This window comes from Pipistrellus kuhlii, unplaced genomic scaffold, assembly GCF_014108245.1.
Source record: "Pipistrellus kuhlii isolate mPipKuh1 unplaced genomic scaffold, mPipKuh1.p scaffold_m20_p_6, whole genome shotgun sequence".
Taxonomy (NCBI): Eukaryota; Metazoa; Chordata; class Mammalia; order Chiroptera; family Vespertilionidae; genus Pipistrellus; species Pipistrellus kuhlii.
The window spans coordinates 22,223,371-22,277,986 of NW_023425562.1; the positions used below are offsets into that span (position 1 = coordinate 22,223,371).

Sequence of the window (54,616 nt, forward strand, 5' to 3'; positions counted from 1 at the left end):
TCTACCACTGAGCCAAACCGGCTTCGGCCCCAAACACTTCTTATGTGTCAGGCTCTCTACATCTGTTAACTCACTTGTCTCTTATAACCCCATGAGGTAAGCATTATTGTTTTTAAATATATATATATTTTATTGATTTTTTTACAGAGAGGAAGAGAGAGGGATAGAGAGTTAGAAACATCGATGAGAGAGAATCATCGATCAGCTGCCTCCTGCACACCCCCTACTGGGGATGTGACTGCAACCAGGGTACATGCCCTTAACTGGAATCGAACCCGGGACCCTTCAGTCCGCAGGCTGATGCTCTATCCACTGAACCAAACCGGTTTTGGCGGTAAGCACTATTGTTAACCTCTTACAGATGGGGAAACTGAGGCCTTGACCAATTATGCCAATTACTCAGATCCCACAGCAGGTCTATGCCAGAGCTGAGCTTTGAACCAAAGCAGCATGGCTCTAAGGTGCAGGCTCTTAGCTACCATTCCTTCTTGTCCCCCACACTCAGTCCCTGGCTTGTTCTGTGACCTAGGAGAGGAAAATTCTCCACTCTGGGCCTGCCTCAGTTTCCTCATCTGCATGATGGGGGCAATTGGAGTAGATAACTATGCCTCCTTTTTGTGATGCTTGTCTTTCTGGTAATAAATTATTCATTTTATTTCTCCACTACTGGACTCTCAAATCCTTGAGCACAGGACAATAGCTACCTTGGTCACTACTGTATCCCCAATTATTTAAAAAAAATATGTTTTTAAAAAAATTGATTTCAGAGAGAAGAAGGGAGAGGGAGAGAGAGAGAGCAAGAAACATCAATGAGAAAGAGTCGTTAATCGGCTACCTCCTGCACACCTCCTACTGGGGACTGAGCCTTCAATCCAGGCATGCGCCCTGGCCAGGAATTAAACTGTGACCTCCTGGTTCATGAATCAACTCTCAATCACTGAGCCACACTGGATGGGAATATTCCCAATTCATTAAAAAATATTTTTATTGATTTCAGAGAGGAAGGAAGAGGGAGAGAGAAATAGAAATGTCAATGATGAGAGATAATCATTAATTGGCTGCCTCTTACATGCTCCCCCCCACTCCCACCACTGGGGATCAAGCCAGTAACCCGGGCATGTACCCTTGACTGGAATTGATCCCAGGACCCTTCAGTTCACAGGCCAATGGTCTATCCACTGAACCAAACTGGCTAAGGCTTCCCAGTTCTTAACATAATGCCTAGCCTATAAAAATTTAACCAATATTTGTTGAGTAAGTGGTCTTTATTTATTTGTTTATTTATTTAAAATGTGTTTTATTGATTTTTTACAGAGAGGAAGAGAGAGGAGGGAGAGTTAGAAACATCGATAAGAGAGAAACACCCATCAGCTGCTTCCTGCACACCCCCCTCCCCATCCAAGGGCATGTACCTTGGTTGCAGACACAGGGCTGTGTCATCCAGCTGGTGACTCAGGGCTCCAGGATCAGCCCCTTCCCATCCTGGTAGGGCCTCCACGGGGTGAGGGGTTTAGAGGGTAAGCTATGACTCTGGTCAGGCTTAGAGGGTGCCCACCTGGGGGTGTATCCTGCTTCCTGCCTCCTCTCCCAGGGTCTTGGCTAAACTATGTTGTGGTAGTGGACAGAAGGGCTGAGGAAGTGGGGAAGGGGATGTGGTAACCAGAACCACTTCCTGCCATTGTGTCTGGGGATGTGTCTGCAACCAAGGTACATGCCCTTGACCGGAATGAAACCTTGGGACCTTTGAGTCCGCAGGTCGATGCTCTATCCACTGAACCAAACCAGTTAGGGTGAGTAAGTGGTCTTTAAGGTTTGAAGATCAACATCAATGGTTTGAGTATATGATGAAAGTTTTGGACCCTTTATGTAAGAAAATCAACATATGCCAGTGGGGGTGCCGTGGGCCCTCTCAACCAGGGGAAATTTGGCAATATTTGGCAACATTTCTGGTTGTCACAACTGGCAGGGGGAGGTTGTCACCAGCATCGAGTGGGTGGAGGCTGGGGATGCTACTAAATACCCTACAACAGATGGATGGCCCTCACAATAAAGAATTATCTGGCCCAAATGTCAATGGTGCTAAATTTGAGAAATGTGGCATATATACATAGACATTGTACAACTGGTGGCAATGTTCAGAGGTGTTTCATGGATTCTCTTAAAGTCCATGTCTGCCTCCACATGAAGACCCTCTGGAATGAAGGGTCTCTTTGTTTCCATCGCTAAAACCATATTGCTCTGACCCCACACTCTCAAGTCTGGGCTATAGCCCCTTGGGTCCCTTGTCCTAGCCTCTGATTCCCCGAAGGCCTACGCCTACCCTCTGGCATTCAGTGGGTGCAAGGGATTAGGGGAAATGGGTCTAGGTTTCAGTCTTCCCCTCACCCCATCCTCCAACTCCTCTCCAACCCCTAGTCATCTCAGTTCCCTGGAAATGCCACAACCATCAAAAACTTCAGAACTAGGGAGCCCTCGGCTTGAGTCCTGGTTTTGTGTGTTAACTCACTGGGTGATTAAGGCATGCTCCTTAATTGCTCTGAGCCTCAGTTTCCTCCCCTGAAAATGGGAGGGATACTCAAACCTGCCCCTTCAGCTGGTGGTGAGGATGAGATGATATGCTTATAGGGACTCATCACAGTATTCCACAGTAAATCTCAAAAAAAAAAAAAAAATGCACGATGGCCGAAACCGGTTTGGCTCAGTGGATAGAGCGTTGGTCTGCGGACTGAAGGGTCCCAGGTATGTTTCCGGTCAACGGCATGTACATTGGTTTCATGTACATCCCCAGTGGGGGGTGTGCAGGAGGCAGCTGGTCGATGTTTCTCTCATCATCAATGTTTCTAGCTCTCTATCCCTCTCCCTTCCTCTCTGTAAAAAATCAATAAAATATATATACTAAAAAAATGCACGATGATTATGGCTCAGGGGTGAAGTGACTTGCCCAAGGTCACATAGCTGGGAAACGGCAAAGCTGGGACTGAACACCAGGATGGTGTGACTCATTAATTAGTGAACTCTAAAGTTCCCACTTTCCTACAAGGGCAGCTAATTGTCTCCACTTCACAGCCTCATTTATTAGATACACATATAAGGTGCCTGGCGCTGAGTAAGTCCTTTAAATATAGCTTATTGGACTTTTATCGTCGTTCTTCCCAAAGAATGCCTTGAGGAAGGCAATGGTGGATCCTGCCCCACTCTGGTGGGCTAGGGAAAAGGACAGGAAGGAAGCTGCTAGCTTATTGGCATACGTGGTCAGCACTGGAGCTTGTATGGGTGAAGCAGGGCTAGGGAACGGAAAGGGCTCCTGGAGGTAACCCTCTCTCCCCATTTTATAGGTGAATCCAAAGCCAGAAAGGGGCGGTCACACAGCAGATTACAGCCCAAGACCCCAGTCTCCTGATTCCAAGTTGGAATCATGATCTTGGCCCAAATACTGCAGTTAAAAGCAATCTCGTCAGGTCTGTTGAGGACGTTGGATCTCATTTTCTCCTCACATCAATTTCGGGATGAAGAGCCCCCTTTCACAGCTGAGGAAACACATTCAGAGTGGTGAGGACATTTGCCCAAGGCACTGTAGGAAGAAAGGAAAACCACATGTGCTGGCTTCCAGATGCAACACACTCCCCCTCCGTCGCCCTGAAGGAGTCAGCCCTGGGAGATCGGGGCTTGCCCGGTGGAATTCCCCAGCTCCAGCTGAGCAGAGGCCTCTCACTGCAGGCCAGGTGGAGCAGGGAGAGGAAGCCGAGTCCCGGAAGGCTTCCAGGGAAGAGGACAGTGGGCAGAGCCTGGGGGCGTGGGGTGGGGCCCACAGACGGGGGTCTGGACTAGGACGTGGGATCACTAGGTTCAGAAAAAGGCCCCGTTCCCTTCCCTTCGGCTGACTGACGTCCAGGGGCCTTCAGTTGGGGGGCTCCTCCCTTTCTTTCATAAAAGTTCTCACAAGCTGTGCTCTTTGCAAAACCCAACCTTCCTGTATGGACCTGTGGTTTCCTGTGGGTCTCTGCGGGTCCAGGGTCCTGCCTGACTCAGCAGGAGGGACTGTGGGCAGCAGGGAGAGGAGGAGGTGGTGTAAGCCCTTTCTTTACCTTCTCACACTGGGGCTGCCATCACACATGCACACACATGCACACACCCCATCTCCTGAGTCAGCCTGGCGGTGAGGGGTGGGGCCACTGATTCAGATAACGCTGCCTCCTTAAAGCCCCCACGAGGGCAGCTGCAGCCAGACACTGCCACCTTCACCATGAGCCCCTGGCTGTCCTTGGTCCTGGCTCTCCTGGTGCTGGGCAATGATTGCTCTGCAGCCCCCAGACCACGCCAGCCCACCGTTGTGGTCTTCCCCGGAGACCTGCGAACAGATCTCACCAACAAGCAGCTGGCAGAGGTAAGCAAACACCTCAGCCTGGAGGTGGAATCCTAGGGAGGGCTTCGGGCCACACTGGGGGAATGGAGATGTCTAGGGAACAGAGGTGTCTAGGATCAAGCGCTGGGAGGGGGCTGTCCTGCAGAGGCTCTGGGCAGCGATGGTCAAGAGTGGGTTCATGCGTTTCCTAGGTGGGCAATGGAAACAATACAGGGGTGGGGAGCATGAGAGGGTTCTGGAGTGTGCATGGGCTAGGGGTGAACAGGGGTGGACCTCAGGGGTCCCTGAGGGAGGCCTGGCCAGGAGCATCCAGCGCTGGGAAGGAACCAAGGATGTCTGCAGGGAGGGGAGATGCTTGGGTGGGCACAAGGGCTGATGTCCAGGGTACCATGTCCTGGGTTCAATCAACACTTTGTTGCTGGTTCTGGGCTCCTGGGGGGATTGAGTTCTGACCCAGGGGGGCAGAGAAAGGGGCTCAGTGCCCTGGATGTCCCTGCCCTCCACCCACAGGAGTACCTGTACCGCTATGGCTACACTCAAGTCGCGGAGCTGAGTGACGACAAGCAGTCCCTGAGCCGGGCGCTGCGGGTGCTGCAGAAGCGCCTGTCTCTGCCGGAGACCGGGGAGCTGGACAGCACCACCCTGGCGGCCATGCGCGCCCCGCGCTGCGGCGTCCCAGACGTGGGCAGGTTCCAGACCTTTGAGGGTGACCTCAAGTGGCACCACCAGAACCTCACGTACTGGTAGGTGGCGGGGCCCCGGAAAGGTGGGAGGGGTCGGGGGAGGAGACCAGTCTCCGCGTGTGCGCTCGGGGTGGTGGAATGCGTCTTGTCTCGGACCCACCCCTGGGTTTCACTGAAGGGGAGCTGGTAGCAAATGCACCCCCCTGAGCCCCGCGCCCCCTTTGGGGAAGTGGGTTTCCCGTCCGAGTCCTCCGGCCAGGGCAGTGTGTGCCCCAGGAGGAAGATGCACCCACAGGACAGCGCTTTCCCGATGGAAGCCTGGAGCTGAGGTCGCCGAGGCCCAGGCTGTGCCGCCGCCCGCCCCGCCCTCACCCGCTGGCTCTGCCCGCCGTCCCCGCAGGATCCAGAACTACTCGGAGGACCTGCCCCGCAACGTGATCGACGACGCCTTCGCCCGCGCCTTCGCCGTCTGGAGCGCCGTGACGCCGCTCACCTTCACGCGCGTGTACGGCGTCGAGGCGGACATCATCATCCAGTTTGGCGTCCGGGGTGAGAGCGCGAGAGGGGAAAGCCGAGAGGGACCGGGACCGGGACCGGGACGGGGACGGGGACAGGGACAGGGACAGGGGCAGGGACGGGGCAGGGACCGGGGAGGGGGGACCCGGAGAGGGCCGAGGGCGCACCGGGCCGGCTGGCTCCTGCTGTGGCCGCTGCCTTGGCCGCCTCCTCCCGCGGAGCCGCACACCGCGGGGCGCAAGGGCTGGTTAGGCGCCCCGCCCCTCAGTCTGGCTCCGGGTAGCGCACCACCTGCGCACTGCACCCAGGTGACCCCCTCCCCGCCGGCCTCCGCAGAGCACGGAGACGGGTACCCCTTCGACGGGAAGGACGGGCTCCTGGCGCACGCCTTTCCCCCGGGCCAGGGCATCCAGGGCGACGCCCACTTCGACGATGAGGAGCTGTGGTCTCTGGGCAAGGGCGTAGGTGAGACTCGGGCCGCCGGAGCCCCCTCCCTGTCCTCCCCGCCCCCGCCCGCCGCCCTGACCGCCCCCCCCACGCCGCCCTGACTGCCCCCCCCCCCCGCAGTGGTCCCCACCTTCTTCGGGAACGCGGACGGCGCCCCCTGCCACTTCCCCTTCACCTTCGAGGGCCGCAACTACTCCGCCTGCACCACGGACGGCCGCTCGGACGGCCAGCTCTGGTGCAGCACCACCGCGGACTACGACACGGACCGGCGGTTCGGCTTCTGCCCCAGCGAGAGTGAGTGCGGGCCCCGAGCGCTGGTTCGAGTCCCAGCGCGGCCCGGAGCGCTGTGTGTGGCCCGCGGGCCGCTCTCTGGTTCTCTTGTGGGGGGAGCGGGGGCTGCTCACTTGACACGGGGAGAGGGGGGCGCGGCAGCGGCGGCCCGGGGGCCAGTAAGCCGGGGGATGCCTCCCCAGGACTCTACACCGAGCACGGCAATTCGGACGGCAAGCCCTGCGTGTTCCCCTTCACCTTCGAGGGCCGCTCCTACTCCGCCTGCACCACGGACGGCCGCTCGGACGGCTACCGCTGGTGCGCCACCACCGCCAACTATGACCAGGACAAGCTGTACGGCTTCTGCCCGACCCGAGGTGCGTGGGTTCAGACCCGGCATCGGTGTGTGTGTGTGTCCCGTGTGTCTCCCCCCCCCTTCTCCCGCCTCTGTGCTCAGACCGGCATCGGTCCTCTGAGCGCGCCTCCGACACCCTTTAGTGTGTCTCTCCTCTGGTCACTGGTCTGCAGGGGGCGCTCTGCCCCCTCACCAGCCCCTCCCTCTGACCTCCCGTTCCCCCGCCCCATTGGGGTGCCGGGCCTTGTAGCCCAGCCTGCGGCCTCTCCCCGGGCCTCCCCTCCCCTCCCCGCAGGCTTATCCCGGCTCAGGGGGCCCCACATCGCCCCCTAGTCTTTACCGAGGCACCAACATTCTCTGGCTTCCCGTTGGGCCCGCCCCTGGTTCCCTGTTGGGCCCGCCCACCCGCTCACCCAAGGCCCTGGGTCTCCTCAGTGGACACGACGGTGACCGGGGGCAACTCTGCCGGGGAGCTGTGCGTCTTCCCCTTCGTCTTCCTGGGCCAGGAGTATTCCACCTGCACCCGGGATGGCCGCACCGACGGGCGCCTCTGGTGCGCCACCACCTCCAACTTCGACAGCGACAAGAAGTGGGGTTTCTGCCCCGACCAAGGTGTGCAGGGCTCCGAGGTCCCAGGGCTGGGGTGGTGGGGGTGGGGTGGGGGTAGGGGTGGAGGTCGGGGTGGAGGTGGGAGTAGGGGGTTAGAGGGGTGGGAAGGCTGTTTTGAAGGCGGGAGCTAGGAGCGCAGCCCAGGGCTCAAGTCCCACCCCCCCCCTCCCCTTTCCTCCAGGATACAGCCTGTTTCTTGTGGCTGCGCACGAGTTCGGCCACGCCCTGGGCTTAGACCACACCAGCGTGCCCGAGGCGCTCATGTACCCCATGTACAGCTACACCGAGAAGCCGCCCCTGCACGAGGACGACGTGAAGGGCATCCAGCACCTGTATGGCGGTGAGGCTCGGTGGCGGGGATGGCGGCGGAAAGGGAAGGGTGGAGAACCGGGTGGGAGGAGCTGGGACCTCAGCCTCTAGCTGGGGAGGAGCCTGGGTCCAGCGGGTGTCCGTGCTTTGGGGTCAGTGCTCCGAGCTGGTGACAAAGAGCCCAGACTCTAGAGTGAGGCCGAGGTGGGTTCAAAAGCCAGTCCGGCCACTTCCTGGCCAGGCGACCTGGGATATGTGACTTCCTCCGCCAATTCCTCATCTGGAAGGGCTGTTAGTGGGGCTGATCATACTACCTGCCTCAGGGAGTTCTTAAGGGGCTGAACGAGTTAGAATACTGCCCCGCATACAGTACGCGCATAGAAGTGTTTGATATTTTAATTGCCATTATCACTTGTCTTTCGTATTGTTTCCTCGTTTGAGAAATGGGAGTATGAAAGAGTCTATTCCGTTCTTTTTGATCACACAAGCTAAGTGTGCGTTTATAAAGCTCTTAGCACTGCTTGGCACTGAGTCTGAGTGCTCAAAACACACTTCTCTCCCATCTCGCGGGGTTGGGGCTGGAGATGTTCCTGCCTCTCTTATGATCATAGGCCCAGCCGGGGCCTGGCCCTCCATGGGATAAATATGGCTTGGGTGAAAGGATGAGGCCTTCCTGTGCCTGGGGGAAGGCAGGCTCCAGCATCCAAAGTGAGGAGAGTGAGAGGAGGGGGGCAGAGGGCGGGGCACGGGGACTGACAGGCTTTGCGGAGTAGACACAGTATTCCGCAGGCACAGAGGCATGCAGGATAGGAGTGTCTCATCCGCTGTCTCTTTTTAGGTCCTCGCCCTAAACCTGAACCACGGCCACCAACTACTACACCTGAAACCCAGCCCACTGCTCCCCCAACGGTCTGCGCCACCGTCCGCCCTTCAGAGGGCCCCACTGCTGGCCCCACGGGCCCCCCTTCACCTGGCCCCACCAATGCCCCCACTGCTGGCCCCACCGGTGCCCCCACTGCTGGCCCCACGGATTCCCCCACGCGTGCCCCCACGGCTGGCCCTTCCGTGGCCCCTACAGAGTCTTTGGATCCAGCGGACAATGTTTGCAACGTGGACATCTTCGACGCCATCGCAGAGATAGGGAATTACCTGCATTTATTCAAGGATGGGTGAGGCGCAGGGGTGTGAGTGAGGGAGGGGATCTGGAAGAGGGATCCCCCCACCTCCGCCCCGCCCACTGGTGTTCGGTTCAAGGCTCATTGCCCCGCCCTCTTGACCCGTTTCCAGGAGGTACTGGCGATTCTCCGAGGCCCAGGGCCGCCTGGTGCAGGGCCCCTTCCTGATAAGGGACAAGTGGCCTGCGCTCCCTTCCAAGCTGGATTCCGTCTTTGAGGAGCCGCAAAGCAAGAAGATTTTCTTCTTCTCTGGTTAGTGTCCTCCTTTCTCCCTTCCCTTCTGGCCAGTCGAGGAGGACAGAGAGACCCTTGATTATCCAGACAAAGCCAAGGGCGGATTTAAGAACATGCGCCCTCACCTGGCGGATGCCATCTACAATAGCAGGGGCTGACTCTCAGCTCCCCTCGTCCCGGAACCTGCACGATCCTACCGAGCGGCTCTGCTCGCGGGCACAGAGACTGCGGGCGCGCCAGGCTCCGAAAGATCTCTCTGTTTTTCCCTTTTGACATTTAAGGAGAATGGATGCCTTCTCCCTTCCCTCAGTCTGATGCGACCCTTCTCTTCTGCAGGGCGCCAAGTGTGGGTCTACACAGGCGCGACGGTGCTAGGCCCGAGGCGTCTGGACAAGCTGGGCTTCGGCCCGGAGGTGGCCCAGGTCACCGGGGCCCTGCCCCGCGGCGGAGGGAAGGTGCTGCTGTTCAGCAGACAGAACTTCTGGAGGTGAGAGCCCGAGGACCGCCAGCAGGGGGAGCCCGGGCGCCACCCGCCTGTCCGTCTGTCCGCTCAGCACCTGTCTCTCCTCTCCGCCTTCCCGCAGGTTTGACGCGAAGTCGCAGATGGTCGATCCCAAGAGCGCCAGCCGTGTGGACCGGACGTTCCCCGGGGTGCCCACGAACATGCACGACGTCTTCCTGTACCGAGGTGATGGCTGCAGGCGGGGCTTGGGGGAGGGTCCTTCTCCAAGACACCTCTTCCCATGCTAGAGCTTGGTCAGATTCTGAGCAAGAAAGGAAAAGGCCCTGGCGACTGAGGCAAATGTCCCCATGGCCGTTAGAGAGGCAGGGACCTTGCCAGGTCATACAGGGGCACAGTCAGGACTGGGACCCGGGTTTCCTGCTTTCCCAACTGCAAGCTCCTTCCCCAGCAATACAGGACCCATGGTGTGCATGAAGGCTCATGCACTATCATTCAATATTTGTCAATACCTATCACTTGCCAGATCCCGTGCTGCCCCCCGGGCAATAGTGCAAATAAGGCGATTAATAGCTGTGTGGCTTTGGGCAAGTCACTGCTACTCTCAGAGCCTCGGTTTCCCCTTCTGGAGAATTGGGATGCTAGCTGGAATTATACTTGCTTTCTCTTCTTCATTGCTCACTTGCAGTCAGTTGACAAGTTCTGTCGATTTTATTGCTGAACTATTTACTTTCACTATTTCCTTTGCAAACACCCCCACTCCAAGCCATCCTGGTTGTCCAACACGGAGTGGTTAGGAATGAGACAATAGTGTAGGAGTGATTCCAGACCTAGTCCAAGGCCAAAGGAACTAACATGATCAAACCCCTCACTTCTCACCCCCTCACTCCTCACCCCCTCCCACGACCTCTGTCATTCCCTCTGCTCACTCCACCCCCAGCGGCCTTCTGGCTGCTCTTTGAACACATCAAGGTCGGCCCTTGCTCCGGGCCGTTGTGCCAGTTGCTCCCTCTGCCTGGAAGGCTTTTTCCCAGGTTGCCACGGTGCTACCTCCATCTTGCCCTTCAGGTCTCAGCTCTGGAGCCACCTTTTCAAAGAGGCCTTCTCTGACCCTCATTATCTATTCACCTCCTTGCTTTTGTTTCCTTCCCACTTTCAAAGCCAATCTCATTTATCTACACAGTTGTTTGTAAGTCATCTGTCTTACCCCACCAGAGCAGCGATTTTCAACCTTTTTCACCTCGTGGCACACATAAACTAATTCCTGGAATTCTGCAGCACACCAAAAAATATATATTTTTGCTGATCTGACAAAAAAAAATAGGTATAATTTTGATTCATTTACACTGGACAGTTATTGTTGTGATGGCTGTTGTCATTTTTTTAATTTGACAATCTAAGGGAAAAGAGGCCAGTGCCCCTGACTAAGTAGTCAGGAATTGCATGCTTTAAAAAATCTTGTGGCACAGTGGTTGAAAATCACTGCACCAGAGTATAAGCACCCAAAGAACTAAGATCATGCCTGCAGCTTTTCTCTGCTCTGCCCAGTGCTTCTTTAACATTTTTAAAAAATTGATTTCAGAGAGGAAAGGAGAGAGAAGGAGAGATAGAACATCAATAATTTCAGAGAATCGTTGATCCTCTGCCTCCTGCACGCCCCACACTGGGGAATCAAGCGCACAACCCAGGCATATGCCCTGACTGAGAACCGAACCATGATCTCCTGGTTCATAGGTCAATGCACAACTGCTGAGCCACGCTGGCAGGGCTCCTCAGTGCTTCTAACAGTACTTGGCATGATAAATATTTATTGAATGAATAAATTAATGAATAGATTTGTTGAATGAACGAATGAATGAATGTTGAGTGAATGGTCCTGAGCACCTCCTGTGTGCTACACTCTGTGCCAGTGCTTTGGACATCGGGGCCTGCGCTCTCCAGTATCTCTGTGGGGGAGATGAAGGTGTGATATGAAAACCTTGGAAAGACCTAGAAAGGACAGGTGGGATGATTGTTAAGGTCCCATATATATATATATATATATATATATATATATATATATATATATATATATATATATATATATATATATATTTTTTTTTTTTTACAGAGAGGAAGGGAGAGGGATAGATAGTTAGAAACATCGATGAGAGAGGAACATTAATCAGCTGCCTCCTGCATGCCCCCTACTGGGGAAGTGCCCGCAACCAAAGTACATGCCCTTGACTGGAATCATCTGCAGGCCAATGCTCTACCTACTGAGCCAAAAACGGTTAGGGCTGATTGTTAAGGTCTTGCTTTTGTTTTTGTATGTATACGTGTGAGGTTTGGAATCACTCCTCTTGTACCTGCCTCTTCTTTGCAGATAAAGCTTACTTCTGCCAGGACCGCTACTACTGGCGCATGAATTTACAGAATGGGATAAACCAGGTGGAAGAAGTGAACTATGTGACCTATGATCTCCTGCAGTGCCCTGAGAACTAGGGCACCCCCTCCTGCTTCAGCACTGCGGTGTGGGTCCCCATCTTGACGGAGAAAGAGACAGTTTGCTGGATACAAACTTGCGGGTCTGTTCTGAAGGACAAAGGATGAGTGGAGGTGGGCTGGGCCCTCTTGTCCCACCTTCCTGTTTTTGTTGGAATGTGTTTAATAAACTTGGATTCTCTAACCTTGAGATTTATTTTTGTATGTATGCTTGCATAGGCAGGAACATATGCATGTATGTATGTAACCAAGGGAGTGGTTACTATGTGCCAGGCAATGTTCTAAGCACTTCATAAATATTAACATAGTCAATTCTTCCTATCAGGAAAGTACAATGTGATTATTCCTGTTTCACAGCCGAGGACATGGCCAATTGTTCATAAAACATTTATTGAGCCCTTACATGGAGCCAGGCTGTGTGCTGGGCACTGGGGATGGAGGGATGAAGTGGGCTATGTTCCTGTCCTGAGGACCTCTCAGGGTCCTCAAACTTTTAGGGTGCATACAAGTACCATTAGAACTTGCTGAACATGCAGACTCCAGGCCCCGCTCCCAAAGAGTAAGTTAGTTATAAGAGTGACTCTGAGGCCGGTGGGGATGGGATCACACTTGGAGAGTGTGCAGTGTGTGACCTGTTATCCTAGACCTGTGGTCAGCAAACTGTGGCTTGCAAGCCACATGTGGCTCTTTGGTCCCTTGAGTGTGGCTCTTCCACAAAATACCACGGCCTGGGTGAGTCTATTTTGAAGAAGTGGCGTTAGAAGAAGTTTCAGTTTAAAAAAAATTGGCTCTCCAAAGAAATTTCATTCGTTGTACTGTTGATATTTGACATTTGACCCTATTGACTAATGAGTTTGCCGACCACTAGGGCCTTGTCTAGGACCCAGACTAAAGATGTGTGTGTTTGTGCGTGTTATGCTTAAAGTCAGGGAATGCTGCCCAGCCAAGATGACATCTGAGCTTGTGCTGAATCTGGAAGGATAAACAAGAGCTTCTTCTTGGAGATGTAGGACTGTCTTCTAGGAGAGTTAGTTATTTACCTCTTGGTAAAAAACGAGCCTGCTCTCTAACCCTCCCACACAACAACTGCCTGGAAGGATGTTGATTGCAGCATTATATGTGCAGGCAACAACCTAAGTGCCCAGGGGTAAGGCGGTGGTAAATAAAAAAGAGATTATATGTTGAATGATAGTGGAACTGACAGTTAACAGTAAACATGTTTAGGTATTAGATAATAGAGGCTTTAGCTAATCGTTTCAGTTGCTTTGGTTGTCATGCAGCTTATAGGCAACGATTAAGAAAATGTTAGTTATTCCTAAAGGCCTGCCTGTAAAGCAAGTTTTAGGAAAAAATGCTCAAAAGTACAATTTGCTTGCAATAATAGATGAATGTGGCTAGTTAAGCACAAAACAATGTAAACAATGACAAAGGTCACAAGATGTTTAGCCTTTTGCTTTAAAGATAACGTTACTGATGCACAATTATGAGATATTTTGCAGAATCTCGGTTCTGCAACCTGGTTAGGTCACCTGACTACAGTGACAAAGACACTGGACGGACGAGAGGACATAAGAAACTAAATTAATCAGACGAAGGGAAACTGCTGAGCTTGCACAGGAACTAGCCAATCAGTTTCACCCATGACCCCTAAACCCCAGTGCTCAATCTTTGCCTTTAAAAAAACCTTTGGGTTGTTAAAGCCATTAAGGAGTTTGGATTTTGAGCACTAGTTTGCTGCTTTCCTGGCTTGACGCCAATAATTGCTTTAATTTTTCTACTGCAAAAACCGGTATTTAGTGTTTGGCTCTGCCGTGTGTTTGGTGGGCGGACCCTCTTCAATTCGGCAATAGTAGCTACCCCGACCATGTGCCAGCCCTGCTCCACGTGTTTTCTGTGTGCTAACCTTAAAGTAAACCTATGAGACAGGCACTGTCTTACCTTACAGGTACTGCTATTATTGTCAGCACCCACCCCCCTACTTTACAAATGAGGAAACTGAGGCACAGCTCACCTGAAGTCTCATAGCTGGTGAGTGGGGAGAAGCAGACAGTGTTGGGGAATTACCAATGGCTCAGAACTTGAATGTGTGGTTTTAGCAGGTAGATGAGAGGGGAGTAAAGAAGATTCTGCAATGACAGATAGGAATGGTGGTCTGGACTAGGTAAGAGAAGGTCTGAATGCACTTGACCTTACAGGATGACATAGGGCCTTGACTGAAGGATGGGGCAGATGAGTGGAGGTGATGGGCTTGGTCAGACTTGATAATCTTCTGGACGTGGGGTTCAAATGGGAGTTTAAGGAGGGGGTGAGGGGACTTCTCCCCAAGCGTCCTCTCTTCTAACTCGTCCATTTCTTATTCAAGAATGACCTATTTCCATTGAGATGCACATTCCTTATTATGGCTTGTTTAAAACTCCTCTGGATCCCTGACTCTCTCTAGAGACTGTTCCATTTCTCTATTCCTCATCCCCATCCCGAATAGAACTTCCTCAAAGCATGGATTTCTACTCACTGTCTCCACTTCCTCAACTCCCAGTCTCTCTACTCCTCCCAGCCTGACTCCCACTACAGAGGGCCCACTACACCCCTGAAATCGCTCTCTCCAAAGCCGCCCACCATCTTCCTGTAGCCAGATGCAACGGGAGCACAGGGGGCACTCCTCTGTGCTCATCCTATACCGTCTCTCAGGTATTTGACACAGTTAATCAGGCCCTTCTTCCTGAACAGTTTCTTCACTTGGTCTCTCGGATCCCTCTTCCTTCTGTTTCTCCTCTCACCTTATTGGTTGGATCTTCCTCTTCCCAATCTCTAAATATAAGTGTGCCCTTGTGCTCAATCCTTGAACTTCTCACGGTACACTCATCCCCATGTGATCTTGTCTGGCCCCCCAAGTGTGAAGTAGCACCTCCAAAATTTTATCCCCCAAGCTCCAGACTTGTATGTTCAACTGCTGACTCTGCATGATCCTAACATGACAAATAGGCACCTCAATCTAACAGGCCCAACTGAACTCTTGGGCTCCATCTTCCAAACATGCTTCATCCTTTGCCCTCAATCACACTTAAAACCTGCTCAGTCCTAAGACCTAGAAATCTGTTAAGCTCCTTTTTCTAGAACAGAGTTTCTCAACATTGGCACTGCTTCGGGCCAGATAGTTCCTTGTGCGGGCAGCAGGATCCATGGACAGATGCTGGACCCATTCAGAATCAGTCCTCCTCCCCATACCACGGGCCTCAGCAAGGGGTGGGGTGCTACGCAGAGAACTGGTGGTAAACCTGTGGCTCTTGGCCAGACAGCCTTGGTACCAGCCTAGATGGTGACAGTTGCTTCCACCACCAAATGCCAGTACCACCCTGTACAACCAAAAATGTCTGTCTGAAGCATGCAGCGCAGCGGGCACTAGGACCCCGCGCGGCGCCGCGTCCGGCAGGGGGTTGGGGGGACCCGCTCTCTCTGTCTCCGGGAGCCGGGCTGCGGCCACTTGTGCGATCCGGGCCGCAGCGCGGCCGCCCGGCCCCCTCGGCACCATGAGCCGCAGGTTCACTGTCACCTCGCTGCCTTCCGCGGGGCACGCCGGCGCCCCTGACCAAGGGTCCCCCAGGCACCCGGCCGCGGACAGGCGCCACCTCTCAGGGGAAGACGCCAAAGGTAGAGGCCGCAGGGGCGGGGCCTGGAAGAGGGGGCGGGGCCGTGGTGGGCGGGGCTTCTGCTGTCGGGGGCAAGGGTTCCCAGCGAAAGCCCGGGAGGGGAGAGGAGCTGAGACCTAGAGGGGTGCAGGGAAGAGGGATGGGAAATTGTGAAAGAGGGGCCAGATTCGAGGGGGGCGTGGCCACGGAAAGAGAGCGAGCCTGAGGCAAAAGGGTGAATCTGGTGAAGAAGGGGATCGAGTCTAGAGCCATTGGGCTGCGGGGCAATCGAGGGGCCAGGTCTTCCCGGATCGGGGGCTGGACCAGGGGGAAAAGGTGGAAGCAGGGAATGCGGAAGGCGGTGTGATTAAGGGTTGGGTACCGAGCCAATGGAAGGAGATAGGACTAGCCGGGTTTGGGGCTAGATAAGGGCGGAGCCAGAGGGAAAGGGGTTGGGCCAGGAGACAGGAGAGAGATCTGGGTGGGGGTGGGGATGGGGGGAAAAATGAGTGGTGGGTCTCTGAGGCAGGTGCTGGGTCCCTCGGTCATTGTTGCCCGGCAGATCCTCCAATCTTCGGCCTCCCAGGAGGCCTCGTGGTCAGCACTGGGTAGCCCAGGAAGGGGATGGGAGAGAGAGAGAAGTTAGTTTAGACGCGGGACAGCTAGATCCTAGGAGAATGCTGGGGGGTTGGGGGGGGGGGGAAGGGGGCGGATTCCAGGGCCAGAAGGGTTGGGTGGAGCCAGTTCAGGAGGGATTGGGGGTATCTTGTAATGGAGTTACAGGCATGGTAATGGAAGTTACAGGCAGGGCATAGAAGAGAGGAGGGGCAGGCTCCTACTAGCCTTCGGTGAAGAATCCTGGATGCACACACTCCGCAGGGGGCCCTTGTCAGGGGTTCCTTCCCTGGCACTCAGGTCTGTCTGGAAGGAACCTGGCAAATCAGCCCGGAGTGGCCCCGCGGCGGGAGAAGGAAGAGCCTCCCGGGGCCGCCAGGGGTCACTGCTGAGCTGCAGGTGAGCTCACCCTGACTCCAGCAAAACTAAGCACCCCTGACCTTAGAAGGATACTTCAGGGGTTTCTTTAGCGAATCCCCTCATCGTACAGATGACCGAGCGGAGACCTAGAGTTCCACAGGGCTCCAGTCCATGAACCAAAAACTTACTGGAAGTGGCCACTCAGATTTCTTGGACTCCTTCCACTCTTCATCTTTTTCATTGTCTGTCTGCTTTCTGATTTTCATAAATAGCCTTATCATCCTTCCAGAATCAAAAGCCAGAACTTCAGGAGCCATTCTCAATGCCTCCTTTTCTCTGCCCAATGAGGGGGTCCTCACATCTTGACCACCCCACCTCCAAAACTGAATCTGACCTCATCTCTCCTCCTGTCAACATTACCCTAGTCCATACTTCCATCATCTGCCACTTGGCCACCATAATAGCCTCCTCTATGGTCTGCCTGCCTCCAATCCTATCCTAACTCCATTCCAACATGCTCCCATTGCTTTAGGATGAAGGCCAAACCGTTATCAAACATTTTCCTCCTGGACTCCTGGTATACCTGTCTGTGTTCATCTCTCCACCTCCAGTAGCCAGGGAACCTCCTACTCACCCTGTAAGTTGTAGCTCATTTAACTCCTTCTGAAAACGCTTTTCATGTTCCTTGGCTCCGAGGCAGAGGCAGTCATTCCACCCAGCCACTGCATCATAGGAGCACGTGTCCCAGTGGATGGAGGTTACTTACGTGTGTGTCTCCTGCATCTCAAGGGCAGGGACCATATCCTTTTCTAAAAATTTGTTTTTATTACTTTTATTTAGCTTATTTACTTATTTATTTTTGAAGTGTAGTTGACATACAATATTATGTTTGTTTCAGGTATATAACATAATGTAATTTATAAAGTGATCCCAACGATAAGTCTAGTAATCATCTGTCAACATACAAAATTATTATATTATTGACTATATTCCCTGTGCTGTGCATTCAGTCCTGGTGACTTATTTATTTTGTAACTGGGAGTTTGAACCTCCTGATCCCTTTCACTTTGTTCACCAATTCCTCCACCTCCTCCCTCTGGTAGCCATCAGTTTGTTCTCTGTATTTATGAATCTGTTTCTGTCTGGTTTTGTTGGGTCGTTTGTTTTATTTTTTTGGATTTCACATATAAGTGAAATCATAGTATTTATCTTTCTGTCTTTCTTGTTTCACTTAGCATAATACCCTCTAGCTCCATCCATGTTATCACAAGTGGCAAGATTTCATCCTTTTTTATGATTGAGCAGGGACCCTATTATTTTATCTTTGTGTTCTGAGTGCCAAGCCCACAAGCTGGCACTTAGCAGCGACTTAATGCTCATCAGAAGAGAGGGGGGAAAGGCTGTAGGCTCCTGCTTCACCTATCCCTGCCTCCTTCCCTGCCATTCCTCACCCGCTGGCCTGAGAATACGATGGTCCTCTCTCTCACCTCAAATTTCAGTTTTGGGTGTGCAGCTGTCTGTGCAAGCTGTGTGTGAATCTGGAAGGCTGTGTGCCTGTGGCAGAGGCAGTGAGTATATGTCTTTGTGTTTCTTGAGGGAGCAGCATCCTATGCCAACTCTAATGACCCGTGGGGTGGTCAATGAGTCAGTACTTATGTGTGTCACTGTATGACAGTGTTGATAGGATGTTGATGTATGTATTTCTGTGTCTAGTTGTGGGGTGGGTACTTGTGTGCTGAGTTTATTGGAAATTCCATCTGGAGAATGATTTGGGTGAAGGACCTGAAATAGCCTCCAGTACGTCCTCCTTTCTTTCTTTTTTTAAAAAAATATATATTTTTATTGATTTGAGAGAGAAAGTGAGAGAGATGCATCAATGATTAGAGGGAATCATTGACTGGCTGCCTCCTGCATGCCCCACACTGGGGAATCAAGCAGGGCATGTACCCTGACTCGGAAATGAACCTGGGACCCTTCAGTCTGCAGGCCAATGATCTATTCACTGAACCAAATGGGCTAGGTACCTCATCCTTGATACGTCTCGTCGCCGCCCGCAGGGGAAGTGGATTAGGGCTCCCTAGGGAGACCAAACATCTGATGGTATCTTTTCCACAGCTGTTCCTGTACAGCCCTCTGACCCCAGAGAGGTAGTCTTTCCACCTTTTATCCCTACCCAGGCCCACAGGGAGAGGTGACAGCACGTGTAAGGTGGGGGAAGGCTTGGGGAGGGTTTGCAGGTCACTTGTATATGAGCATTGCCTTTCATTCTGTTCTAAGGGAGTGGAGTTTGTATCTGGAGGGGGTCAGTATAGGTGGGAACATGACATGCAGGGGTGAAAGAAGCAAGCCAGAGGCTCTCAAATCTACCAGTAACCCTGCACTGTAGCCCCCTTGCCTCAGTTATCTCATCTGCTCCATGGGGAGATTGATGGCGAGTTGGCTGGAGAGAAGTGGACCTGATCAATTGTTACAACTCTGAACCGCTCCCTCACCCCTTTATACCACTCCCTGCTGTGCCTCAGCTATCAAGGAGGAAGGCAGGGTAGTAGAAAGAGCCCTGGGCTTGGGCTAAGATGAAGAGGAATTGGGAGTATCCCCATGGGGTGAGAGATGCTAGGGGGATTGGAGCAAGATCACAATATACTCCATCCACACTCGTGCTCAGATTCTGTGTGTGGCCTTGATTACCCTCTCTGGATCCCGATTCCCTCATCTATATGTAAAGGAGTTGATGAGGGTCTTTATGAGGGACAATAAACTTTATGAGGGTCTTTCTAGCCACAAACAGGCTAAGATTCTTTGGTGATCTACAAGGGTGATGTTCTCTGCTTTTCACATACCCAAACCCCATGTTTCAGTCTGCCTGTAAATTGGGAAGAATGACACTGGATTATTGCTGTAAATATCAGATCTATAGCTCTCCAACCTGTCCAAGGAGTTCTCCAGTCACCCCATCCTTAAGCCAGGGCTCAGAACCTCACTGCCCAATACCTCAGCCCAAGGTGAGCCCTGGGAATCTCCATGGTAACAAACTGGTTATGAACGGGGCTGCAGTTGCCATAGTGACGGGCCTCTCTCTCTCTCTCTCTTTTTCTTTTTTTTTTTTCCCCCTCTCTTTCATCCCCCTCATCTCCCCTCCCCTCTTCTCAATGAACCAGAGAGATCTTCTGGCCTCAGCTCTCCAGGTGGGATGGGGGTGGGGGTGGGTATAGTGAGAAGGGGGTCCAGATTGAGAAAGAGGGGAGATGGTCTGAATCTGTAAGGGAACGGGAGACTGTTGGGGTGCCATTGTCATGGTGACGGGGCTGCAGCCTGTTAATTAAGCTTCTGGTTGCCACGGAGACGATGGTGGTTGACATGCTCTGCAGCGAGCCCTGTGTGTGGGGTGTGCTGTGTGCTGGACTCATCAATTCACTGCGAGGGTTTGGGGTCTGGAAAATGGGGATTGCAGGTCGGGAGAGAAGAGCGAAGGAGGGAATTCAGGGCCGTGGCTCTATGAGGTCAGAACTGGGGGTGGGTGGATTTGGTCCTGGGAGTATGATATGGTATAAGGATGGATAGGGATTGAGTCACGAGGGGGAGCACTAGGTCTGCCTCCCATGGAAGGAGGAACCAATCAGGTGGCTCCAGCTTCCTCCAATTCTGGTTCAGTGGATGGAGCCCCAGACTGGAGATCGGGAATCTGGATACTAGTCCCCAATCTGCCACAAGTTCACCCCACGAAGAAAATTGCATCTTTCTAAACCAACTTTCCCGTAAATGGGGAGTGATAAAAGGTAAAATTATAAAAGTCTCAGTTCCAAAATCCTGATACTTCGGAGGCAGCTTCTCGGAATATTTTTCTCTCTGAGAAGTATAAGGTGGGAGAAGGAATCAATTTTACAGATTGAAAATTCAAAAATAGGACCGTGCTCAGTTCTGCATCCTGTGTGCTTTCCTGAGGGGGTTCCCTCTCCCTAGGGCTCTGGGTAGGGATGGGGTGCTGAGCTGGAAGCCATATTCCTGGGGCTCAGAGATGAGGGACGTCTTGCTGGTCACCTGGCCAAGGCCAACCTGGCCATGCACAAGATGCCTGCAATGTGTTTTCTCAGAGCCTCGCCGCAGAGCACTCGCCTGAGGCCAGAATAGGGACCAGTCTCCTTGAAAGGTGGGGTGTGTGAATCCAAGGTCTGGGGTCTACCCTTGGGACTCCGACTTCACTTGACCTGGTCTCCATGATGTTAGTGTCAGTAAATGGAGAGAACATTAAGAGTTTTCAGAGAGGAAAGAAGTTCCATGGGTAATGCAGTCTAACCCTTTCAGTTTAAAGGTGGGGATACTGAATCCCCAAGAGAGGACCTTAGTCTGGCCCACGGATATGCAGAATTTGGGGGCAGAAGACAGGATGGCAGCATTATTTCCTGAATCCCAGATGCCTCATGGGCGAGGAGCTGTGGTGATGGTGGACATCCGGGACACCGAAGGGAAGAGGAGTCACTCCTGCCTTCGCCTGCACTCCCTCAGGACCTAGGTTTCCCCATGGGTGGGCTCAGGCCTGAGTGGCTAAGGCTCTGGGCTACAAATGAAGGAAAATACACCCAGGAGACCATTCCAGACCTGGGCTTACTGAAAAAAAAATCTCAGCATTTAATTTGTTTCACAGCATATCCCAGGCAAGCCTACTACCTGCTTTACTATGTGACCTGTCTCTACAGATAATGGAAATCCATAATGCTGTTGCTGCTTGGGGGCGTGTGAAGTGGAGTGCTTAGGAGCTCCTGAAAACTAGCCTAACTTACTACTCTCTTTTAAATCCTATCACCAATCCAAACTTATTTAAAAAAAATTTTTTTTTGGTGGTGGTGGGGGGCGGTGTATTTTTTTTTCCTCTGGGAAAGCCGAATTCAATTTTCATACCTGTCTGAATAGCTAGCTCTTCCACCCCCAGAGTCCTTCCAGCATCCACAGAGCCTTGTGGTTCTGATACCTTATTGGTGGGTCCCTCAGAGTCCCCCTGTCAGTCAGCTGAGGAAGACTCTCTGGCTGACTCAATGTGAAACCACCACCTACAAATGAGTACAGAGGTGAACCGCGGGCCCTGTCCATGGTTCTGAAAGGTCACATCCCAGTCACATGGATCCAGGCTTTTAGGACCCCTAAAGGTCTTCTGGATCCACCTTCACTTGCAAGGCAGGAGGTCACTCCAGCATGGCGACTTGGAAATCCGAACACAAGAAAAGGGAGAAAGAGTAGCTCAGACCCAGCAGGGCCCTTTGTTAGAAGCCAAGAACCAGAGGTCCTTTCTCCAGGAGGCAGGGGCAGTTTCAAAAGAGGTTGTGTTGGGGAGCAGAGTCCTAAGCTGGAATAAAGCAACCAGGCTCCCAGACTGTGTTCTGCCAATCACTAGCACTGTGTTCACACACAGTCATTTACTTCTCCTCTTGGGGCCTTAACCTTCTTATCTGCAAATGAGGGCCATGCATGAGATAAGATGATTGGTGCTATCCCTTCCAACCACAGAACCCTTCTGGGCCTCAGACGGCTAGTGTTGGTGGCTGCTAGGGTGAGTCTGTTCTCACCCTTTGATATTTAGATCTTCCAGAGACTCAAAGGGCCCAAGCCTCTGATGCTGCTCTCTGAGATGTCTCCACCACAGGCTCCAGCCTGGATCTAGGGGTGCTGAGGGGCCCCAGGACAATCACGCTTCTGGGGGACTTGTGTCAGGTGAGGGAGAGGAGCACAGACAGCATGTCAGCTCTGGAATCCTCAGAAAGCAATCCTGGATTAGGGGATTAGACACTCCTGCCCCGGGAGAAGATCTGTCCCTGCTGACAGGCCGCCTCATTCCCCCTCCCCCACTCTGTCGCTGGCCCGCCTCTGACTGGCCTGCCTCCCCTAGAGCCTGCACCTCCCTGGTGGGGAGTCCGTGCTCCCTAGAACCTCACTGCTGCTTTCTCTCCTCTTCACCATGTCTCCTTCCCAGGGTCACTCCACAGTCAGAGGGTCCCTGTCTTTGTCTTGGGGGTGAGATGCTGTGACTCTTGCCAGCCAAGCACAGTGAGAGGGCTCATTGCAGCTCCGCAGGCTCCACTCCTCCCGTTTTAAGACTGGATGGCCAGGTAGACCCTGCGTCCCCCCGTGGGGGCAGCACAGTGCTTCAGTAAGGCCTCTGGCCTCTCCACATCCTCAGCGCCACCTCTTGAACGGCGAGATGGGAAAAGGTCTGGTTCTCCCTCCCTCTTTCGGGCTGGCCTCCCCAGCTTTGCAGACAGGCTCTCCAGGGACCCGTAGTCCCTGGTGCCCCACCCTTGGCATCTCATCTCCCCCCCTAGGGGTCGCCCCAGACCCCCAGCCAGGCAGCCGCTGCGGGGCCGCTTCCCCACGGCCGCGACCTAGTTCCCTGCCGTTATTTTTAGGGCGCGGGATGGCACCTGCCCACGTGCCGGCCCCGCCTGCGCCGGCGAGTGGGGGGCGGGCTGAGCTGCGTCTGCTGCAGGGAGGCGAGGCCCCTGTCCCCTGCAGCACCCTCTCTATCCCACCCGTGCAAGCCCTCAGTTTTAGGGCGAGGGGGCCCCCCAGGCCAGCTCCTCCCGCCCCTCTTCCTCCTCCCCTCCCGTACTCCCCCCCCAAAACCCCGCCGGTGGCTCACGCCTCCTGCATACGGGATGAGGTGAGCAGCGCCGCCGCTGAGAGGGGGCGCGCGCGGGTGTGAGCGTGTGTCCGTGTGCGAGTGTGTGTGCGCCGGGCGGGCGGGCACTGCAGCTCCTTCCTCCGTGGAGCGGAGGGCGAGCGAGAGCGAGAGCGAGCGAGTGAGCGCAGAAGGCGGGCAGAGGGGCGCGGGCGAGGCGGCGCAGCCATCCCCGGGCCCGGCGCGGCGCCGCCACCATGCTCAACAACCTGACGGACTGCGAGGACGGCGATGGGGGAGCCAACCCCGGTAAGCAGCGGCCAGGGGGCGGCGAGGGGAGGCGGCAGCTCCGGGGTGAGAGGCAGAGTGGGGGCCGCCTCCTTCGGAGGAGAGGCTGGGATGACCGGGGCGGTGGGCGCCCACGGCGGCGGCCTGGAGCCGGGTTCCATTGGAATGCGCCAGGCGCTGTCCGAGGTTCTGGAATGCGCTTCGTCTGGGGCCGGGCTGGGGGCGAGGGGTTGCCATTTGCCCACCGCCTGGGAGGCAGACGTAGGTTAACCGAGCGAGCGGGGGAGGCGGTGGGAAGGGGGTGGGAGAGCTAGAATGGGCTGACGTGGAGCTCGACGGGCGGAAGGAGGGCTCCTTCCCCCCCATAAGGGACCCTGGCGTCCTAGCGCAGTGTTGACTGGTGTGGAGGGGGTGGTGGTGGTGGGGGGTGGGCGAGGGCACAGCCTGCTGCATCCCTCTCTCTGAGACTTCCGGCTGGAAGATGAGGGGAAGGTACTTAGGAGGGGTTGGAGCCACATGACGGCCCCCGTCCGGGCTGCGGTGTCTCCTTAAGAGGACACTTGGTGCAATCTGGGCCCCCTCCCCCAAAGCTGCCCAAGATCCAACCTCAGAATGGAGCGTGCCTCCCCCGGAGATTTTCAGCTCCACTTTGCGGAATCTGCCTTTCCCTCTTGCGTCCCCGTGGGCTCCTATTCAGGACGGGAAGCAAGATCTCTCTCCTTCCTCCCTCTTTCCCCTTCCTCTCGGCACCCTGGGGTGGCAGTGAGGTCTCCAGGGTTGGGTAGGGGTGGGGGGAGTCTTTCCAGTCGGTGCTGCTAGCCTCCTCAGTAAGGCCCAGGGAATGGGGTTCCAGCAGCTGAATCCCGGCGCCGCCGCGGCGCGGGCACTGCGGACGCGCTGCGGTGGGTGCGGAGACTCGCTAGGAGCCCAAGGGTTTGGAACGAGTCCTTTCACAGCATCGGCTCTCCCCCCGCCCTCCCCCGCGGTTTCCCTGCTCCGAGGTCTCAGGGGCCAGTCACCCACTTGGGCTCCCAGGCCCCCCGCCGCCCCCCAGCGGCCTTAGCCATCCATCACCGCTGTCAGCCGCTCCTACCCCCACCCTCCAGCGGCGCTGCGTCCCTCTCGCGCACTAGCGCGTCTCCCGCTCCAGCTGTCTGCGCTCAGCGCCTTCAAACGCTCCCCTGGGCATAGCTTGACCCTCTGGGCCAAGCCTCTTGAGGACCTCCCCAGGGGGTGGCCGAAGGCCCCAGGGGCTGAAAGAACGGGGTCTTCCAGGGACTGGCCGCCTTGACTTGAAGTCCTTCAGATCTTGAAAAGGAGTCAGAGCCAAGTGGCCGCTCGGGAAGGCTGTGGACACCAGGGCACCCATCCTTTGTCTGAGACCCACTCTTCCTCCCTGGGTCTGAGTGGATTATAGGGGTCTGAAGCACTGGCTGGCCATCTCACCCACCTCCCAGTTACATTGGGGATGCCTCATCTTGAAGCCGCCCCCCTCTCCCACAGGCTTAGACTGTGTGTGTGGAGGGGGGAGGGGTTTGGTTAAGTGGAGTCTGCGGCAGAATCAGACATCCACACGCGGTGCGCAGGCAACGAAGGAGCCCATTCTCATCTGGGACCCCCTTCAGATGTCTCCACTCTGAGGACAGGAACGCAGCCTGAGAGAGACACTCTCTGCTCCCCCAGACAGCCGCTATGGTCTGTCCCCTAGGGCCTTACTGGGCCTTGGGGTTTCCATGGGGTCTCAGGAGGCCTATGGGTGCAGAGCAGGAGTGGAACTAGGAACTCCCTTCAGTTCTGCACCCGCCCCATTAGTTCTAGACTCTGAATGTAGCGGGCCCAGACCCCTTCTCTCTTTCCATAGTGTCCAGGGCCTGGAGCTAGAGTGTTCTGAACCTGGGTCAGGCGTTTTGGGTCCCAGAGAGAGAGAAGGCCTCTCAGAGACAAATGGAGTTGATGGTTGGGGGTTTTAAGGACCTGGTGAGGTTGAGGGAAGAGGGACCCTCAGGCGAGAGCCCCTGGCATCTGTGATCCAAAGTTCTTGGGGATGTGGGTGGGGGAAACCTGGGTGCTGACTCAGGTACATGGGAATGGCCTGAGTAAAAGGGCTTCTCTGGACTAAAGAAGAACCCAAAGCTGTTATCTCTGGCCTCCAGGTCTCCCTTCTCGTTGGGGTGTGACGCGCTCCCCCACACCCCCAGTCTTGCTTGGGAATTCCCCCGGGCCTGGCCCCAGGCCCATAGGGAGGAGGCTCCTCAGCCCGCACCGCTGGTCTCCCTCTGGCCGCTGCAGCTTAATTGAAAGCCGATTGGGGTTGAGAGCTCCCAGGGGGCGGGGGCGGAGAAGGCTCAGCCTCAGTCTGGCCCTGCCTCCCTCGCACGCTCCACTAGGCGCTCCCCCACCGTCCTGACTCCTGGCTCTGGGGAATCAGGACGAGTTCCCCCTCCGCGGTCCTGCCCCCTGGAGAACTCCTGAGGCTCACCCGCCCCGCACTGCCCCAACCAGTGCGCCCGGCGTTCCAGGGAGGGGCACTCAGCTCTGGGCCGGGAGGCCGGGGGCCTGGTGTCCGGTCCGGTGGGCAGGTGTAAAGGCAGGACCCAGAACCAGCCCACGGAGCCGCCCCCTCCCCTGCTCTCATTTCCTGGCTGCGATCCTGCCTGGAGTCTGGCTCCGCGCTGCGCGTCGCTTACATAAGCGGCTGCGGGCGCGTGGCCGGCTCTGCGCGGCGCTCCCGGCCCGCGCGGTCGCCTTGGAAACTGGTACCGGGCTACCCAGTTGCAGCCTCCAGTCAAGACGCCCCCCTCTTCCTGCCCCGCGCGCGCCCCGGGCCCCCACGAAGGAAGAGGGGGACTTGGAGGGGCGTGAAAGGCAGGGAGGAGGAGCAGACGCTGCGCGAAGAGGAGCCAGCCCCACGGGAGACAGCAGCCCCTGCATCATGCGGCTGCGGAAGAGAATGGACTGGGGAGTCCGGGCAGGGAGCGCTCCGCGTGCACTAATGATACCGAGATTGTGACAGCAACAGCCAGCGCTCCACTCTGGGCCAGGCATACATTACAGACATTAGTTCACTCAACCCCAACAGTCCTCTCCGTTAAGCTCGATTAGTGCCCCCTTTGCAAAGGAGGAAACTGAGGCTGAGAGTTCAAGTGACTTGCTCAACTGTATCAACACAGCTAGTGAAGCTGTGACTGACCCCTAAATTTTGACTCCAGCCTGTTTTCTTTTCTTTTTCTTCTTTCTTTTCTTCTTTCTTTCTTCCTTTCTTTCTTTCTTTCTTTCTTTCTTTCTTTCTTTCTTTCTTTCTTTCTTTCTTTGTTTTTTTTTTTTTTAACATATTTTATTGACTTTTTACAGAGAGGAAGGTAGAGGGATAGAGAGTTAGAAACATCGATGAGAGAAACATCGACCAGCTGCCTCCTGCACACCCCTACTGGGGATGTGCCCACAACCAACGGACATGCCCCTGACCGGATCAAACCCGGGACCTTTCAGTCCAAAGGCCGATGCTCTATCCATTGAGCCAAACCAGTCTCGGCCAGCCTGTTTTCTTAACCACTAAGAAATTTGTTCTCGTCTCACCCTCCCATCCCCCTCCCTCCACAACCCACTAGTTCCTATGATACCGAGGTGAGAACATGAGGCATCTTGTGAACATTTTAAGAGGAGGAGGAACCCACTTCACTCTTATGTCTCCTGTTCTCTGGCCCCAGCCAGCTCTTCTGAGACCCTGGAGTCAGGAAGGGAGCTTGGTGAAATTCACTTCCAAAGGCTTTTTCCTGAGCAAGGATTATGCTCCAGGCTTCTCCTGGGAGGAGGGTCTGCTCTTCCCAGGAACTCACACATGTGACCAAAAGAAAGAGTAGGGGGTGGGCCCTGTTTGGGGACCAGGAGTCGTACCTGGCTTGATGAAGGAGGTGGTGGCGGGAGTTAGTGGGTGGTGGGTTTCCTTTGGGTGGGTGAGGCATCATCTCTCTCTCCTTTTACAATGTTGTCAGGATGAGATTGGGTTTATAGCAGGTCATTCTCTAGGAAGGACCCTGACTGGGAGACTAAAGTTCCCAGGAGGTAAGGAGGATGGGGAGGATTTGGGCAGAGGGAGAGGAAGGAGAAGGAAAGTGAGAGGAAGAGAGGGGGTGGGTCAGGAGACGAGGGACAGGGCCTCAGTTTCCCTTGGACTTTGGTCACTGGGGACTTGCCGCAGGGCCCAGAGAGGAATCTGCTAGTGGGACTCAGCCCTCGCACCAAGGAAGGGGAAGGCTGGAGCTAAAGGACTGTGCCTTTAGGGGCCCTTATATCTCTTTGAAAGGGCCCTCTCCTGGATGCTGAAGAGACTTTCTCTTTGGGTGATCTCATCCAGGCACTTGTTTTCACATACTTCCTTCACACGTATTTACCATATTTACATTTATTTATATGTTTTTCTTATGAGTTACCACCACCTCTTTCTCCTGCCTAGCCTCTTTCCCGTGTCTCAGACTGATCGGAATATCTAGACTTATTCAGTTGAGTGTCCCATAGTGCCTCACTTTCAATCAAATCCAACATCTTCCCCACCCCTAACCTCCCCCTTTCCCATTTAGTAAATAGCACCACGATCCAACCATTTGTCCATGCTAGAAACTCCAGGCATTATTCTAGATCTCTCCTTCCTCCATTCCCAAACGTCTGGCATGGAGATATGTGCCAAAGTCTGCCCATTGCCCTGCGTTGCTCAGGTCCGGGTCATCAGCCCTCGCCTAGGTTACTGAAAGTCCCCAACTAGGATCTGTATTCTTCATCTAAAGGCCAGAGTGCTTGCTCTAAAATACAAGTCTGTACATGGCACTTCTTTGCCTTCAATGACTTCCCATTGTTCTCTGAGTGAGGTCCAAAATCTGTAACAGGGCCTGCTGATTGTGTAAGGACCCAGCCCACATGTATTGTACCAGGCTCATCTTTTCCTATGCACGCCCCATCCTTCAGGCCCGCCTCCTCCTTTTCCCTTCCCCGTGCTCCTTCAGATTCCAGCCAGATCAAACTTCTTTCAGCTCCTCTAACCCACTCTCTTCACTCTCGCCTCTGGGCCACTGTACATGCTGTTCTGCTGTTCTGTCTGCCTGGAACTCCTCCTGCCTCCCTCCCATTCTAACTCTTACTCATCCTTCAGCTCTCAGCTAACACGTCACTTCCTCTGGGAAGTCTTCCCTGACCTCCCAGGCTGGGCCGAATGCCTCTTCTGTGTTCCTTCAGTCCCGTATTCATCTTCTATCACAGAGCTTACCACTCTGGGTTGGAAATTCCTGGTTACTGGTTCATCTCAGGGAACCCAAGGGCAGGAGTGGTGTCTTATTCTGCCTTTTACTTTTCCTCCATCCCCGTGCTGATATTGGCACATGGCAGATATCCAGCAAATACATGTTGACTGAAGATGAATGAGGGGGCATAGGAGGTGCCCAAGGGGGTCACTTTTCTAAAAGGTTGAGTATCCTTGAGGCCTCAGGCTGTCGTTTTTTCTTCCTTTTCCCCAGGAAAAAGCATGCTTCTATCCCAAAACACCAGAGGGGCTCAGTTATGGTCAATGAGGGGCCCTGGAGAATCTAGGGTACCCTGATGAATGAGATGGAACCCCTAAGAGCAAGGAAGCATTCACTCATCTATTAAATTCCTAGTATGTGCCAAGGAGTACATGAGGCTCTTCAAACATTTTGTCAACTAAAATTCTTCAAGGGAGGCCCAGCCGGCATGGCTCAGTGGTTGAGCATTAACCTATGAACCAGAAAGTCAGGGTTCGGTTCCTGGTCAGTGCACATGCCCGGATTGTGGGCTCCATCCCCAGTGTGGGATGCGCAAGAGGCAGCCAATCAATGATTCTCTCTCATCATTTCTCTCTCTCTCTCTCTCTCTCTCTCTCTCTCTCTCTCTCTCTCTCTCTCTCTCTCTCTCTCTCTCTCCTTCTCTGAAATAAATAAAAAATATATATTTTTCAAATAAATGAATTAAAATCTTCAAGGGAGGCAGTATTAGCTCCATGTTTCCCATGTGTATGTGGAGGGTTAGAGAGTTAAAGTGGCCATACAGCTGCATTGGCCCGGGTAGATGGATGACAACCAGTTGGTGCCAGACCACTGATTCCCCTGCCTTCTCAGGTGATGGCAACCCCAAGGAGAGCAGTCCCTTCATCAACAGCACCGACACCGAGAAGGGGAAGGAGTACGATGGCAAGAACATGGCTCTGTTTGAGGTGGGTTGCCAGAAGTGTTGGGCCTCCATCCACAGTTCATCTCCACATTTATCAGATCCTCCCTCCCTCCCTCCTCTCCATCTCGCTGTCAGGTCCGTCTTCTTTGTTGAGCCTCCCTCAGCTCTTTTTCCTTCCCTTTACCCCTCTTCTACCATCCTCTTTCCCTGTTCTCCTTGCCTCCTCCTCCTCCTCCTCCTCCTCCTCCTCCTCCTCTTCCTCCTCCTCCTCTTCCTCCTTTTTTATCTTAACTCATCCTCAAAGGTTTGTCTTCCTAGTCCCCATATCTCTCTGCCTCCTCCCATCTAGCTCATACTCCTCCACTTCCTGAGGCTCTAGCATCCTAATACCGCCACCTCCCTCCACAGGAGGAGATGGACACCAGCCCCATGGTGTCCTCCCTGCTTAGTGGCCTGGCCAACTACACCAACCTACCCCAAGGAAGTAGGGAGCATGAAGAAGCAGAAAACAATGAGGGTGGAAAAAAGAAGCCGGTACAGGTGAGGGCCTTGGGAAGAACAAAGAGGGAGGAAGGCCGGATGGAAGGGAGAAAAGATTGGGGAAGGAAAACAGGTTCAGACGAAGGGATAAGATTTGGGGATAGAGGTAAGGGAGTTGAGGGATAGCCATAGAAGGGAGGAGGGTCGGGTTGGTTTGAAGGAGGGGTGATGTAGGCATGAAGGCTGGGAAATGGGAAGAGGAATCAGGGGGAAGAGGGATGAAGGGGTGGAGATGGAGAGAATAAGAAAGGGGGGATGAAGGGAAAAGGGAGGAGGAGTGGGCTTGTGGGTTTGGTAGTGATTAGGGGCTACAGAAACTGATACTGGCTTCCCTGGCAGGCCCCACGTATGGGCACCTTCATGGGCGTGTACCTGCCGTGCCTGCAGAATATCTTTGGTGTCATCCTCTTCCTGCGGCTCACTTGGGTGGTGGGCATTGCAGGCATCATGGAGTCCTTCTGTATGGTCCTTATCTGCTGCTCCTGTGTGAGTGACACCCTCCCCTCTCCCACGCCCTGGCAGCTGGGCTGAGCAGAGCTCTGGGGTGGGGTAGGGAGGGGGGAAGCATGAGACCTGAGCTTTTTATAGGAACCACTGCATATGATCTTTGAGAGTAAATTAGGTCTGACTGGTCCTTCCTGCCTCTCACAGGCTGGTCCCTGATGGCTCTTAACCAGGTTTCACTTGGATGTGTCTTGTGTGTGTATGTGTGTAATTATACAAGTAATGCCAACTCATTGATGAAAAAGATAGATGTACAGAAAGAAATAAAATTCACCTATAATCACACACTAGTTAATATTTTGGTAGGTCCAGACTCACAAAGAAATGGGAATGTGTGTCACAGTTTTGTAACATAATTCTTCCTGCTTTCTCTAAAATATCAACTATTCACTAGACACCTACTTCTAAGCACATTTCTGTTTCTTTACGTGTGACCTTTGAACCACCTTTGCGTGTGAGGTAATCAGTGCTAAAGCCTGGACCCTATTTTGTAGATGAAGAAACTGAGGCTTAGAGAGTGAAGTGACTTGTCTTGGGCCAGACAGCTGGTCAGAGGCCAGGCTGGGGTTTCCAGAGCTCTCTGCTGCTGTAGCTTGTGGTTGGTAGGCCCATTGAGTGGTGAATAAGAGCTTTTCCTGACAAGAAGGACTTGGCAGGAGTGGAAGTTGGAGTGGGACCAGGAAGAAGCTCAGTGGAAGAGGACTTGTGGGTTTGGCAATGTTTATGGGGCATAAGGTTTGGCCCCCACCCAGGCCACTGCGTCCCCCATTCCAGCCGCCACTCTGATGATCTCTCTCCTCACAGACGATGCTCACAGCCATCTCCATGAGTGCAATTGCAACCAATGGCGTTGTGCCTGGTATGTAATTGGGGTTTCTTACAAGGGATGGAAGAGAGGGGGGCCTGGATAGTTGGAAGGAAGGATAGTGCCCTGGAATTTGGGGGCTATCAGGACCTAAGACAGGCCATATTGTAGAAATGGGACTAGGCTATGCTGTTTGGGGGGTAACCTGGGACAATTTTATTAAGGGGAGGCAATTTATGGTGTTGGACAGGGCAATGCAAGCTCTCCCTTTGCCTGAGACTCTCTTCTCCATCATCCTATTTCTGAGCCACGACCTCCTTAGAGGGGAAATTAGTGCTGCAAAATCTATGCAGAGTGGCTAGCTTGATTTCCCACCAGTCCTAGGACTCCAGCCTGTAAGGCGCATGAGGCTCAGAGCAATCACCTTCCCACCTCTGTTCCTAAGTCCTCCTCACCCCCAATGATAGCCCAGGGCTTTTGAACCTCTCACTGATACTGTTTTTTTTTTCCTGCAGCTGGCGGCTCCTACTACATGATTTCCAGGTCTCTGGGCCCAGAGTTTGGGGGCGCCGTGGGCCTCTGCTTCTACCTGGGCACTACCTTTGCTGGGGCCATGTACATCTTGGGCACCATCGAAATCCTGCTGGTGAGAGGGACCGAGGAGGAGGTGTGGGGCCCCAGGCTTTCGGTTAACCAATGCTCCCTGGGCGCCTCCTATAGGCCACTCAGTGAGGCCAAGGGGAATCAGATGTGCTTCTGTTGTTAAAGAGTTCACGGTCTAGTTGGGGAGACAAGATGCAATAATTATGTAACATGAACAGCTGCCGTTTATCAGGCACCCACTGTGCTCTCAGCAGAGTTCCAAGTACTTCACAGTCATTATCTTGAATCCTCATGAAGTTTAAGTATTATTACACCCATTTACAAATGAGAAGCTCGGAGAAATGAAATGACTTGCTCAAGGTCACTCAGCTACCAAGTGGCAGAGATGGGTGGGTAAGAGTAAAATCATGGCAGAAATGGTAATAGTCATGTCACACAATAGTTGACTATTTAGTGGCTGCCGACCGCGTGCCAGGGGCTGTGCTAAGTCCCCTGCAAATGTTCATTATCGAGGGCTGATGGCCAGTCAATTGCAAAAGGGAAGAAGGCTAAGAGGGAGCCTAGTAAAGACATCTATCAGGGGGAGACATGAGATGTCAGATTGCTGGGCAGTGTTAAAGGAGACGGCTGCTGACTTTGGTCTCCATTCTTCCTGCCCCTCCTGGAGGAGTTGGGAACTGAAGAGGGTTCCTTGGTAGATTAAAAGTCAGGCTGACGTTTCCCAAGCTCCTACTTTATCCAGGCCTCGTGGCCTGCCATGTATCATTTTATTTTATCCCTGACTCTCCTGTGCGTTAGAAGATGTCCCCATTTTACAGATGCAGAAAGCAAGGCTCAGAGAATTAAAAAAAAAATTTTTTTTAATGTATTTCATTGATTTCTTACAGAGAGGAAGGGAGAGAGATAGAGAGTTAGAAACATTGATGAGAGAGAGTCATCGATCAGCTGCCTCTTGCACACCACCTACTGGGGATATGCCTGCACACCCCCTACTGGGGATATGCCCTTGACCGGAATCGAACCCGGGACCTTTCGGTCCCCAAGCCAATGCTCTATCCATTGAGCCAAACCGGTTTCGGCAAGGCTCAGAGAATTTAAGGAAGGGGTATGAACGTGTGGAAGGTGTGAACCTGTGTCTTTCTGACCCTCGTGCCAGGGATAGTTCACTCTACTGCACTGTCTTGGAGAACTAGGGCTAGAAGCAGTCACAGCTTCTGGTTTGGGGGCAGAATGGAGAATGAAAGACCCGAGGAGCCACATTATGAGAGAATGATGACTTTTACAAAATTTGCCCCTTGCATAAATTTGGAAAAATATAAAAGAATGTTAAAAAGGAAATAACAATTGCCCAAAGAAAGTCATTAACATTTGGGTGTATTTTTTTCTAGTTTTTTTTTCTATGTCATATTGTATTCTGTCTTTGTATAACTGTACAGATTTTCCTAAATAACTCAAAACTCTCTTTGTAAATATAATTTGAAAATGAAAAAACACTTTTGCAGGAATATAAACATTAATATTTAATAGAGAAATTATAGAAAATACAGATGTGCAAAAAAATAAAGATTCCCCACATTTTCACAATTCAGGGGAAACTACTATTAACATTTTGCTGTATTTACACACACACACACACACACACACACATTATTATGCATATATTTATGTGTTTAGATATGCGTACATACATGTATTTACAAAAGTGAGATCATAAACACATTTTCTAAAACTTGATTGTTTTTACCTAATATAACATGAATAGCTTTTTGAGTCAGTTATGTAAATCCATTTATCCTTTTGAATAGCTCCATAGTATATATAGGAATATCATAATTTATTCACCCAATCTCCTAATGATGACTATCTAATTTGTTTCTGCCTTTCTACTAGAAATAATAAAAACAATATATAACCATTAAGACTTATACTTGATCACAAAATAATAGAAATTAAAATTACTGCCAATATTTTCACTATATCATTTAAAAATATATATTTTAATTGATTTCAGAGAGGTAGGGAGAGGGAGAGAGAGACAGAAATATAAATGATGAGAGAGAATCATTGATTGCTGCCTCCTGCATGCCCCCTATTGGGAATGAAGCTCGAAACCTGAGCATGTGCCCTGACAGGGAATTGAACCATCATTTCCTGGTACATAGGTCAACTACTGAGCCACACCACCTGGGCTGCAATATCATTTTTAATGACTAGGTAATTAATCCTTGCAGGCTAGCCTATGATTTTCTTAACCATTCCCTTATCAGTGGATGTCATTCTAGTCTTGCACTACTGTAAATTTGCGTGACTGGAATCTTTTCTCCAAATCCCTGACTGCACATCAGGCTATTTTCTTGGGGTGATTCTCAGTTGGTTCTTACTGGGTTAGTTGCCTGACCTCCTTGCCCCTTTCTCACAGGCTTACCTCTTCCCAGCTATGGCCATTTTTAAGGCAGAAGATGCCAGCGGGGAGGCCTCAGCCATGTTGAACAATATGCGTGTATATGGCACCTGTGTACTCACCTGTATGGCCACTGTGGTATTTGTGGGTGTCAAGTATGTCAACAAGTTTGCCTTAGTCTTCCTGGGTTGTGTCATCCTCTCCATCCTGGCCATCTATGCTGGGGTCATCAAATCTGCCTTTGACCCGCCCTACTTCCCGTAAGTGCTGCTACTCTGAGCCTAAGGCATTGTCCTCCTCCTCCATGGCCCAGTTTCATGGTCTGCACACCACCCTATGCCAACCCCTTGTTCCCATCTCTCAGAATCAGAGTGGTTGTGAATTTAGAGCAATTTTCCTTAAGAGGGAAAATACCTCCTAGTTTTGGGGAAGTCTGTTCAGGGTGGGATAATATTCCTGAAGTTGGGCATCTTTTCCCTTATGAGAGTCAAATGCTTGCTGTGGGGAATGAACTGACAAAGAACCAAGTGGAGTGATTTCTGGAGGGATAAACACCGTGCCGGGGAAACATTTCATGGGTGGGACAAGCTTCTGGAATGGGGCCACCACTTAGTGTTAAACACCTTTCCCATCATGGGAAGGCACACAGAGGGAAGGTCTAGGAGCTCAGATCTCTGTTGGTCCTGCCTCTTTACTAGGACGGGTTTCCCAACATCCCACTGCCCAGAAGGGTGGCACACAGAGACTACTGTCCATGGTGCTGAAACACAGCGTGGCACTAAGGTGGTTTGTTGCCCTGGCTGCTATTAGAATCACTTATGGGCTGGGGCTGGAGGGGTGATGGGGGTGAAGTCTTTGGGAAAAAAAAAAGGCGATTCTGGGCTTCATCCCAATAAAATTAGAGTCTCTGGATATTAAGCCCAGGATCTATGTTTTTTAGAGTTCCACTGGCAATTCAACTGTGAAGCCAGAGCAAGGTTATGTCCCTCCCCACCTTCCTCCCTTGTTTCTCTCCCTAGGATCTGCCTCCTGGGGAACCGCACACTCTCTCACCATGGCTTTGATGTCTGTGCCAAGCTGGCTTGGGAAGGAAATGAGACAGTGACCACACAGCTCTGGGGCCTTTTCTGTTCCTCTCGCTTTCTCAATGCCACCTGTGATGAGTACTTCGCCCAAAACAACGTCACGGAGATCCAGGGCATTCCTGGCGCTGCTAGTGGCCTCATCAAAGGTCTGGGGGATGGAAGAGGGCTGGTGTCCAGGGAATGCTACAGGGATTGTGGGTTAAAATGTTAGGATTAAGAGACTCTACTTGGGATTCAGTTAAATTCAATCAGTTTTAATTGATCTCCTACTCTGGTCATGTTCTGTTCTTGGCACCATGAAGGGGTAGAGATGAAAAGAAGCCTTTGAGTAGCCCATCACTTAATAGAAAAGAGAGCCATCAATTTAACAAGCACCTACCAAGAGCCTCGCACTGTGCTAAGCACCAGGAATGCAACATAAATAAGTCACAGGCCTTGGCCTCAAGGAGCCTAAAAGCAAACACAGGTGAATTAGCAAATATGCATAGATGCACATTCAATGAACAGAGATCTCCCAGGAGAGGGAGTGGTTGTACGTAGAAAGTGGTAAGATAAGGCTTTCTGGACTCATCTGAGAAAGCTTTTGAAGGACAAATAAGAGATTTTCAGTGATATTAGGGGAATAAAGACATCACAGGCAGAAGAACAGCTTGCCTAAAAGCATGCAGACACAGAAGAGCATATTGTGTCCTTCCAACCACAAGTAATTTGGAATGATTGGGACATAAAGTGAAAAAGGAGGGGCAAGGCATGATGTCGGAGAAGCCAGCATGAGACAGACTGTGGGGGGTCTCGGTAGCTATGTTGAAGAGTTTGGACTGTGTCCTGAGGGCGATGAAGGGCCACCAAGTGGTTTGGAGTAAGTGAGGGACATGGCCACCTTGTCATTTCTGAAAGTTCACTCTGGCTGCTAATGTGGATGGGCTAAAATGGGGAGATAACAGAGGCAGGGAATCCAAGAGGAGGCTGCACTGAGTCCAGGTGAGAGACGAAGGTTTTCTGACCTAGAATGATGGAGGGATGTCTGGAATGGAGTAATGGTTCTCCACCAAGGCTGTTCTGTGCACCAAGGAGATGTGTGGCAATGTCTAGTCACGCCTGGAGGCTTATCATAGGCACCTAGTGTGTAGAGCCTAGGATGTTGCTAAACATCATACAGTGCTACAGGACTGCCTCCCATAACCAAGAATTAACTGTCCCACATGTCAATAGTGCCAAAGTGGAGGAATCCTGGAAAGGAGAGAAGGAATATATTTGAGAAATATTTAGGAGGGGTTGGTGATGTGTTTGAAATGGAGAAGGGGAGAGGGAGAAGTTGAGGCAATGCCAAGGTGTCTGAATGGATGCTAGTGCCACTTACCCAGCTAAGGGATCCAGGAAAAGAGCTGGTTTGGGATGTGAGAGTGTGTGTGTGTGTGTGTGTGTGTGTGTGTGTGTGTGTGATCAGTTTGGGAAATTGAATCAGTCTGAGATAGGCGTGTCTTTTTGCCCCAGTAGACAGTGCTATTGGAGAGCAAGGACCAAATCTGACTCGGGTGCAAAGCCCCTGCATGTGGCCTCGTCCCAATCAGAAGCTTAGGAAATGTTAGTAGAAATAAAACAGAGCCAAGGGGAATGAGAGTTTTGCCCACCCCACCTCCTGGCCCCGAGCTGTGACACTGACTTTGGGTCTTTCCTGAGCATCCTGTCTCCCCCCAGAGAACCTCTGGAGCTCCTACCTGACCAAGGGGGTGATTGTGGAGAAGCGTGGGATGCCTTCCGTGGGCCTGGCTGAAGGTGCCCTTATCAACATGGACCATCCCTATGTCTTCAGTGATATGACCTCCTACTTCACTCTGCTGGTTGGAATCTACTTCCCCTCTGTCACAGGTGAAGGGGAGCTCGGACAGGGAGGACTGTGCCTGGGAATGAGTGTGTAGGGGATGGCCAATGATAATGTGGGGGAATTTCTTAGTCTAAAACCCCCATCACACTGGCAGAAGTCACAATTCAGTTCCCAATGGACAGATGTGGGAATTAAGGCCATGGAAAGCCGAGTATACTGCCCAAGTCCTCGCGCAAATCCATGTGCCAAGCCCAGATTCCAGGCTTCCTGACTCCAAGGCTGAGTTTCTTCCCAGTTTGCCTGGTCTCCTATGGCTCCTGTCCTAGCTGCTCTCTTCACAGGGATCATGGCTGGGTCTAATCGCTCCGGGGACCTGCGGGACGCCCAGAAGTCAATTCCTACAGGCACCATCCTGGCCATTGCCACCACCTCCGCTGTGTGTATCCTGTGCTGCTGGGCTGGGGCCACGGTGGGCAGGGAGGGCGGGAGAGGGGGCAGTTGCTATTTCATCCGCTGGCTCAGGAGTGGTGGTGATGAAGGGGGGCGCCACGCTGGGAATTCTCCTTCATTCTCTGCTGCAGACATCAGTTCCGTTGTTCTGTTTGGAGCCTGCATTGAGGGGGTCGTCCTGCGGGACAAGTAAGTAAGGGAATCAGGGCTCATCCTGTTCTGGGGGGTGGGTACAGGGGCCAAGTTCTGGGAAACAGACCTGTGCAAGGGGCCGTGTGTGTGTGTGTGTGTGTGTGTGTGTGTGTGTGTGTGTGTGTTGGGGGTGGGGATGGGGGTCAAGGACAATTGCTTGCCAACTTACACAGTATTTTATCTTTCTTATGTCACTCCAGCTCAAGAAGCTTGAATGGTGCCTCATTTCCTTTAGGATAATGACAATTTCCTTTTCTTTTTCTTTAAAATATATTAATGCATTTAGTGTTTCCTGGATGTCTATGTGTTGGTCACTGTCCAGGGTTCCGGGGGTAACAAAGATAAATAACCCAGGATTTTCATGCTGAAGGAGCTCTTTGGAGATGGTAGCTGTACTTTTAACAGACTTGGGTTGCAGAGCAGTAGGCGTGGTGAGAAAGTAAAGCACACGGCTCCGGAGGCTGCGATCCAGTCCTCAGAGGGCGGGAGGAGGAGGCGATTCTAGAAATGCCTTACTCACATTTTCTCATTTATTCTTCCCACTTTAAATGCGGAGCAGAGATTACTTAGATGGCTGGGGGCTGGGGGCAGGTGGCATTCCAGGCAGGGAGATCAGCATGAATAAAGATGGAGGAGAGAAAGAGCCACACGTGTGCATGCGTGTGTGCGTGCGCATACCTGTGTTTGCACACTTGGGTACCTGTAGGTGTGAGCTGTTAGAGCTTCAGGTGCATACCCTTCTGAAGGGCATATGCATACATACCAGGAGGGCAAGTGGCAGTCCTATCCCAGAAGCCAGTTTCTTCATTCCCTTCCTGGCTTCAGTAAGGTGGGGAATGGGGGACATAAGGCTGGAGACCTAGGATGGACCCAGTCCTGAAGGCCTGGTTTTGGATACCAGTAAACTGGAGCTTTGTTTCACAAAAAATGGAGGAAACTCCAGAGGGTTTTAAGTAGAGGAGTGACCTGGCCAAATAGACAATTTGCACTATTAATCCCTTTGGCTTTTAGGGCAACTTAACCTCCACTTATCTCATCTCATTTAATTGGACACCTTCCACAGACTGCAAGGGCCATCAGTCTAACCCAGTGGTTCTCAACCTTTCTGATGCTGAGCCCCTTTAATATAGTTCCTCACGTTGTGGTGACCCCCAACCATAAAATTATTTTTGTTGCTACTTCATAACTGTAATTTTGCTACTGTTAATGAATCATAATGTAAATATCTGTGTTTTCTGATGGTCTTAGGCTCTACAGCAGTGGTTGAGAACTGCCAGCAGGGTCGATATTTACATTATGATTCATAACAGTGGCAAAATTACAGTTATGAAGTAGCAACGAAATAATTTTATGGTTGGGGGTCACCACAACGTAAGGAGCTGTATTAAAGGGCTGCGGCATTAGAAAGGTTGAGAAACACTGACCATCATCTGATCCTTGAAGTCCTTCAGCAGCGGCCCACCTGAGCATCCCTCTGCTTGCACATTTCAGAGACAGGGCTCTGTACCTACGAAGGCAGCACCTTCCATTTTTATTCACTATCACTGTTAGAAAATGCTTCTCTTTGATTCTCACATCGCAGACCATCACCAGATGATGAGGCTAGACCCCCATTTTTCAGATGGAGAGGTTCTAACAGGCTCAGCGAATTGCCCAGGATAACAGAAAATGTCACAACGGACCTTTACTGGAGTCATCACTACTACCACGTTCCAGGCAGTGTGCTAAGCATTTTACGTGCGTTGTCTCCTCCTATCCTCTCACCTGTTGTGTGAGATGGGTTTATAATGAGCCTTGTCTTACAAGCTGAGGAAAGTGAGGCAAGGAGAGGTAGTGACTTGCCCAAGGTTATGCAGACAGAAAGTGCTTTGTCTCTCCCTTTGCCCTTACTGAGCCCAGCTCTGTGGTGGGCGCAGAGCTGGTTCTGCAGTTGGTGTGGGAGACCTGCCCTGGAAATCCAGGTGGCATCGCTCACCCAGTATCTCCTGTCCCTTTCATTCCAGGTTTGGTGAAGCTGTGAGTGGCAACCTGGTGGTGGGCACGCTGGCCTGGCCCTCCCCCTGGGTTATCGTCATCGGATCCTTCTTCTCCACCTGCGGGGCTGGACTGCAGAGCCTCACGGGGGCCCCACGCCTGCTGCAGGCCATCTCCCGGGATGGCATAGTGCCCTTCCTGCAGGTCAGCGGAGGGCAGGGTGTGGAGAGAACAGTCCCTCCATATACCAGCCAGGCAGACCTGCCCAGGGAGGCTCCACAGCGAGGCAGGGCCACAGCACGCCTTGAACTGCCTTCTGGGGCCCTCCTGCTCTGTGCTGCCACGAAGAAGAATGGTTGTGCTGTATTTGGGATTTGGCCCATGGTCAATGCCATCTTTTTGGACAGAGTTGTCTGCTCCTAGGGGAAAAAATAAATGGCCCTCCTTTGGCCTAGTGATCAGGCAGGGACTCAAGGAGGCAGCCAAAGGGCAAGAAAGGGGCAGCTCTCTCCATGATGCTAAAAAAAAGATTTACGGCGCACATAGTCATGGCCTCCTGTAGTTCTTCTCCCATCTGTTTTTTCCCCTTAAGGGAGCATTTGAACTTCATTGCACTTGGGTACCAATGTCAGTGTGGGTAAGATGCAGCAAAAGCCCGGTATCTCCTTGCGTATTGCTAAAAGATAAGACACACAGCATCCAGTCCCCACCTCCTCATTGATTAGGGGGTTCTGTCTCTCCTGCACTGGTCCCCAAGCCTGGGGGAGACACCAGAAGTCCTTAAAGTCTCAGCTCCATGACGGTTACTCTGTCCTCAGGTCTTCGGCCATGGCAAAGCCAATGGAGAGCCAACATGGGCCTTGCTCCTGACCGCCTGCATCTGCGAGATCGGCATCCTCATTGCGTCCCTCGATGAGGTCGCCCCCATCCTGTCTATGTGCGTGCTGGCCTCTTGCCCTCCCCACAGCTCTGGGGTCTCTCTGCCTGGATCCAGCAGCTGTGACCCTGAGCAGCCCCGCGCGCGCGCCCCCCCCCCCCAGACACTTTCACAACCCCAGAAGGTTCTCACTGTCACAGAAACCCGTCTTTTGTTATGTAGCGATTTACCCCTCCCTCCCCCCTCCCAGCAGCAGGGTGTGTTGAAGGGGGATTTGGCCTTTGAACTCCTTCCTAAGCACCAGAACATGATTCGGACACCTCCCCAACCTCTTTTGCCCTTTCTCCCTCTCTTCCCTTCTGTTTCCCGTTCTGATTCTGCCCCTCCTTGAATCTCTGTCTGTCCCGGGCCTTTCTCCGTTCTAGGTTCTTCCTGATGTGCTACATGTTCGTGAACCTGGCCTGTGCCGTACAGACGCTGCTGAGGACGCCCAACTGGAGGCCACGCTTTCGATATTACCACTGGTGGGTGCCTCGTTCCCCCTACCCACCCCACAGAGAGCCCTCTCATCTCCATCCTGACGTCCACCTCGCCCTAGCCCATCCCCTCCAGGTCTAAGCAGCCCAAACTCCAGCTTCAATAGCCAAACTGCCATGAGAAAGGTCCTAAAGTGGGTTTCCTCATAATCACAAATAATAATACAACACGGTCATAAGTGGTCTCAGCTGTACCCTGTCCTGTGCATAATGCTCACCAGCTTGCCATGTGGATGAGGAAACCTCCGTTTCCTTCCCTGTGGAACGGGGTAACACCTGTTCCCATCGCCTCGGCCCCTTGTGAACAGGACAGTGCTCGGTGCACAGAAGATGCTCCTTATGTGCAGCCTGGGCTTCTTCTGATCATTTTACTTAAGGCCCTTCATCCTCACAATAGGCCCACGGACAGACAGGGCAGGAATGTCATGCTTGTTGTGCTACCAAAAGGAAATGGGCTTAAATGGGAGAAGGGCCCGGCCCAAGGCCTCTCAGCAAGGCTATCGCACATCTGGACGAGAACCCTGGCTGCCTGACTCCTATCTCAGTGCTCCTGCTTTGCCAGTGCCTCTTCCTAAGGGCACACCCTTCCCAACTTCTCCAACTCTTCCCCAGAGAAACCTGTCTCAGAGCCCCTCTGGTGAGGCAGTCTGGCAGAGCCCAAGGCCCTGGGACAGGGAGGGGTGACTCAGGAGTTGGGTGGGGACTGGGCTGGTGTCCTGTCTGTGGCTGCTCATTCATTCAGAAGGTCCCATATCCCATAGCCCTGTGGTGCTCATGGGGAGGATGGTGTGAGTTCCTCTAGACCTGGGCATAGTCTCCAGGTCATGCCCAGGCCCTGCTCCGTGTGAGTCTTGTCGTTTGAGCCTTGGCACCAGAGCTCAGCGGCCAGGTCTCTCTCCCATCGTCTAGGACACTCTCCTTCCTGGGCATGAGCCTGTGCCTGGCCCTCATGTTCATCTGCTCCTGGTATTACGCCCTGGTGGCCATGCTCATTGCGGGGCTCATCTACAAGTATATCGAGTACCGGGGGTAAGTGAGGAGGAGGGGAGAGGGAGGCTGGGAGGGACTGAGGGATGAGAGGGGTGAGGTGGGGTAGGAGTGCTGGTGATGGGATGTTGGGGACTGGGCTGGGGACGAGGCAGGCAGTGGGGGTAGAGTGGAAGAGGGATGGCATGGGGTGGGATGGGGAGGAAGGGGACAAGAGCAGAAGGAGGGGCTGAAGCTTTGAGAAATGCAAGTGTCAGGAGCGACATGCCCGTCCTTTCTGAGCCTGTGGTAGAAGACTCTGCCCTGGGGACTGGCCACTTCAGTGTGGACCGTCCGCCCTGACACTTCCTGGCTTTCAGGGCGGAGAAGGAGTGGGGCGATGGGATCCGAGGCCTGTCTCTCAGCGCTGCTCGCTATGCCCTCTTACGCCTGGAGGAAGGGCCCCCACACACCAAGAACTGGAGGTGAGCGGTGGGAGCACAGGTGTGAAGGCTCAAGGGAGGGAGAGGAAGGGAGCAGGACCTGACCTGCCTCACCCTGCTTTGTTCTGCTGAATGGTGTTCTCCATACAATGGAGTGTCCTCTCCAGCTCCCCCTTGTCTGCAACCTCCCACCTACAGCACCAAGGCTGGGCCGAGTTCCAGACATTTGTTCTCCAAAACCGACTCCCATGCCAGCCTCCTGACCATCTATTCATCCACTCATTCATCTATTCATTTATTCCATTGTTGTTGTTTTTTAATGTGTGAGTGCATGATATGTGCCAGGCATCTTCTGGTCTCTGGGGACACAGTGAGCTCACAGTTCCATGGAGAAGGCACATCCGGAGACAGATGAACATAACATCATGTAGCATTTGCTCTGGAAGAGGAGGAACCTTCCACGCTGAGAGGGATGGGGCACTCAGAAACCTCTAGATTCATAGCAATATCTCCATTTGGTTCATGTGGAAGTCAGGGACCAGAGAGGGTCGCAGAGACCAGGGAAGGCAGAGCTGGAGCCGGCACCTTCACCGCCTGCCACAGCCCACGGTGCTTCCTAACTGCCTGCTGGGCAATTCCATCAGTCTGTCACCCCCTCAGCCTCCCTTTGCCAAGAGCAAAGCCTGGAACCCTGCACTGTGCCCCGACACCATGGACGGGTCCTTGATGGTGTCTACTAACCCAGGCTCCCTCAGACCAGACCTTTGAGTTATTTGTCTGAGTTCTCAAATGCTTAGCAAAGGGTCTAGCCAGAGTAGATGCTTAGAGAATGTTATTAAGCTCATGGGTGGTTGGATGGATGAGACAGCTAAAGGAAATAAATAAATGAACGGATAAATAGATGGGTAAATAAAAAGATGGATATATATATATGACAGTGGTTGGCTGCATAGATAAATTTGTGAATGAAAGGTGGTAGTATGTGTGGATACTTAAGTAGATAATGCATGTATAGGTAAATTAATTTGCATGTAAGTGGATGATGGATGACTGAAGGATAAAATAGATGGGTGGGTGGTTGAATAGATGTATGGATGAGAGAAGTAGATGGAGAGATGGATGGAAGGGTAGGTGGATGGTTAGATGGGTTGATACTCAAGGAAATGGATGGATGGATGGATGGGCATATAGGTGAGGAAATGGATGAGAGTACAGAGGACAAATGGTTAATGAATTCACTGGTGTATGGTGTGTAGTTGTATGGGTGTATCGTGGTGGTGATGGTGGGTGATGGATGGATCATGTGACCTTGTATCCCTGTTAGGCCACAGCTGCTGGTGCTGGTGCGTGTGGACCAAGACCAGAATGTGGTGCACCCGCAGCTGCTCTCCCTGACCTCCCAGCTCAAGGCAGGGAAAGGCCTGACCATTGTGGGCTCTGTCCTTGAGGGCACCTTTTTGGAAAACCATCCACAGGCCCAGCGGGCAGAGGAGGTGAGCGGAGGCCCTGGTGGGGAGGGAGGAAGGACGGGGTACACAGGAAGACAGTCCTTGACTCTTCATACTTTTTTTCCTCCTTTGGGGGCAGTGGGGCCTCAGACTTTGCTGTCCTGTTTCTGAGAAGAGGGATCTAAGGGCTCAGGGAGTGAGTTCCTTAGAATCGAACTCACGGAAACAAAGACCATCTGAGCCGGAAGGGCCCATTTTATGGATAAGGAAACTGAGGCAGATCACTTGTCTAATTAGAACTGCTGGACTGCTACTCCACACTTCTTCCTGCTGAAGTTAAACCTTCCGAGGTGTTTCCACATCCATGAGTTCTTTCTATCCCCTTACGGAGTGGAGACAACAGGATGAGTATCCATGTTTGAAACAGGAAGAAACTGATGTGCACAAGGAAAGCAACTTGCTGAAAGTCACAAAGCTGGCTGGAAGCTTAGTCAGGATTTGAACCCGGGTCCTTGGCTCCATGCTGCCTGCTCTTATCCCCATGCTATTTGCTCTTGTCCCCATCCACTGGTCTATGCCATCATATCATGCCATTCTCCTTATTCCTAAATGAGATAGCTGTCACAGTCCCCATCTGACAGATGAGAAAACCGAGGCTCATGGAGGTTAGGCAGTTTGCCCAAGGTCACACAGCAGGAGGTGGCAAAGGTAGGAATTGAAGCCTGTCTGTTTGACATTAGGGCAGTGGATGGAGTCAGACCCCTGGAGTTGAACCCCTGTGATAGCATCTGTTAGCTGTATGGCCTAAAGCAAGTCTTAATTTCTCTATGCCTCAATCTCCTCTCTGTCAAATGAGAGTGATAAAACTTTCCTCACAGGGCAGATCGAATGTGCATTTAAAATGCGTATCATTATGCTAACGTTAAAACATTGTTAAACACATTGGTGGTGTGGAGGAGCCCAGTTTCACGCTGGTCTGGGGGTGGGGATGGGGGGTGGAGGGTGGGAGGAGGTGGTACCTGAAGAAAGTGGCATTTGACTTGGGCGGGGCAGTGGGCGGAGTCTGGGTGTGGCGGAGAGCTAGCCGTCTTACTCCTGCAGGGCTCACAGCCTGGAAGGAAGTCCGTGGGGGTGGGATGGGGGAGTGGTGAGAGCTACAGCCTTGCCAGGTATGAGCAATGGCTGGTGGGAAGTGTGGGTTCCATCCCGAAGAGTTTTGATTGATCCACAAGGAATGGGGGCCACAGAGCATGGGGAGCCATGCCCAGTGCTGGCACCAGAGCTGACATGCTCAGAGCTGAGCTTCGGAAAGACGGGGACCCTGGAGGAAGGGAGGCTGCAAGGAGCTGGGCAGCCAGGGAGGCCTGAGGCGGGTCCTTATCTGAGGTTCCCTTCCCGCCCCCCAGTCCATCCGGCGTCTGATGGAGGCAGAGAAGGTGAAAGGCTTCTGCCAGGTCGTGATTTCCTCCAACCTGCGTGACGGCGTGTCCCACCTGATTCAGTCTGGGGGCCTCGGCGGCCTGCAGCACAACACCGTGCTGGTGGGCTGGCCCCGCAACTGGCGGCAGAAGGAAGACCATCAGACCTGGAGGAACTTCATCGGTAAGGCAAGCGGGCAGGCGGGCGGTGGTGGGCGGGGTGGAAGGCTGTGGGTTCTCTCTCCTCCTCTGGGGTCGTTTTCCAGGGATGCCTAATGTGGTTCTGCATTCAGGGGACAGTGTCCAAAGCTGGCAGTGTGCTGGGGACTCGGGGGTGAAGGAGACAGTCTTGAACCCCGCAGGGCTCACAGGCCTGGGAGGAAGTCAGGGCGGGGCAGTGGTGAGAGCTATAGTTTTGAAACCACAGAGGCCCGGGCCTAAATCTCACTTCTGGTCCTTTCTAGCTGAGTGATTGTTCACAAGTAACTCTGAGCATCGGAGTCCTTGGTAACTGTGATAGAGTAACGAACATTTAGAGACTGTGTTCTGTGTGCCAGACAAGTTGAGGCTTTCTCTAAGTCTCTGATTCTCCCAGCAGTCCGTGAGGGCCAGGCACTGCCATCTCCATTTGTGGGGTGTGAAGCTGAGGCCCAGAGGGGGTACGGAGTTTGCTCCAGGTCACACGGCTGGTAAACCAAGAGACTGCACTCCCTTTAAAAAAATATATATTTTATTGATTTTTTACCGAGAGGAAGGGAGGGGGAGAGAGAGTCAGAAACATCGATGGGAGAGAAACATTGATCAGCTGCCTCCTGCACACCCCCTACTGGGGATATGCCCCCAACCAAGGTACATGCCCTTGACTGTAATTGAACCTGTGACCTTTCAGTCCACAGGCCAACGCTCTGCCCACTGAGCCAAGCCAGGGCGAGACTACACTCTTAATTCGAGGCTATTGTGTCTTCTTTATCGGTAGATCCTAGTCACAAGGTGGTTGGGAGGGTTAAGTGAGGCCGTGCATGGTAGAGGTTTTAATGACCAGAAAGGCAGCTGGGGAAACAGCCCCTGAGAGGTGGAGGGGCTTTCCCAAGTTCAAACAGTAAATAAGCGATGAGGCCCAGGTCATTGCCGGTTCTCTGACAGCCCAGCCCAAGGCCAAGGCAGAGCAGGTGAGATGGGGTGCTGGGTGCTGCAAGCTTCTATGGCTGCTGCTGATGCAGGAAGGGACCAGGGTCACTGTTCCCCATCCGGCCCTCTCCTTGGCCTCCCCCAGAGCTGGTCCGGGAAACCACGGCTGGCCACCTGGCTCTGTTGGTTACCAAGAACGTCTCCATGTTTCCCGGGAACCCTGAGCGCTTCTCGGAGGGCAGCATCGATGTCTGGTGGATTGTGCACGACGGTGGCATGCTTATGCTGCTGCCCTTCCTGCTGCGGCACCACAAGGTGAGCGTGTGTGCGTGTACGTGTGCACGTGTACATCCGTGGGCGAGGCTCAGGGGCTCTGGCCAGGGCCAGCCTCCGTGTGAGCTCCTGGGAAGGAATATGATCACCTCCTTCATTCCGAGATGTTAGGAACTGACTGTCTCCCTTGCATCATAAAGGAGAGCATGTTTAACCCGAGAAGTGTTACTTTATGGGGGACCCACACCTGAGCAGGGACTTTGTGTAGGGCGTGGTCGCTGAGCTAGCGGTATGGGTCTGTGTGGATGTGTGGCAAGGTGGGTGGGAAGGGTGAGGACGGGGTCCTCTCTAGGGTCTTCACCACATCTGGGCTGGACCATTCTGGTCCTCTTCTCCCCTCCAGGTCTGGCGGAAGTGCAAGATGCGCATCTTCACTGTGGCCCAGATGGACGACAACAGCATCCAGATGAAGAAGGACCTGACCACCTTTCTGTACCATTTGCGCATCACTGCGGAGGTCGAGGTGGTGGAAATGGTGAGTCCCCAAGAGTCACCCCTAAAGATTTGGAGTCCCACCCTCTGGGCCTTCTTTCCTCTTGGCCCCAGCACCAGTTAGGGCAACTCCAACAACGATCATCTTATGATGCTGAATTCCTTCTCCCATCTACTTCTTTACCTCTCACATCTTCATCCAACAGTTCCTCCCTCCCTCCATCCCTCCCTTCCTCCCTCCCTCCCTCTCTCCCTCCCTCCTTTCCTCTTTCCCTCCCTCTCTTCTTTATAAGAATATCCATGTCAGCCCTAGCTGATTTGGCTCAGTGGGTAGAACATTGGCCTGCAGACTGAGGGGTCTCAGGTTAATTCTGGTCAAGGGCACATACCTTCATTTGCAGGCTCGATCCCCGGGCCCAGTCAGGCAAGTACAGGAGGCAACCAATTGATGTGTCTCTTTAACATTGATGTTTCTCTCCCCGTTCCTTCCACTCTCTCAAAAAAAAAAAAAAAAAAAAAAAAAAAAAAAAAATCAACAAAAAAATATCCTCAGTGAGGATTAACAAAAAAGAAAGAAAGGAATAAAAGCCATGTCTAATAGTGCTCATGATATGTAAGGCACTGTTGTATGTACTTTACATACAACATAGCAACCAATGAAACAGACAAAATCATCAGCATTTCCATTTTATGGATCAGGGAGTCAAGGCAAAGAAAGGTTATATAATTTGCCCAACAATGCTCACTAAGTGTCAGAGCCAGGATTTGAACCCAGGCATGCTGGCTCATCCATTCTGTTTATCTATCTATCCATCTTTCCGTGTACTCATTAATCTACCCAGATATTCATTAATGTATTCATTTACTCACCCATCCATTCATTTCTGTGTGTATCCATTCATCTCTTTGTTCCTTTTTATTTGTTCCCCTTTCTCATTCACCTGGGTAATTAATAAGTCCATTCATTCATTCATTCACCAGTTCACATGCCTGGTCCCGTGCTGACCTGAGGAGGGAATGAGCTGCATTGCTTTCAAAGAGCGTCGTTCTTATCTTCCACAACTGTTGATTAAATTAGGTCATTTGCTAGAGCAGATCCAAGCTGGCAGCAGGAGGGCCTGCCTCCCGTCCCTTGGCCTTGTACCTGAGCTTACAGCTCATGCTTTTTTCTCTCACCACCCCGGCCCCACCCTGCCTGCCCGCAGCACGAGAGTGACATCTCCGCTTACACCTATGAGAAGACTTTAGTGATGGAGCAGCGTTCCCAGATCCTCAAACAGATGCATTTGACCAAGAACGAGCGGGAGCGGGAGGTGAGGCCGCCCGGGCTGGGCTCTCTGAGCCTCAGGCTGCTGCCAGCTCTCGGCCTGCACTGGTCTGGCGTGGCTCAGGGCTGGCATGCTTCGCCCAGAGCATTACTCATCACCCTATACCTCCATCGCCGGGCTCCCCGGCATCAGAGTCACACACCGCAGCTGCCCCTACCACGCCTTCCAGCCAAGTGGCAGAGGGGCCGTAGCATGGGTGACAGACTCTGCTCTCTGTATGCGACGTATGGGAGAATAGTGGGTCCTAAATATAGATGGTGGACAGGCTGCCAGTGCGGGGGATAAGGGATCATGTGACAGCCCCTCCGAGAGCAGGTGACAGATGGGTATTTAGAGTGTGCAGGATGGGTTCACAGGGGTAATGATGGTAAGCCTCTATGGCAGTGATTCTCAACCTTTCTAATACAGATCCTCATGTGGTGGTGACCCCCAACCATAAAATTATTTTTATTGCTACTATAATTTTGCTACTGTGATTAATTATAATGTAAATATCTGTGTTTTCCGGTGGTCTTAGGCGACCCTGCTAGCGGTTCTTAACCTGTGGCTCATGACCTACAGGTTGAGAGCTGCTGCTGTACAGCCTAAAACCATCGGAACGAAAATAATTTTATGATTGGGGGTCACCACAACATGAGGAGCTGTATTAAAGGGTCGCAGCCTTAGAAAGGTTGAGAACCACTGCTCTATGGGGTATGGGTGTAAGATCTCCTGGTGGGGGGTAATGTGGGGCCACTAGTCCACCCCAGGGAGTAGGATCCTTGGGGAAATGTAAGGTGGTGCTCAGGAGCTGGGGACAGGAGAGGTCTCAGAGGTGGGTGACAGGTTGCCTGGGGAATGGGTAGCGGACCCCATAGGCCAGGATGACAGACCATGCTGAAGGGTCTCTCAGGTGTGGATAATGTATTTCTCAGATAGTGGCTGAAGGACCCATTTGAGCTGGGAGGGATGAACCCCCAAGAATGCTAATCAGAGGTGATAGTAAAAATTGTGCATGGGCACTGACCAATCAGAGCCGACACTGACCATAGTGTTATGGTAGGTGGAGCCCTGCAGGCCCAGTGTTAACCCTTCAATTGCCAGATGGCGGGGAGGTCAGGGGCTCTGGAGGGGGAGCTGCAATGGCAGGTCAGTGGGCAATAGCTACTTGGTATGGAAGCAGTACTCTCACACGGCACAGTTCCCCAAAGGGCACACCCTGCCTGAACATCAGCTCCGGTGGTAGCTCTTTGCAGGGCATGGGTGGTGGTAACTCATAGCAGAGCTGGCCACGACCTTTGTTGCTCCCTAGATCCAGAGTATCACCGACGAATCCCGTGGCTCCATCCGCAGAAAGAATCCAGCCAACACTCGGCTCCGCCTCAACGTCCCAGAAGAGACCGCTGGTGACAGTGAGGAGAAGCCCGAAGAGGAGGTATGCAACTGGGGTGGTTTGGCCCCAACCAGCGGGGCAGAACCTTTGGCCTCCAAAGGAGTCCTGTGCTTTCCCTATGGTCCTCCCTCAGGTGCAGCTGATCCATGACCAGAGTGCTCCCAGCTGCCCCAGCAGCTCACCATCCCCGGGGGAGGAGCCTGAGGTGGAGGGAGAGGCAGATCCTGAGAAGGTGCATCTCACCTGGACCAAGGACAAGTCCGCAGCAGAGAAGAACAAGGGCCCCAGCCCTGTCTCCACCGAGGGCATCAAGGACTTCTTCAACATGAAGCCGTACGAGTCTGGGGTGAACCTACAGGGTCTTTGCTCCCCGTGGCAGAGCAAGCACGCAGAGTGGGTCCTGGGCTGGCAGTTGGAAGACCCAGCCCACACCTTGTCTTTGTTTCCCCATCTGAGGACTCGGGGGTCGGGCCTGGTTGCTAAGGGTCAGAACTCCCAGGTGCGGGCAGAGAAAAGGTGAAGGCGGGGGGAGCAGGACCAGGGTGCAGTCAGGGTGGGTGCTGGTGGCTCAAGTCCCTAGCCTCCCCTGCCTTTTCTGACCCCTCTCTTTTCTTCCTCTTTGCTTCTCTTGTGTTTCCTGAAGGGAGTGGGAGAACTTGTAAGTGTGCTTCAGAATTTTTTTTTTTTTATTCTTTTCGCTGGGTTGGCCAGAGTCCCTACTCTCCTCACTTTGTCATGACCCCTCAACTCCTGCCCCTGACCTCTGGGGTCTCTGAGGGTCCGGGTTGCAGGGGTCTGGGGTTGGTGGTTCCTGGTTGCAAGAACTGAGAGGCCCAGCAGTCCCGTGGCCTGGATCCAACTCTCCCCTCCGGAGGCTCAGGGCGCCCTCCTCCCGCAGGAACCAGTCCAACGTGCGGCGCATGCACACGGCCGTGCGGCTGAATGAGGTCATCGTGAAGAAATCCCGAGATGCCAAGCTTGTTTTGCTCAACATGCCTGGGCCTCCCCGCAACCGCAACGGAGATGAAAATTGTATCCTGGACTTAAAATTGGGGGGAAGCGGGAGGTGGGCGCCAGGGAACCTGGGTCCTAGCCCTGGGACGGAAGAAGCCCAGCCGGTCCCGCTCCTGGATCAGCACCCTGGTCAGGGCGGAAGCCCACGGTGTCCAGCTCCAGCCGGAGGCAAGGGGTCGGGTCTTTCTCCTTGACGGGCGCTCAGACATGGAGTTCCTGGAGGTCCTCACCGAGCACCTGGACCGGGTGATGCTGGTCCGCGGCGGCGGCCGCGAAGTCATCACCATCTACTCCTGAGGACCGGGACCTGCCGCCCCCCCCCCCACCCCCCCCCCCCCCCCCCCCCCCCCCCCCCCCCCCCCCCGGGCCGAGCGCGCCCGGCCCGCGGCCCGGACCCCCGCGCGCCCCCCGCCACCGTCACCGTTTACATACAGACCCCGCGCCCTGGCCCTTCCCCCGCCGCCTGAGGTCCGAGGCCCCGTCCGTCCGTCCGTCCGTTCGTCCGCCCGGGCTGCCTCGGAGGGGACCGCCTCCACGTGGAGGGCAGAGCCCGGCAGGCGCGCGGTCTCCTCGGCTGCAGCTGCTGCCCGGTTCCTAAGCCGGGCCTTGGCCGCACTGGAGGAGGAGACGCTGCAATAAAGGTCGGGAGGGGGCGCGGCGAGGAGCTGGGGCTTTGAGGACCCCCAGGGGTCCGCGTGGCCCCTTCTTTCACCCCCTCCCCCCGCCCGGTCCCGGCCGGTCCTGCTCTGCCCTCCGCGGCACAGCGGCGGGCTCCGGCGGGCGGGGGTGGGGTGGCCGCCGCTCCAGCCTCCCGCGGGCCGGCTGAGCCTATACATAGTGTACAGGAGACATCGCGTGTATTTTTAACGTCCCCACATCCCTGTGACTGGAAGCGCAACGGACTTCGCTTGCCCGGCTGCCCGGCGGCGGCGGCGGCGGCGGCGGCGGCAGAGCCTCGGGCGGCTGCATTTTCCTGGAATCCGAGCGTTTGGGAGCAAAAGTGCTTTAGGCCCGGGCGGGAGTCCTGGTCCTGGTCCCTCCACACCCCGGCCCCTCTCGCCTCTCCCTTTCCGCGCGCCCCCGGCTTCCGATCCTTCCCTCCGGCTCTTTTCGGAGAAGATGAGGGAGACGAGCGTCCAGCTTTTCTTGGATTCGCCTCCCAGCGGACCGGAGCTTGCCCTGCGGCTGTAGAGACGCGTGCGGCCCCGTCGCGGCTTTTCTGCAAGCTGGGGCCGGGATTGGGGGCGGGGGTGCTTCTCAGGCAGAGAGGGGGGCCACGCCCCACCCAGGGAGCCCCGGCCCGGTGCCTTCGCTGGGAGCAGGCACCTCTCCTCAGTCGGCTGCTCCCCCAATCCCGTGGCTCCTCGCCAAAGACACACCTGGGAGCTGGAGGGCGGTCCCCGCCCGGAGTTTTCTTTCTGGGACTGGTGAGGGAGGAGGGGAGCGATTTCGGTGCAGGTGCGTACCCACGGGGTGGTCCCAGCGCTGCCCCTGAAGTGCCCCTGAAGTCTGCCCTCCTCCCCCATCCCATTAGGCAGCTCCAGCCCCGGGGACCCAGCCACCTTTCTGAGCGCCCCAGGGCGGGCCCTCGCTGTTTAGCAGCGGCCTCTAGCTGGATGGGGCCTGCGGTCCGGTGTGCTTTGTTCTGAGCGCCTCTCTACCCCCCTCCCACTAGGACCCAAGGCCTTTGGCTACTCCAGCTGCAGTCTTCGACACTTCTGCTCTGTAGAGAAGGTGCACTGGCCAGGCTCTTCTCCCAGGGCACATTACTAAGGGGGACAGGCACTGCATGCTCCTTCCGGTGCCCTCTGGGACTGACTGGGTCCAGTACCTCCAGCGCCAGGGCCCTGACCTTCACACCTTGTTAGACATCCGGCCCAGCTCCCAGAGCTGGGGCTACTGGCACTCCTGACCTCACCACCTCCTTTCCTTTGAGCTGTAGGCAAAGAACTGGAGCTGGTGCCAGCTTGACTGGGCCAGCTGTGGCTAGAGGTAGGTCTGGGTGTCTGACAGGCCAAGGCCCATCTGACACTTGCTGAGGGGGGTGGATAGACTCTTCCAGGCAGTAATCAGAAAGTCGGATATTAGACACCAGCTCCCCTGACCCCTTCCTCCAAAAGACCTCTGAGAATCACAACTTGGTCTAGCCTCCTGAGCCTGAGCACTCAGGCTGAAGTGGTGGGATGGGAAGAAGGGGGAGGGGTTGTATCAACACCAATTAGGGAACCAAAGTTGCATTATCTGGGCCCAGACTGTCAGGTTGGCAAGAGCAGTTTCCATGGTTGAAAACAAACATCCTACAACAAAAACCCAAGTTTTCTGTGCTACATGTGCAATATTTGTTATGAATGTTATGTCATTCATCAAATTATCTTTATAATCATTGTAGCTAGATGTTTCATGTCCAAGTGACTTTTACTCTTGAGTGCAATATTTCAATAGCCTTGTAGTGATAACTAGTATTGCTTTTGTTTTGGACGATCTACGTGCAGGGCAATGCAATGAAGTTGAAAACCCTTGTAAATAGGAGAGATTGCAAACCAAATCAAGAGTATTTATTACTATTATTAGGCCTGCCTTTAATTTTCAGTGTTTCAGTATTCCGCATTCTGCCTCAGTACCGACCTTGTGTTTTTTTTTGTGCCAATATGAAAAGGAGAGGGTTGGTCTTTCCTTTACTGTTGAATGCTCCCATTTAATGCTTTATAGCTTTTACTGTATTTTTTAGACTCCTGTCTGCACAAAATGCAATAAAAATAATTTTATTATACCCTTCACAGCCTGAGGTGTGCTGTTTGGACATGCGAAGGGGAAGAATTAGTAGCAGGGAAGAGGATTCCTCAGCGTGGCTCTCCAGGAGAACCCAACTCCTTTCAGAAACACTGACCTTCCCTGAGGAGGGATGGACTGAGCCCCCAGGCGTGTCTGCCTCCTTAGTGTACTGACAGTTTTGAGGCCGCCCTAAAGGGACGAAGGAACTGGCAGCAGGGGCTAATCACCCTTCGAGGTGGTGAGTGGGGATGCGTCAGGTTCAGTGCTGTCTGCATTTTGGCCCCTAACCCACTGGAGGCCTTGTGCCAGTCACTTCACACCGTTTCCGATGGGGCCGGCTATTATTAAATGCTCTTGAAGGCTCTTACAGATTCTGTAACTATGGTTCCCCCAACTCCCTGCATAATGGGCAGAACAGAGGGTGGCAACTGAGATGAAATCAAAACAGGAGAGTAACCAACTTCACTGGCCAGGGCCCTGCTTTCCTTTCTAGAATAAGAGGACAAGCCTGCTGACACACTGAGAGTCTACACAGACAAGGATGTTTCACACAGCATTGGAATTAGCCAGCAGGCGACTGCTCTGAACTGTTATT

General features: G+C 53.3%; 3 protein-coding genes across 5 annotated transcripts; 2 read left to right on the forward strand and 1 right to left on the reverse strand.

Annotated features, from left to right (window-relative positions):
* Positions 1-4,130: 4,130 nt before the first annotated feature.
* Positions 4,131-12,089, forward strand: MMP9 (matrix metallopeptidase 9). Its single transcript, XM_036418542.2, has 13 exons — positions 4,131-4,384; positions 4,874-5,106; positions 5,447-5,595; positions 5,899-6,027; positions 6,130-6,303; positions 6,483-6,656; positions 7,070-7,246; positions 7,425-7,583; positions 8,391-8,721; positions 8,840-8,979; positions 9,298-9,448; positions 9,546-9,649; positions 11,787-12,089. Exons 1-13 carry the CDS (start codon positions 4,244-4,246, stop codon positions 11,903-11,905), a joined length of 2,181 nt encoding a protein of 726 aa, XP_036274435.1. The 5' UTR covers positions 4,131-4,243; the 3' UTR covers positions 11,906-12,089.
* A 3,286-nt stretch (positions 12,090-15,375) lies between these two features.
* On the forward strand, positions 15,376-51,700 carry SLC12A5 (solute carrier family 12 member 5). 2 transcript variants are annotated; one of them, XM_045574756.1, is made up of 27 exons: positions 15,376-15,553; positions 29,524-29,618; positions 29,984-30,115; positions 30,455-30,601; positions 31,424-31,478; positions 31,940-32,070; positions 34,447-34,688; positions 35,448-35,659; positions 37,212-37,382; positions 37,680-37,778; positions 37,920-37,977; positions 39,984-40,158; positions 40,773-40,891; positions 41,257-41,355; positions 42,277-42,396; positions 42,714-42,818; positions 44,101-44,269; positions 45,631-45,826; positions 46,916-47,085; positions 47,447-47,578; positions 48,741-48,848; positions 50,155-50,277; positions 50,369-50,568; positions 50,879-50,893; positions 51,134-51,267; positions 51,455-51,559; positions 51,609-51,700. In XM_045574756.1, the coding sequence occupies exons 1-26, from the start codon at positions 15,433-15,435 to the stop codon at positions 51,544-51,546; spliced, it is 3,420 nt and encodes a 1,139-aa protein (XP_045430712.1). In that variant the 5' UTR covers positions 15,376-15,432; the 3' UTR covers positions 51,547-51,559; positions 51,609-51,700. The 2 variants fall into 2 exon arrangements, with proteins under 2 accessions (XP_045430712.1, XP_036274426.1); XM_036418533.2 differs by lacking the exon at positions 15,376-15,553 and adding an exon at positions 22,981-23,422 and having other exon boundaries at positions 51,609-51,695.
* On the reverse strand, positions 51,674-54,171 carry LOC123651565 (collagen alpha-1(I) chain-like). 2 transcript variants are annotated; one of them, XM_045574758.1, is made up of 2 exons: positions 52,214-54,171; positions 51,674-52,180 (listed from the first exon to the last, which is right to left on the reverse strand). In XM_045574758.1, exons 1-2 carry the CDS (start codon positions 52,778-52,780, stop codon positions 51,674-51,676), a joined length of 1,074 nt encoding a protein of 357 aa, XP_045430714.1. In that variant the 5' UTR covers positions 52,781-54,171. The 2 variants fall into 2 exon arrangements, with proteins under 2 accessions (XP_045430714.1, XP_045430715.1); XM_045574759.1 differs by having other exon boundaries at positions 51,674-52,174; positions 52,208-54,171.
* Between the last annotated feature and the right edge of the window lie 445 nt (positions 54,172-54,616).

What these genes read in the sequence shown, in the direction of transcription:
- MMP9 (XM_036418542.2), top strand. Translation starts at nt 4,244, where the DNA reads ATGAGCCCCTGGCTGTCCTTGGTCCTGGCTCTCCTGGTGCTGGGCAAT. An exon ending in GTCTCTGGGCAAGGGCGTAG is followed by an intron (nt 6,028 to 6,129) that starts GTGAGACTCGGG and finishes CCCCCCCCGCAG; the next exon opens with TGGTCCCCACCTTCTTCGGG. An exon ending in CGGCTTCTGCCCGACCCGAG is followed by an intron (nt 6,657 to 7,069) that starts GTGCGTGGGTTC and finishes GGGTCTCCTCAG; the next exon opens with TGGACACGACGGTGACCGGG.
- LOC123651565 (XM_045574758.1), bottom strand. Translation starts at nt 52,780, where the DNA reads ATGGGATGGGGGAGGAGGGCAGACTTCAGGGGCACTTCAGGGGCAGCG. An exon ending in TCGGATTCCAGGAAAATGCA is followed by an intron (nt 52,181 to 52,213) that starts GCCGCCCGAGGC and finishes GCCGCCGCCGCC; the next exon opens with GCCGCCGCCGGGCAGCCGGG.
- SLC12A5 (XM_045574756.1), top strand. Translation starts at nt 15,433, where the DNA reads ATGAGCCGCAGGTTCACTGTCACCTCGCTGCCTTCCGCGGGGCACGCC. An exon ending in TGCTAGTGGCCTCATCAAAG is followed by an intron (nt 35,660 to 37,211) that starts GTCTGGGGGATG and finishes GTCTCCCCCCAG; the next exon opens with AGAACCTCTGGAGCTCCTAC. An exon ending in CGCTTTCGATATTACCACTG is followed by an intron (nt 41,356 to 42,276) that starts GTGGGTGCCTCG and finishes CCCATCGTCTAG; the next exon opens with GACACTCTCCTTCCTGGGCA.